Source organism: Lactuca serriola, chromosome 7, assembly GCF_051521515.1.
Source record: "Lactuca serriola cultivar US96UC23 chromosome 7, Lser_US96UC23_V15, whole genome shotgun sequence".
In the NCBI taxonomy this organism is placed as follows: domain Eukaryota; kingdom Viridiplantae; phylum Streptophyta; class Magnoliopsida; order Asterales; family Asteraceae; genus Lactuca; species Lactuca serriola.
In genome coordinates this window covers 31,982,338-32,054,426 of record NC_136414.1, presented here as the reverse complement: position 1 = coordinate 32,054,426, position 72,089 = coordinate 31,982,338, and the positions used below count along the sequence as shown (strand labels likewise).

The 72,089-nt window shown below is 37.9% G+C and overlaps 1 protein-coding gene across 2 annotated transcripts; it reads left to right on the top strand.

The window, feature by feature from the left end:
* Positions 1-38,874: 38,874 nt before the first annotated feature.
* LOC145062503 (GDSL esterase/lipase At5g45950-like) lies at positions 38,875-46,387 on the top strand. 2 transcript variants are annotated; one of them, XM_079010100.1, is made up of 5 exons: positions 38,875-39,246; positions 39,436-39,566; positions 42,729-42,962; positions 45,283-45,520; positions 45,929-46,387. In XM_079010100.1, the coding sequence occupies exons 1-5, from the start codon at positions 38,946-38,948 to the stop codon at positions 46,111-46,113; spliced, it is 1,089 nt and encodes a 362-aa protein (XP_078866226.1). In that variant the 5' UTR covers positions 38,875-38,945; the 3' UTR covers positions 46,114-46,387. The 2 variants fall into 2 exon arrangements, with proteins under 2 accessions (XP_078866226.1, XP_078866225.1); XM_079010099.1 differs by having other exon boundaries at positions 45,274-45,520.
* The last annotated feature ends 25,702 nt before the right edge of the window (positions 46,388-72,089 follow it).

The window sequence follows — 72,089 nt, the reverse complement described above, 5'->3', positions numbered from 1 at the left end:
ACCAAATCAATCTTGAACTCGACCTGTCTTGCAGGAGGCACAATGAGTAATTCCTCCGTGAACACATCTGGTAACTCTCTAACTATAGGCACATCTGAAATCGAAACCCCCTTCTTTACTTGGGTGTGAACTACATATATGAGATAACCCATGCACCATGCTGCAAATACTACCAGGCCCCAACAACAGAACAAAAGGCTGATCCAACCCTGGTACCCTCTCTAAAAATAATCAGTTCTCCCCCACTCAGGGTTTAAACTACCACCCACTGACCCTCATAGTCAATTATCATACCAACCTGGTGAACCAATCCATTCCTAATATCACACACACATCCCCTATAGGGATAGGGATCAAATGGATCAGGTAAGACACCTCGAAAGTCTCCAAGGTACAATCCCAAAAAATGCTGAATGTAGGAACCCCATGCTCGTTGGCGATAGAAAATCTCAACGGGCAATCCAACTCTCTATGAGACATATCAAAAGTCCTACTGAAGGACCAAGACACAAAAGGCCAACTCACACCCATGTCAAAAAGCAAAAGATCAAGTAAGGAGTTCACTAACAAGGTACCTAACAGAAATACAATCATAGGCATACGAAACATATCGGTAATGATGTCCGACGCCACCTTGGCCTCCTCTGCTGTGAGCTGAAAAGCATGACCTCGATCCCTCGGGGGTTCCACCATGACCAGGCATCCATCCGTGATCCTCAAAGTAGTTGGGGATGGTGTATGCACTGGTTTGGCAGCTAGCAAGGGATAGTTGGCATTAACATGGTCAACCTGCTCAAAATGATAACAAATTCGGGTGCTTGCTAACTGTGCATGTTGTCGACAATCCCTCGCATAATGCCCCTCTTTGACAAAATTTTGGCACCCAGAAGAAGATCAGAAAACACCCAAATGAACCTTGCTGCACTTGTCACAGGTATGCCCCTATGTCCCCTAGATCGCGAATCAGCGGGCATGAACCGCTTCACTGTAGGCTGTGACTAAATGGGAACCTACCTCTTCTCCCTCACATGAGCCTTAATCTCAATATCCCATCTCCACACGACATCCTGAAGCTCGGTGAGGGTACTATAGCGTTGGTAAATATAAACTATTGAATGTCAGTATTAAACATGCTCAAGTACCGCACCATCTGAGCCTGCTCCATAGCAGTATACTCCAGACAGAAAAGATCCCTCTTATTAAACATCTTGGTGATCTCCATTAATGACTCCGTCGTCTTCCTCAAATCCAGATACTCCTGAGCCAACCTCTCCTTCTCCACCAAGAGAACATAACTAATGTGAAAACATCTGTGAGAACTACTCCCAAGCAACAGTTGTCCTCTACTTAGGATTATACAAATCGGTAAATAGGTTCCACCAGCCCTTCACATCTAGTAGAAGAGGGTCCAGGTCGCACCTAACCTTCCAGCCCTTCGGACAGGAGCAGGTGAAAAAACAACCCTCCACATTAGAAATCCACCTCATAGCTGACATGACCTTACTGAACTATATATTTTAGGTGATTATTTTAATATATTTGATTATAATGTTATATTTTTAGATATATGATACTTAATATGCTTGAAAATGTTTAGTTACAATTAAAATGGGATCTGGGATGCAAAAGAAGGAGAACGGAGGTGAAAAAGACACAAAAAGGATGTTATTGGCAACTTGATCCCTCGTCCGTACTTTGACCATATCTTATGGATCGTAACTCCGGTTGACAAGATTCAAAATGATTTGAAAACTAGAAAAATTTCGGACGACTTTTGCGTTTTGAGAAAAGTCTGATTCCCTGTGACCACGATGTAGCGAAGCCATATCCACGGATTGGAAAATCTAGTTTTTGCGTGGACGTGAAGTTTCAATTTCCCACGGCGTGGCAAGTTTTTGGCCACGCCATGGAGACGAAAATTCTATAAAAGCACGATATTTTAAACCCTAATCGGTGTGCAACATTTGGGGGGCTATAGGTGCGACTTTTACTTCGTTTTGAAATCCAAAAACCCTCCAAGTATCGATTGTGAAGCTAGAGAATCAACTGGAGCAAGGATTTGAAAATTCACCGAGATTTCACTTCGAGTTTGCTTGATAATCGTGTCTTGCAATCTTTTGGTGATATTTTTCTGCTAGTTTACTGAATATGGTGTAAAAATGAAATGTCCCAAAAATTAAGACTACAAATTTTGATTTTTAAATTAATAAAACCAATATCCAAAACAATCTCATAAAAACCATAGTAAAATATCAGAGTATCTCAAATAACATCCGATTACAATCAGAGTCATATAAAATGCGGAACAACATGGTGTGTGCACTGCAATCATTATGAGCTTTTCACTTTTGAACCAGAAGTACCTGAAACATAAACTAAAAACCGTAAGCACAAAGCTACATGAGTTCCCCAAAATACAACATACTATACATATCAAACATATAATGCCCCCCCCCCCCCATCACCCCCCTCGACATCGATCCCCACTCGAAATAGATCTGTCAGTCATCAGGCCCCACCCGGTATACATACAAATATATAAACACATGCAAAAACCAAAAAGATAAATAACATACAATATAATCATCAGGCCCCACCTGGCATCCGACCCTGCCTGGTAAACATATCAGAAAACATACATGCAGAGCCACACAGACAACAAGCATCTTAATCATAATAAACCATTGGCGGGCATTAATGCCTTCGACCCACTAAACATAGTGAGGAAACTCACCTCAGTCTGCTGAATCTCTCTGATAAAAGCTCGGACTGCTGATCTGAAAAATCCCGCGCAAACATCATTAATAATACCCAATTAATAATTGGGTATTAATCTAAAATCAAGAATCTAGATCACATGTCCAACATCCAGGGTAGAAGACCCTTTTACCCTTTTTCCTACTTAGCCCAAATCAAGGCCCAACCCATTTGCTCCCTAAAGGCCCAATTTCTTAAATGGCACCCAAATCCCAATATGACCCAATCTAAGAAAGCCCAAAGTCCATAAATTATCTATAGGAGTTAAGGGGCCAAGCCGAAACGAAACATAGCCCAAAGACCCAAGCCCATAAGTTCTTTGGCTTACAATCTAGCATATGCTCGGGCGTACTAGGCTTGTATGCTCTACGTACACAATCGATTCGGAAAACAGGTTTGCATCCAGTACACTCGTCGTACCTAGGGGTACCCCCTGCGTACTAGCCTGATCCCAAACCTTTTTCCAAACGACTTAATCACTTCAGAACTTATCATCCGATCCACAAAATATCATCATATTTAGGTCCTAACCCATAAAGTCGAAGGCTTTAAGCCTTTGCATGGCTAAAAACACCCCAAGGTCAAATTTTAGCATCTTATCTCCATAAAGTGAAACATCAACTTTGCATGGTCGCACAAAACCCATGAAGGTGACATTTTAAGCATTAGGGACATAAAAAACGTCCAGATCTAGAGACTAAGTTCATGGAGTAACCTTTACTCACAAGAAAAAATCAAAGGAACTAAAATAAGCCATGAATTACCCGCATACTGGCTCTACAAAAAGAGATGTCAAGATAAAAACTTTTTACATTCAATAGCTTGCAAAGGAGGTGACAACTATGGATCTTTAAGCTTCACTCCAAACAATGAATCTTCAATAACCTTCTATCTCTTCAAAATGCACAAGAAAACACTAATATCATTCACAAGATCTCAATAACACTAAAATGGTGGCTAAGGGTCGAGATTAGGGTTTTAGAGATATGGAGGCTGATAAGAGGCAAGGCTCAAGGGACATAATGAGCTTATATAGGGGTAAAACCATAAAGATTAGAGTTTCAAGTAGGCTAGAGTATGCCTTGCGTTCTCCCACGTACGCCCAACGTACGTGGGTGCATTCGCGATCCGTCAATGGGCTAGTACGCTAAGCGTACTCATAGAGTACGCCCCGCGTACTAGCTAGGGACTAAAAATGAAAGAAATTTTGAATTAAGGGCTAAAAGAATCATATCAATTAATATCGAATGTTACAAAAAAAAACCTTTACTTTCAATAGATGTTGATGATCCCTCATTGATATGATTTGATTTTGTTAGTAGGATTATTGAGTTTGGTTTTTACTTGTATTCAATTGATTGATTTGCCTTTCATGTTAAATTTATGATTTTTATTGTTTATTGCTGAGTATTATCAGGATTGGATAATGAGCTTATATAGGGGTAAAACCATAAAGACTAGGGTTTCAAGTAGGCTAGAGTATGCCCTGTGTTCTCCCACGTACGCCCAACGTACGTGGGTGCATTCGTGATCCGTTAATGGGCTAGTACGCTAAGCGTACTCATAGAGTATGCCCCGCGTACTAGCTAGGGACTAAAACTGAAAGAAATTTTGCATTAAGCGCTAAAAGAATCATATCAATAAATCTCGAATGTTACAAAAAAAAAACCTTTACTTTCACTAGATCTTGATGATCCCTTGTTGATATGATTTGATTTCGTTAGTAGGATTATTGAGTTTGGTTTTTACTTGTATTCAATTGATTGCCTTTCCTTTCATGTTAAAGTTATGATTTTTATTATTTATTGCTGAGTATTATCAGGATTGGATAATAATTCTATCTTGATGTACTTGAATCATATGAATCTATGATCATTAGGTTTGTATGACTACGACTTTGATCATCAACCTAGGGTTAGGCAATATTAATCAGTGACTTTAACTGTGTTAGCGAGCATAGATATCCATGATATGCTTAGATTGGTTGTCATGACAATTGTCGAGAAATCACTAGATCATATCGTTTATAGTTCAAATATATTTAATTAATTATGTGTTTACTAATTGCATGATCATTGTGTTAGTTGTTCATTAATTATTAGTACTATGAAATCTGATTAAGATAACTAGTCATATTAAAATTCGGTAATCAATTCACTAATCCATTGCACTTCTAATAAATCAAACATAAAAGCTTGGGGGTTTCGAATTCTAGTGAAAGTACTTATTATCTTTTGTTTTAACTGAGTTCATTATTTCATTTGAATAATAGAGCGTTAAAACTAGTTTAAATTAGTTTACACAAAATCCACCTTTTAGTTTACTGTTATTAATTTAATTAACATTTGAACTATTTGATCTAAACCATCACGTTCCCTGTGTTTGACACCATTTCTTACCATAACTATGTTACTTCACGACTAGGTACTGTTGGGTCAAAAATATGGTTTATACTTTGCTTTTCTAGGAAAATATATTTTTATGTAATGTTGTATATGTTTGCAGTTTGTGTGTACGGTCGTACACAGGGTGTGCGGCTGTACACATGTGTATGGATGGAGGTCCATATAAATAGAGGAGTGTATGTGGGAGTGTACAATAAGAAGAGAGAAGGCGAGAGAAAGTTAGAAAGAAGAGTGTGTGTGTGAGAGAATCTATTGGAAGGAGCATCAATCATATCGTCAATACATTAGATTCAAGTGATTCTTCTTCTCATTCTCTTCTATATTGATCTAACATCATCCAATTGATTGAGATTCTGTACCATCAATTGGATCTGATTGATACACAAGCAATTTTGGGGACTTACAATTGGTATCAGAGCCAATTCAGTGTCAATTTTGAAGAACTTTGAAGATGTGCAGTTGGAGTTTGAAGGTGTGCGGTTGGAACTTTGAAGGTGTGCGGCTGGAGTTTGAAGGTGTGCGGTTAGAGTGTGCGGTTGGAGTGTACGGATTGAGTGTGCGGTTGGTGTGTGCGGTTGGGACCCAGGCTTGTAATGACCTGGGTCCCCAAATCTAAATAATCCCGCTCATTGTGCAGGAACAGCTGCGGAGGAATGTCGTCAAACCTTGGTACATCGACAACGGTTGTTCCAGGCACATTGAGATGAGACATCTCCCAACTGCACGTCATTCAGACTTTTGATGGGGGCTATGTTTCCTTCACGGGAGGAGATGGAGGGAAGATCACTCAAAAAGGAATAGTTGTAAATGGAGTGCTGAGTTTTGAGAATGTCATCTACGCTCCTGAGTTAAAGTATAGCTTGTTCAGTGTCTCACAGATCAGCTTATAGACTACGGATAATGATATAAGAAGGAGTTAGTGGTGTTCTTAAAGTGACGTCTCCAACTTTTGATCAGATGGCCGACACCTTTCAACCGATATGGATACAACTTCAAGGATTCCTCCCCTTAATTCTGCTATTCCTACATCTGTGCCATCCACAAGTGATTCGACACTGACACAAATCTCCCTGCCTTCTGTAAAAAGAAGTCGACTCGATCCGAGGCATGGAGTGTTTATTTAAGATCAAGAACCACCAGTCCAACAACCCTCCATAGCTGCTACACCAACTCAATTGACCCTAAAAGGACCAAGTAATGTTAGATCTTCATTTGAAGTCAGGAGTTCTTCTGCTCCTGGGGGTTATTCTCCTCCACAACCTGCGCATGATGTTGCCTCTTTGAGGCTTGCCAGGTTTCTTGCTCAACAAGATTCAGATCCTTTACCTCGTGGCAAATGAATATCAGTAGGTGAAGGAAGTTCAGGGGGAGCAGGCCCATCTATCTCAGAGCTCAAGGAGGAGATCACTACTCTTAAACAGAAGATCATCGAAAAAGAGGTTCTGATCGGAAACCTCGATATTCGAGTTTCCGAGCTTGAAGAAGAAAATTTTCAGAAGTCTAAACATATCTCTGATCTCCAGCTTAATCTTAGTGCCCTATCAGCAGGCTACTCTGACTTGAAGAATAAACTTATTGCAGAATTTGGTGACAAGTTCAAGACCACAGTCAAAGAGCCATGCGCCACTGTAGTGATCAAGTTTCAAGATAGCGATTGCGCTATTCGTCTTGTTTGATGCCAAAGATCTTCTGCAATTCAGGAAGCGATACATACACACCTTGGTGATGCTGATTAGAAAGACCGAGTCTATGCTAGCCACAAACCAAGGGGGAGACTGTTATGTCAAAATTTGTTGGTTTGGGCTACGCATCTATCTGTATAAGTCTGACGTGCTTCTGATCGAAGAAGACCTGATTCCATGCTAGCTCAAACCAAGGAGGAGATTGTTAGGTCACAATTTTGTGGTTTGAGCTAGGCATTCATCTTGTATAGGTCTTGGTAGGGTCTTGGGATTTGCTATGTTGGTTGTAGTATGTTAGCGAGTGTGTGCGGCCATACATGCGTGTGCGGCTGCACACTCTGTGTGCGACCATACACATGTGTGCGGCTGCACACTTTGTGTGTGGCCATACACGCTTGTGCGGCTGTACACACGTGTGCGGCTGGTGGTCCTATAAATAAAGTGTGTCTGTGTCAGTTGTAGAGAGACGTCAGTGACGTATGTGTGTGTTTTCCCAAGGTGTACCTGACATTTATGCGTAATAGATGTGTGCATGCTTGGATTAATTCTTCTTCTACTCCTTCTACACTTTATTTGATTGTTTGCCTTAATTGATCACTAATTTGGATCCTTAGATCAGGACTTTACAATTGGTATCAGAGCTTGGTTGTATCAATCAATTTTTTCAGATCTGGAGCTTATTTGATCTTATTTTGAAAAGATAATAGCGTTTTTGGATAGATCTCGCAAAAATAAGGCGGGGGGGTTACTTCTTTGCATTTTTCATAAAAACGAGTTTTGGAGCAAAAAAAGGTGAAAAACGTCGTTTTTTCGCGAATCTGTCGAAGGTGTGCGGCCAGACTTTGAAGGTGTACGGTTGATCTCATGAACGTGTGCGGCTCAGCAGCCTTGGTGTGCGGCTCGGACGTGTGCGGCTCGGTGTGCGGCCTCGGAGTGTGCGGTTCCATCTCGGTCTCCGGTCCTCGTCCTCGTCCTCGCATTGCAACCTCGCTTCGCAGCCATCATCGCACAACAACTTCACATTTAAAAAAAAAAAGGAACGGATTTAAGTTGCCGGGAATCGAACCCGGGACCTCTTGGTCATTGATACAACACCTTAACCAACTCGTCTAGGAGGCTCTTTGTTTCAATCTTCCGAAATTTGAGATATAATTCGTTCTTTTCGAACCTAATTTCGCATTTTTGTCATTTTCAGCCCAAAATTGATTTTCCTTTAATTTAAAATTCTTTTTCCAACCAAAAATTTTAGTTTTTAATTTTTGACTTTTGATTTAAAACTTTGACTTTGACTTTTAAAATTTGGCCTTTGACTTTAAACTTTGACTTTATCGTTTGATTTTTAATTTTTTCAAATTTGGCTTTTCGGTTTGACTTTTGAGTTTGACTTTTTAAATTTGACTTTTAAGGTTGACTTTCTCGGTTTTTAAGTCAAAGGGCAATTAAAAATATAAAAAAATTAAAAATAAATTAAAAATAAATAAATAAATAAATAAAAGGAAAATAAGTTCCACATCAATTCCGGTAAATGAAGTTTCATGTACTCCATCTTGTAAAGCTACGATTAAATTTCTTCGCGAACAAATTGATTTATTAAAAAGAGAAAATGAGGACCTCAAATACGAAGGCTATACTCTTAGGAAAGGACAGAAACCGTTAAAAGCTCAATTAGAAACCAAAATCAAGGATTTCCGGAAATTACAAGAAGATTACAGCAACAAGTGTGAAAATTATGATCACATTAAGAAAAAACTTGATGTTGTAACTGAAAAACTTGACGCTTTGAAAATAAAGTGTGGAAAAACAGATGTTAGTTTCAAAAATTACACTGCGTCAACTAGGACAGTCGAGTCCTTATATGAAACCCAATTAAAATTCAAAGAAAATCAAAACAAGGGTCTAGGGTATGATAGTGTTCCTCCACCTTTCAATCATCACTACACATCCATCCCTATACACAGGACGAAATTGACAAGGAGGCACATCTTCGATATGGCAAACTAGCTAGATTTGTGTCAGGAGGTATTCAAGTTGAAGATACTAATGCTTCTACTTTATGTGTAGGTAAAGTAGCAGAGGATGAGAACAAGGAGAACACCATTGAACAAACCAACATCTCCTTGAACTCTGAATTTGTTGCTTCGAACTCAACTGCTTCTGATCAACCTGCCGTTGAGAAATACAGGTCACCAATTTCAACGCAACAGAGTTCTTGTTGCAAGTGTGCATGTGGGAACAATCAGAAACAAGGCAAGGATACGCCACCAGGGGCAAAAAGAAACAACTCCACAATGAAGAAAAAGACATGTTTTCACTGTGGAACACCTGGACACATCGCCAGAAATTGTCCAAATCGTGCATACGTTCCCTACTACGCACAAGGCTGGCAGAATACGCCAAGAAGGAGATACTTCAAAAGAAACCCCTCAAGGTCACGTTCAGACCATGATGACTGGAACGCGCAGAAGGCCAAGAATTAAACTCCCAAGAACAAGAAGGGAAAGTCAGCCAAGAAGTCCAATCCAAGAGAAGCTCCAGTGAAGCCAAGAATGGTTAGGTCAAAGTCATCTCGACGATCGGCTTCAAGTTCCAAAGCAAGTACTGAGCCACCCATCAGATCGAAAAAGAAATGGGTTAAACCCAACTACAAATGGGTTCCAAAGGCTCACTCTCCAAAATCTTCTAACGATTCTAATATTTCTACATCGTCTGTTTGTGATAAGCAGGACATGTCATGGGAGAGTACCATGCAAGGATGACAAAGGTCAACCCAGTTTCAAAATAGACTGGGTTCCAAAGACTAATTGATCCCGCTCTGTGTTGGAGCAGCTATGGAGGCATATCATCAGACTTCGGTTTGTTGGTAGTGGCTGTTCCTGGCACTTGATAGGGGACATCTCTCAACTGTACAACATTCAAACATTTGTTTGAGAGTATGTGTCCTTGCGGGAAGGGAAGAAAGGAAGGGATCACATGGGGTTTGTGCTTAATGGCATGAAGAATTTTCGGATCTGTTCTGAGATTACGCGTGCTGTTTTCAGACCTTCTAGATGCAAATTCAATCGGTGACTTACGGTTTGAGTTTTCTTCTCTATACTCCTGAGTTTTCTTAAGCTGATTCGCTTTAAAGACAAATTTTTTTTTATGATAGTTTAAATTTGCGCATTTACTTTCATTTTTCTCCTATGCACAAATTTAGGGGGAGAAATAAAAACAAAACAAAAATTTTAAAATTTTAAAAAAATAATTAAATTAGAAAATCAAAAAATAAGAATATGTTGGTTATGGAATGTGCTTGTGGGAGATGTTTTGGGAAGTGATATTATCAAGTGGTAACAGGCAATCTGAGTCTACGTAACTTACCCAAAGTTGAAGGGTCTATGCTCTGATTTGATGCGTCGGTAGGCACGAAAGATTCTAAATGGACTTGACTAGGAAAAGTTGAACTTAGGAAATTCTTAGTCTTGAAAAATTTTGACCTAGTTAGATCCGTTCAGCCTGACAATACGACGCTCGGATAGGTTGAGCAGGGAGATATATATGAGAATCTACTCGTCACATTAATTGAACTCGTATCTGGAACCGTGGTTTAACTTTTCCTCCATGTGCGGATTCTGTCCTTAATTCTGGTATTGATGGGGCAACTGGTAAATTCCGATAAATTAGGTCTGTAGAAAATCATTTTCTTTCTTTCTGTCTGTTAGTCATATGTTACCTCCTCTGCGTGATTGGAAGAGATCCGACCTGGACTGTAACATATGCAACTCTATTTCTCTGCATATTATACACACACACACACACACACATATATATATATATATATATATATATATATATATACATATGAAATTCCTCTTATATGTTAGCCATATGTTGTCTCCTTTGTGTGACTAACAATCCGACCTGGTACACAGCATATGCACTATAAGTGATAATACTCTGAATCTATCTTCTCCCCTAATGATGGTCTGCTCATCCGATGTAAGGAGTACTCTGGAAGTCCTTGATTACCAGGGCATATCTGGAAGCGGGAAACATGTTCCAGTACAATTAAAATTGAACACTCAAAGATTGTCTATAGATCTCGCTGCTCAATTTAGGTGGATAACAATATCCCTGTTCGTTGTCAGCTGAATGGTCCTTAAGATATAGTATCTAGAAACTTAGGATCAGATATAATATCTAGGAACTTAGGATCACATTGTCTTGTCACTTATAGTATGTCCTAATTTTGTCACAATTTTTCGTGTTTAAGTGGACAACAATACCGGCGATCGACCAGACAAAGACGTGAAGATGGAAGGTACCGACAAGCGGATAAAGGCTGTCTAAAAAACTTTGATCCCAAATCATTCTTAAAGTTAGATATCATTTTATTTTTGTTAAATTTGTGCATAGAGGAAGGGGAGAATTAAAAAAAATTCAAAAATCAAACAAAAATCAGAAAATTAAAAAAAAAATTCCAAAAATAGTGTTATCTCTTGTTCAGAAAATCCAAAAATATTTTTGTTTCTGTTTTTATTTTTCCAAAAAATATCAAAAATCCAAAAAATATTTTTTTTGTGTGCTAATTTTTCTTTTAGTTTTGTTTTGTCTTGACAAGTGATTTCAGGCGTAGATGAGACTCGTGGATACTGTATTGAAGATCTTCTGAGCCAAGGCTTCATCCGTGAGCATCGAAGAATTTGCATTCGAAGGAGCAAGAAATGAATATTATTCTTTCAACATTTAATTTGTCAACCCCAGAAGCAAGGTGAATGTGAAATTGAAGATTATGTGACGGATTGCATTGAAGCCTCCTCAATCAGTCTGCTACTATCTTAAACCTGCTGAAGTGATCCAGTAGATTATTTCTCTTCGTTGTTCTCTCTGAAGATTCTCATGCTGAAAGCGCTATCTTTCAAGAATCAGTACATCAAGCCTCCTCACCCAATGTGCGTTCAATGTCAAATTTTGAAGAAAAACTCAACCGCTCAAGATGAATTCATTTATTGAAGATTCATATGTTCGTCTTGATGCTGTGAAGATATTTGAAGATTAATGCTGAAGCCAAGCTCCCGATGAAGATTAACAAGAAAAAGCCAACTACTTTTTAGGGGGAGTTTGTTGGGCCAATTAGAAAAGAAAGCTATAAACCAAGGGGGGGATTGTTGGGTCAAAATATGGTTTATACTTTGCTTTTCTAGGAAAATATATTTTTATGTAATGTTGTATATGTTTGCAGTTTGTGTGTACGGCTGCACACCCTGTGTACGGCCGTACACAGGGTGTGCGGCTGTACACATGTGTATGGCTGGAGGTCCATATAAATAGAGGAGTACATGTGGGAGTGTATGGTAATAAGAGAGAAGGTGAGAGAAGAGAGAGAGAAAGTTAGAAAGAAGAGTGTGTGTGAGAGAGAATCTATTGGAAGGAGCATCAATCATATCATCAATACATTAGATTCAAGTTATTCTTCTTCTCATTCTCTTCTATATTGATCTGACATCATCCAATTGATTGGGATTCCGCACCATCAATTGGATCTGATTGATACACAAGCAATTTTGGGGACTTACAAGTACATTGCCTATTTGTAATTAAGACTAGTTGAGATTAGATAAGACTTTATAAATAAAAAAACTAGTGCAAATAAAACACACCAAGTTTTCGACGCTGTTGCCAGGGAACGATTGCGTTTATTTTGGATTTTATTTATTTATTTATTGATTAAATTTTGTATATAGTTTAGTTTTTAGTTTTTATTTTATTTTTTATATAGATACTATTGATGCTATTCTTGAGCATGAGTTGCAGGAACTTGATGATCTATTTGATCCATAAAAAGATTTGGAGGAGCTGGAGAGGTTGCTAGATTAAGACTTGGACAAAGAACAAAAAAAAAACTGAATTATAGGATCCATGATGTGGTGTGATCATTACCATGACATGGACCCCTGTTTTTCCGCTTTGTATTCGAAGCATGGCGTGACGATTCCAACTTTGGAGAAAGTTTTGATGCATAATCCATTTCTGATGAGTGTCCAACCACTTCCAAACCTTGTCAACATTCTTGAATTTTATGGATTCAAGCCCGACCTACCAATTTTCGAAAACAAAAGTCAAATCTTACGAATCAGCCCAAAAGGAATATTAAATCCAACGGGTGGATTGACACCGATTTTATTAGAAGTTTATTAAGTTGAGAGACCAACTCAATACTCGTACAAAAAGAAGCGCTTATTGGTAGGCAACCCGAATTTTAAATTAGTTTGCATTTATTTTCCTTTTATTTTTTATTTGTAACTTTTATTTTTAGTTTTATTTTGTAAAAAAGTGATTTTGATGATTCTTATTTTTATTTCAAGCGAATTTTCAGCTAAGAAATTGATGATCGGCAAAAATGCAAGCATGGGGTGGAGTATTATAAGAAGAAGGCAAGAAGCGTGACACACAAATAAGTGTGGGGTATACATTTGACATGGAGCTAAAACCGATGAGTCTTTTGTATTATCAATGCTACATATGGGAAGAAATTGATACGAGGGACCGGTCGAGAAATTAGCTACTTCCAGACTAGTAGATTCATTTGGCGATGAAGAATTAAGAGTTTTCACGAAGATGCGATGCGAGCCTAGCCACCTCAAGACATGAATTTTTATTACATCGTGACTACTTTCCTGCCATTCGAAGACAGCGACACACCAATTCTCACTATGCTTCGTGACAAAGACTTTGTCGTGAGCTCCAGATTTTATAGGGACCACGCCATGGCCTATTATCTGCCACGACGTGGCAACGCCCCAATCATATTTTCGAGCTATGAAGATTAGTTGTCCGCCTCTTATTTTGTTGCCAAGAGTTCATTATTTTCAGCAATGATATTTGTTTCCGAAGTGTTCCAATAGACAAATTCAAGCTAGTATCAACAAGCAACCCACAACAATCAATCCAATCTCGCGACTATATAACCAAGGCAAGTTTATTCCTTATCTCCCTCTTTTATTTTATAAGCTTTTAATTGTTTTTATACAATGAGGGAATTGTATAATTTAAGTGTGGGGTAAGGAATTGATAAAGGAAAATAGCATGCTAGATTGAAAAAATATATATGCTAGATTAAAAAAATTGAAAATTGAAATTTTTGCTTGTATTAGAACTAAGTTTGTTAGTATTGGGTGGGATAATTTGATGCAAATTTAAAGGTTTAGTTAAGATAATATGCTATAATATATTTGTGGTTTCCTAATTCTAGTGACATCATGAGATAAAAATGCAAACATGTGTAGTTTGAGGGACATAATATGTTTTGCATCATGTACTTGAAATGTATCTAGGAAAGCTTATGCAGTCATTACACTTTAGACTAATACCTTTAACCAATAAAGGTTGAGGTTAAGTTCATTTTCTTAAGCATATGTTTTTCTTTTAGGTTTTAGTTTGAGAGAAAATGGCGTGATACGGAAAAAAGAAAAAAAATGAAAAAAGTTGTGAAAAGCGAAAAAAAAAACAAGAAAAAAAAAGTTGTTGTGTAAATAAAAGTTTGCAAAGTATGTAGATCTTAAAGAAGTGAAGAATAAGGAAAATTGCCAAGGGATCATTTGATTTGTAAATTTTCTTTCTAGGTTATTTTATCATATGTATGCTTAGGAAATTAACAAAAATTACCTTGAGGTTAAAAAAGTTTTTTGAGGATGTATTCGGAGGAATGAAGAAATGAGTGTTATTCAAAATAAGTGGGGAATGTTTATGAGACTTGTGAGTATTTAGGACATGGGAAGTAATAAGGGCCTAGACACAAATATATGCATTGAGGCGAGACATGATTTTCAATTTCAAATTGGGTTACTCTATGTGATGTTGGTGGGAAAAGTTTTGATATAACATAATAACAATCTAGTTTGTTTGAGGACAAACAAAAGATAAGTGTGGGGTATTTTGATATGACCTTATTTAACTATATATTTTAGGTAATTATCTTAATATATTTGATTAAAATGTTATATTTTTAGATATATGATGCTTAATATGCTTGAAAATGTTGAATTACATTTAAAATGGGAGCTGGGATGCAAAATGAGGAGAACAAAGCTGAAAAAGACACAAAAATGATGTTGCTAGCAGCTTAAACCCTCGTCAGTGTTTTGACCATATCTTAAGACTCGTAACTTTGATCGAAGAGATTCATAATGATTTGAAAACTAGACAAAATTCCGGACGAATTTCATGTTTTGAGAAAAGTCTGATTCCCAGTGACCACACTATGGCAAAGCCTTCTCCCCATCGTGTCAAATCTAGTTTTTGCGTGGATGTGAAGCTTCAATCTCCCACACGTGTGGCAATTTATAAAAACACAGTATTTTCAACCCTAATCGGGGTGCAGCTCTTGGAGGGCTATATGTGCGACTTTTACTTCGTTTTGAAGTCCAGAAACCCACCAAGGATGAATTATGAAGCTAGAGATTCAATTGGAGCACGTATTTGAAGATTTAAGTGCTAATACTTCGAGATTTCACTTTGGGTTTGCATGATGATCATGTCTTGAAATCTTTTGGTAATGTTTTTCTGCTTTAGTTTACTGAATATGGTGTAAAAACCTTTATTTTCACTAGCTCTTAATGAACCCTCGTTGATATGCTTTGATTTCGTTAGTAGGATTAATTGAGCTTGGTTTTTACTTGTGTTTGATTGATTGTTTTACCTTTCATGTTAAAGTGATGATTTTTATTGTTTCTTTTTGAGTATTGTCAGGATTAGATGATCATTCTATCTTGAGTACTTGAATCATTTGAATCTATGATCATTATGTTTGTATGACTGAGACTTTGATCATAAGCTTAGGGTTAGGTAATATTAATAAGTAACTTTAACTATGTTAGAAAGCATAGATATCCATGCTATGCTTAGATTGATTATCATGACCATTGACGAGATATCACTAGATTATTTCGTTCATAGTTCGAATAAATTTTTAATTAATTATGTGTTCATTTATTGCATGGTCATTGTATTAGTTGTTCATTAATTATTAGTACTAGGAAATCTGATCAAGATAACTAGTAATATTACAATTCGACAATCAATTCATTAATCCATTGCACTTCTAATAAATTAAACATAAAAACTTGGAGGATTCGAATTCTAGTGAAAGTACTTCTGATATTTTTTTTAATTTTTTTTTATTTTAAAGTAATTGATATTTTTATATTAAATAAAGAAGAAAGTTTTACAAGTTGTGTCGCAACCCTTTTTTGGATGGCAAAACTAATTCTTTTAAAAAACAGCGTCTATAGATCTTGGAGTCATAACATTATTATGCATGACCCATTGGACTCTATTGAGTAGCTCCATAGCTTTTGGCGCAAGGAAATCGAAAGTATCAAATGCAAAGGGTATAAACATTTGTTGATTTTCCATGCATGCTTTCTCATGTTTTTCCACTTTGCTTGATGCAACTTTTAAAGCAGCTTGCCCCACAGTGAAAACCCTACTCCCCAAGCGTACAAGAGGGGAACCCCAGTTAGATCCACGCATGCATGTTTTCCTCCAGTCCATCCAAATATTAAAACATCAGCTGGTCTAAGTGTTGATCTTCCTTCCAATGAGTCAGTAAGAAAATTCACAGGTGCCTCTTTCTTGGCAGAAACCCCAGCGCGCCTAAATATGTCGAAAAGAACATTCCTAACCAGATCGTGTCGGTACTTGAAACCCGGGAGCTCTTTAATGGATTTATTTATTTCGTTTGATTAATAGAGCGTTAAAACTAGTTTAATTTAGTTTACACAATAATCACCTTTTACTTTACTGTTATTAATTTAATTAACATTTGAATTATTTGATCTAAACCATCATGTTTCCTGTGTTCGACACCCTTTCTTACCATAATTATATTACTTGACGACTAGGTACATTGCCTATTTATGTTTAAGACTAGTTCAAATTATATAGGAATTTATAAATTTAAAAATAGTGCAATAGCCGCAATCGGGCCTTCACCCCGTTAAACTCTAAGGGCTTCGTGTTGCTGAAGTCCAGATACTTGAATGATCCTTTCCCCTGAACCCCCGTAGAAGCAACAACTACGGTAGCTGTAGCAGCAGCAACCTCAGCCAAAACGGCATACCGCTCATCTAACAGCTCAATCATAGCAATCTTGATAGACCCAAAACCCTCACGGATGGCACCCAAGACAACAGCAGCCACCTCAGTGGCGATTAAATCACGAATGTCATCGTATGACAAACATGGCCTCTCCGGGCCGCTAGTTCTTGAACCAGATGCTCTTGTGTACACCATAATGAAAACGACCCAAGAAAATATATCAAAATTGCCACAATTCATCCTCTTACAACCATCAAGGAAAGACTAAACCCTCGGGATTTTTGACTTCCTTGCTACACGTGCGGGTGCTTTGTTTCCAGTAGTACGGGCCCATACTACCTTCCACACTTACCCGTATTTGACTCAATGGATCATCACAAATTACTTGAAAACAAACGCAACAACTAGGATACACATACGTCCTATACTCAATCTCTCAAGACTGGCTAATCACTCCTCAAGCTGGCCTACTTCAACCACACTCACTCATGAAACTTCCACCAACTCTGCAACTGCTCATGCATGATAATCATACACAATGCTAGATTCCATAGGCAGTCGAATACTTGATTCTACCTAAAGCCTACAAGCAGACACGAAACAAGAAATAAGGCTAAATCAAACATTCTCAGGCTATAAAATCTTAGTTATGTACAACTATGATGCATACACTAAGCAACTACAGTAATGATGTCAATTCCATCTAGCATACAAGGGATTCTCCTAGGCTATCAGGCATCACACATCAGACAATTCTAGCATGCAATTCCTAAGGGCCCCTAGCCTACAACTTACATGCAGTTCCATCATAATCATCATAAGAGAATAACAGTACGGGTATCTTGGGACATACTTTCTTACTCCGGCTAATCGCACACATCTCATCCTTCTTTGGTTACCTTTGAGAACAATTTTGAAAATAAATTAAAAAAAAAACAATTTTGAAAACATTACTCATCTATAGTTTGAGTCTGCATTCACACAAATGCTCATCCAATTTGCTCAAACCAAGGCTCTGATACCAACTTATAACGTCCCAAATTCACGATAAATTTTTTCATTTTTCAATTAAGTAATAACATTGTTTCAATAAATAATCCAGGTGATAAGAAACCAAGTATCAAATACAAATATCCCAAAAAAAACAATGTATCATAAATTTTCCAAAACATGTCACCGAAGGATGTGTACGATCATGCTTTTGCCTTTCCCCGATCATTAGAAGTACCTAAAATATAACACTTAAACTGTAAACCAAAGCTTAGTGAGTTTTCCCCAAAATACCATCCCATACAACAAATAACAGTATGCATGTTGGGTCCATAGTCATCAGACTGGATTACCCCTGAGCCCACAACATGAGTCTGGCTTGCCTTTTAGGCTCACAACTCATGTCTGGATTGCTCCCATGCCCACAACATAAGTCTGGTTTTCCTTATTGGCCAACATCTTATGTCTGGCTTGCTCTCGGGTTTGTTGGCTTCTGCACAGAGCAATAATGCCTTAACCCACCTGCACTATGTCGACATATGCAACATATAATCATATAACAACAGATAAACATACAGATCTTAACAGATCACTACATCATAACAACATCCTAAACCAGGGTATATAATCTACCGGGCTGGCATTGGTGCCTTCGACCCACGAGTACAGTGAGGGAAAAACCCACCTCACATTTTGAAAAGATAGCTGACTGAATCACTGCTCCAAATACTGCATCTACTAATCACCTATACACATAACAAGGACTTAGGATTCAATCTACTACTCAAAATACCCCAAACGACCTAAAGTCAAACTTGGTCAAAGTCAATGGTCAATGGTCAACATCAAAGTCAACTCCAGCTGGTCGCTACGCCATGGTCACAAATTGCCAAAACATACCACTTTAGCCCAGTCGCCACGTCGTGACAGCCTAGGCCATTCTGTGAGCATCGAGCTCCTAACAGCTTAACAGATTAAGTCGATTTCTTTGATTCTAAGGGCTCCAAATCCCAGATTTGGTCCATTCAAAGGTCTAAGTGGATAAAGTTTCCAACTTTATCCCTTTAGACCCTCTAAGAGATAGAGATCTCATTTTCTAGTTCTTGAAAGGGCAAAACATAACTTGGATTAAATCATTAAGCACTAAATCATGAAGTCTTCTAGTTCCATACTTCTAGAATTGTTTCTAACATTACATAACAACATAAAAACCCTTACTTTCCAGACATGCATGCCCAATGCATGTCTTGGACTTTATTAGGCCAAAATGAGTGTTTTTGGCCAAAACTCCCATGCATGATACTAAAACTCGATATTACTCTAGATCCAAAGCATCAAAGGTCCTTATTTTCCTGGAGATTCATAAAGTTGCAAACTTTATGAGATCTTACTAATCAATAATCAAGGACATAAAGATTTAGGGACAAAACTCAAGATCTAACCACCTATCATGATAAAAATCGAGTCTTGGACACTTAAAAGGGTCCAGAAGGTTGCTATAACAAAGGATGATGGCTTGCTTGCAGATTCTAAGCTCACTTCTTATTAATTTCTTCAATGGCTTCAAAAAGCACCAAAATAAGGTTTAAACAAAGGAGGAAAGGATTAGGGTTTTCAAAATGTGAAAGAGGCTGATGGAGGCTAAGGGTGAGCAAACCCTATCCTCCTCATTCTTTTAAATAGGGAGAAAAACCCGGAAATAGGGTTTTGTCATTCACTAGTTGGCACACCGTGGCAGCCTTAAATGAACCTGCGATTTTTCTTGAAGCGTCACGTTGTGGTGCCTTTCCTACGCCATGGCAACCTTACAATGTTTTAAAAATTGGAAATTGAATTACCTCAAGATCCGGATGTTACAAGTTTCTTTGGAAAAAAGAAAAAAAGAAGTCTGAAACTTTAAGATCAAATCAGAAATAAGACATTCATAAGTAATTGTTCGTTTTTCAAAACGAAACAAAAATAACTAATCTTTTTAAAAAAACTCATTTATAATTGTTAGTTTCTTCAATATTCTCCTGTTAAATACAACAAATGGAATATTAAGGTTGTTAAAGCGATATCTCATTTGTTTCCATTTCATGTACATCTTAAGCTAGTAGTTTGTTTCTATTTAAAACAATGAAGATAGTCTAAAAGTAAAACCAACTTAAAAACTATATTAATATTAAATCGTTAAGATGATTTACAACTTTTAAAATATTAAAAAATATATAGATAGATTATAACTCATTTATAGTAAAATGTTTAATTTTGATTCATACGTATATTAATTTACGGGATAAAATCATAAACCAAATATCTTTTGGTCTTTTGTTGCACAGGCGAACAGATGAAGCAAAAAAATATTTTTCTTTTCTTTGGGTTATCGACATTCACAAAAGAAACAAAACAAAATATTGGTGAGGTTTTGTTTGTTTGACTCGTTAATTAAAGTAATTGAATTTTTGGTTTGTTCATGTCTAGTTAAATATTTCTTTTGTACATATAAATAAAATTTTCTTGACTAAACTTACTAACCTTTAACAAAATTTTATAAACACCTTATCCTACTATATAACATTATATAACATGTTGAAGTTGTTGACATAGAAAAATTTGTAAAACTTAACTTGAATAACTTTATTAGATAGAGTTTGTCGTTTCAGGCTAATTCACCAAGTAACTCGTGAGAAACTGTAAGATTTCCTATAATTGCAACAGCTGATCAATGGAGACACAGTGGTGGCGGGAATGAGATGCCGTAGCTTCTTCCCTTGGTTAGCGTTCAACGATACAATGTCGTTGAGATGCCTTTTCAAATTTGACCCATTTAAACTCGGACACATATTCGCTTCAGGTTTTCCGGTGTGGATCATCAGCTCAAATTCAGGAAATCAGCCCAAGAATTTGGATTTATGCCGAAAGTCGAAGCCCAATAGAAAAGCTTATCTCTTCTAAAATAAGTGGGTCCCACTAAATTTATTTTCATTTAATAAATTTCTGATGAAGTAGATATTTTGTCAAAGATAAAGTTGCAGAAAGTATGGTGATTCAGAACCAGAGTGATCATGTTATGTTTAATATATGATAAATTCCAATAAATATCAGTAAACAGTATACAAAAATGAATGTCAGTAAAGCTATGGGAATAAATTCGTCACTCCTGAGTACTGTTTTTGTGTTAATTGGTAAAAAGAAACCCATGTTGTGGTTAAAAAAGACAACTCGAAAATTCACTAACAATCATTGACCAAAATATACATTTGTAAATTGTAATGGTGCATTTTCGGATAAATAACTTGTATGATAAAAAGTTTTTATGAACACATAACAGAAATATGAGTCTCTAACTTAACCCTCGTAACAAGTTGGGTGTTTACATTAAATGCAGATAATACTAGCTCTAGTTGCAGCGAATTATTAACTTGATTGATCTCAACTTGCTTATAGAAGATGGTATGTTGTACATTATAGTGTAAAAGTAAAACTATAAACACTTTTATCATTATCGAACACAAATTTAGTAGGATTCAAATTTACAGATGTCAAATTAAAATATATAACAAAATAAATAAATAGAATTTATCGGATGAGATTTTCAATGATATCATCTAAAAAATTATAATATTAATTTTAATTCCAACAATCAAACATAATTTTATTTAAACCAAAGATATGTAACACCATTTATAAACAATAAAAAACCACAAAATATACATTATTAATAAACAAATAAAATTAAGACTACTATAACTTTGAAAGAATTTTTAAATTTAGCTATAAACTAAACAATTTTGCTACTAAATTACTGATTTTAGAATATTACTCGTGTTGTCAAAAAATTAATATGGTCTATTTCATAGCCATGTGTTAGTGACTAATTATAGACTACCCTACTTTTTATTTAGGAAAAATTACTTAAAAAGTGAACAAAGTTTCTAAAAAAAAACACCATTGTTTGTTTTTTTTAATATAAAAAAATATCATTGAAGTATGTTAACCAAAAGATGATAATCATGAGGTAATAAAGTTTTTAAAATGTATAAAAAAATATCATTATTGTTTTTAGTACAAAAAAATATCATTAAAGTATATAATTTGTATACAAAATACCAATGAAATACACATTTGCTCAAATTAAACTTTGTGGTTCCAAAGAATTAAACGTAACTCATATTCTATGCATCCGCATTTAGGAATTCTCATGACATAACGTCACATTCGCTTCTCTCTTTAACCAATGTTCACGTCGGAGAAGCCTTTATTGATAGAAATCATACATACATACACAACATCGATCATGTGAAGTATCATCGTCCGACAACCTTTGTAGTACCGGAAAATCTACAACCGTTCCTCTATCTAGTTTTTTTTTGTGTCTCTCTTGTTCCGCAACAATAATAAATGGCTAATCCTGATGTATAATATGTGTATATATATAGCGTATATACGTTTTAGGTTTGAGGCATACAATGCGATCAGAAAACAAGAATGTTTAACTGAGATTATAACTCACTTACATCTAATGTTACCATAAAGTTTTATTTGAACAAATATGTACTCTTTGGTATTATATGATTGTATTCGGATATAAACCCATCGAGTGGGCGAATGAAAGAGAGTGTACAACTAGTGTGAACTGATGTGATGGTGTATGATCTCTGGTGAATGTGTTATATATAATCCAGCAACAACGAAGTTAACCAAATGTGCTATGAAAAAAAAAACAATCATATTTTTTTTGAGCATTTTGGAAACTTCAATGTTATTTTTGGTACTAAATGTGTACTTCGTTATTATTCTGTGTACTAATTGTATACTTGAACGATATTGGTACTAAAAAACAACAATGATATTTTTTGAACATTTTGGAAACTTCGTCACCCTTTTAAGTCATTTTTCCATTTACCATAGATAATTGGTTACCAAAAGGTTTTATTTGAACAAATATGTAGTGCGTTGGTATTATGTGTACAAATTTTATACTTCAATCGTATTTTTTGTACTAAAAAACAATAATGATATTTTTGTACATTTCGAAAACTTTGTTAAAGCCATTTCCCTTTTATTTACTAAAAATCTTCCTTGCTCGTTCCTAGGTCTTTTATTCCATTATTTTGGATCCTCGTATTATTTCACTCACTGAGTGTAATTCGTTTCTCTTTTCTGAATAGTTGGTTGTGTTGGATGATTGATGGATAGTCTTAAATTTAGGTTCTTTTTCAAAATATGCACAAATCCTTTTAGGTTAGGTGATGTAAGCTTCATTTACAATTTCTCAGACTTTTTTTGAGCTTCAAAAAGGCTTGAATTATTGTTTCTCCGTGCAGGTTTTCTTCATTTATTCATTTATTAGAATAGAATAGGAAGATTTAGTCAATTTAAAAAACAATATTAGATTATGATATCGAAGATCTTTTATTTGTTAACCGTCTTTCAACTTTTTAAAAAATGGGTATGTTTATTAGATGTAAAAAAGCTTCCATAACTAGTAGAAATAATACGAATTTTTAGTTTTTCAGACGCTTTAACTAGGGTTGCAGTTTGAGCTGTTTGATTCATTTGACAATTTATACATTTGGAAATAAGATACCCTCTTGTATCTTATAATATTTATATGAAATCATTTATTTTACAAAAGATTCACTAAAACTCAATGAGTCAAATTACAAAGAGATTTACTGTAAATTGATTATTCATAGTTTTAGACCTAAATTCCGAGATGTCACAAACGGTGTGATAAATGAAGAAAGAGGAATCAATGCGACTGTGAGCAAACCCTATCTAGGTGGTAAACGATGGGAAGTGGTGGTCCCATGTATGGGGCATAATAAGCAAGGGCTTTTTCCCTAACACACATTTCAATGTAATGACCATACGTTTTCCTAATAAAATCAACATGTTATTGGTGGATAAACATGTATTGCTATAGTGTAACTCGTTGAGGTTATCTATTAGATGAGTCAACACATGTATATTCAATGTAATGACCTTGAAGGTTAGGGACGATGGACGAGAGTCACAAGGGGTAGGGTTTAGAGGTGGGCTGAGGTCCGACGGGTTAAGGGGGGTTATAAGGGAGGGTCGGGTGTGAAAAATGGATCGGGTTAGCTAGTGGGTATGGATCGGGTGATCGGGTGGGGCACGTTCGGATATGGGCGGGATTTATGCGGCTGATGGGTCGCGTAAGAGGGATTGGGATTTTGGTCTTGGTCGCGTAAGGGATTATGAGGGTGGAGCAGGCTGCACAAGAGGTTGCGAGGGCAAGTTTTAGCTCGCGCAGAACCTCCCTCACCCGCGCGCATACAACAGTTTGTGCTCCATGTGGGGGTGATTTGGACTCAGATTTGCGCGGTTGGGGGTCGGCCGCGCAACGCATACGCGGGTACCCGTGCAACTTACCTGACTTACTGTTTATGTGTTTATATTTATTTTTTGCATATGTTGACATATTGTGGTTGGGTTAAGACGATCATGCTTTCTGTAGAAGGCCAAGATACCCGGTGCTGGACGGATAGCTTATAGGCCCTACGAGGTTGTCCAGTCAGGCCGAAGTCCCAGAGAGCAGTCCAGATAGGCTGTAGGCCTTACGAGGCAGTCCAGTCAGGCTGAATGCTAATATATGCATATTGTTATCTGTTTGGTTGTGTGTGATACCTTAGGGGAACTCACTAAGCTATGACTTATAGTTTGATTTTATGGTTTTAGGTACTTCAGAGGACAAGGGCAAGACGAAGGCTTGATTATGCACGTCATCCTGGATTTTTATGTATTTTATGATTTTGAGATACTCAGATTCAAGGTTATGACTTTTGGAAACTTATTTTATAAAACTTATGGATTTGGAATGGTTTTAAAAGTGAAAATTTAGCCTTGATTTTTAGGATGTTACAAATTGGTATCAGAGCCTTGGTTTGAGAGAATTAGATGAACATTCGTGTACATCCATACTCAAACTAAGGATGGTGCAAAGGTTTTCATAAATATTTTTAGAAGTAACCAAAGAAGGATGCAATGTGTATGATCAGCCAGAGAAATAAGTATTCCCCAAGTTACCCATACTATTATTTGTTTATGATGATTATGATAGAACTACATGCTAGTTTATAGGCTAGGGGCCTTCAGGAATTGCATGATAGAATTGCTTGATGTATGATTCCTAATAGCCTAGGAGAATATCTTATTATGCTATATGGAACTGATATTATTAAAGTGGTTGCTTAGTGTATGCATCTTAGTTGTACATAACTAAGATTTTATAGCTCGAGAATATTTGATTTAGCCTTATTTCCTATTCTTTATTTGGTTGTGGACTGAGGGTATATTCATGTATTTGACTATCTATCATATCCAATGTTATGTATGATTAGCATACACGAGCAGCTGTAAGGTTAGTGGAAGTTTCATTAGTGAGTGTGGATTATAGCAGTCCATTATAAGGATGGATTATCCACTCAAGAGAGAGTATGTATAGGATGTATACACACGGCTAGTTGATGAGTCTAGTGGCTTTAGGTTCGTGATGATCCTCTGAGATAAATACGGGTAGGTGTGGAAAGTAGTGTGGGCCCATACTACTGAAAGCACAAGACCCGTATGCATATCAAGGAAGTCATGAACCCTATAGATGTGAAAATTTCATATGATGTTATAGTATGAATTATGGTTTTTTGATGTATTCCGGTTTTTTGATGTATGCCGATCATTAGGGGTTTTGGATCAAGAGCGGGTAGCCCGGTGAGGCCAAGATTGACTGATGATGAGATTCGAGATTTGATCTCCACTAAGATGATTGTGGCTGTTCGGGGTGATATCCCTGAGGTTTTTAGTTCTATTAAGACCATGATGATTAAGCTTTTTGATGACCAATATGTCGTTGTGAATAAGGTTGCTATTGCTGCAGCTACCGCAGCTGTTGCTACTATGGGGGTTTAGGGGAGAAGGCCATTTCAGTAGCGGGACTTCAACAATACAAAGCCCCCGGAGTTCGATGGGGTCAAGGACCCGATTGTGTCTATGAGATGGACTTCTGACATGGAGGGACGCTTCTTCACTTGTTCCTGTCTAGAGGGCTGGAAGGCCAGGTGCGCCCTAAACCTTCTTCGCTTGGGCGCAAAGCACTGGTGGAACCTAGTGACCGGTTCTTATACTCTTGAGCAGAGGATTGTTGTTACTTGGGGGGAGTTCTTAGAGATGTTTCGAACTGAGTATGTTCCTCTAGTGGAGAAGGAAAGGTTGGCTTAGGAGTATCTATCGTTGAGGTAGACGACATATTTGGTGACAGAGATCACCAAGATGTTTACTGAGAAAGCTCTTTTCTACCCTAAGTATTTTACTTCGGAATAGGCCCAAATGTCATGATACTTGAGCATGCTCAAGACTGAGATTTGGGATTTTGTCTCTACCCAACGATATGTACCCTTTCCGAGCTTCAAGATGACGTGTAAAGGCGGGAGATTGAGATTGAGAACCATACGAGGGAGCATATTCGGTTCAGACACATCCAACATCAAAGTGGTTCGAGTACACTGATTCACAATCTGGAGGTCATAGGGGTTGCATTTGTGGCAAGTGCGGGAAGATGCATGAGGGTGCATGTCGATCAGCTATTGGGTTCCATAAATGTGGCAAGGAGGGAAATTTCAAGAGGGAATGTCATTAGTAGGCTCCATCTGTGGGTACCAGAATTTGTTATCATTGTGATCTAGTGGCCCATATGAAGGCCTAGTGTCCTTTGCTTGCTGCTCGACTCGTGCAGGCACTAACCCCAACTACTTTGAGGATTATAGATAGACGACAGTAGAGATTTGAGGCCCTGAAGGCCATGGGTCAAGCTTTTCGGCTCACAACGGAGGAGGCTAGGGCAGCGCCTGGCATCGTTAGTTCTATTTTCTCATTTATTAGTCAAGATATTTTATTATATGCTTATGGTTGTATTTCTGCTGGGTACACTCTTAGTGAATTTGTTGCCTACTCTTGTGCTTTTTACTCGGGTGCGATTCGATTATTTGTGTCTAAATCCTTTGGTAGGATTTATGTAATGCCTGTGTTTCTGGGCTTGCCATTTGTAGCAATATAATAGTCTAAGTTAACCTCTGTAACCCGTTTTGAAATAATAAAGATTGTATTATTTGAGTATTATGTGTTTTGTGCTTAATTGCTTAATTATGTGGTTTGATTAATTAAGAATAAAAATAAGCGTCAAAATTTAAGTGTAAAATAAACTTAATATATTTGATTAATGTTGTAGTAATTGAAACGAGGTTTCCGAATATATTTAGAACGCCCAAATCTGACTTCGTATGAGGAAGTTATGATTTATCGAAGTTCCGGCTTAGCGGTATACAGCCTGTTTTACTCGATTTGAGATCGAGCGGTTGTTAGCCGAAGCAATCTAAATGAGAATCGAAGATCTCATTGTTGGTATCGAAGCGATAAAAAGTTAGGCGAGAACGGACGTCAAACGAAGAAGTTATGAATTTATAACGAAAGTTTCTGTCCCGGCCTATTAAAAATAATTAATAAAAATAAAGTCAAAATTAGCCGACGGAGTCTAAACGAAAGTCGTAGAGCGTAGTCTCACCTTCGCGTGGATATAAAGAACGTCGAAAACGGAGTTCGTATGAAGAAGTTATGAATTTCCGAAGTTTATAAATCATTTTGTATTTAAATTTAAATCAAAATTCGGAAGCATTATCTGAACGAGTCATTGATCTGATCCGAGGTACGCGCCGCGTACTCGAGTACGCCCCGCGTACTCCGAGGGTGTCGACATCGCAGCAAGTGGCTTCGGATGACGCATGCGCTTACGAACATTGGAGCAGTACGCGCTGCGTACTGCTGTACGCCCCGCGTAATTGAGGCTTCCAGCCTCTATATAAAGGATCCGAAGACAGCCTTCCTTGTTGTTCAATTTCTTCTCTTCTCTCTAGTCTTTTGCATCGTTTTTCGTGCCGAAGCTATCCCGAAGCCCCGGTATCATACTCTAGTCCCGAAGCAAGTCCCGAGATCCCGAAGATCCCGAGAAGTGTGGTTCCCGAGTCGAAGCTCTGCCCGCGAGAAGTTCGATTTTTGAAGAGATCTTCCAGATCTGCTGAGGATTTCTACTTCTATAAGCCGTAGTGCTGTCCGATCATCTTCTGATCAAGTGAGTGTATACTACCTTTCATAAACACAATAATAATACGAGTTTGATTCGAGTGTATTAAGAGTATTGTTGTTTATAAGTGTGAGTGTGTAGTTATTTTCTTTCCAAATACAATAATACGAAGTATTATATATAAAATACGTGCTATGTGTATATATTTGGTTGTGTTATGTGTGAATGAGTATTCACTCTCTTCTATCTTATAGATCTGCTTATTTCTTTATGAGATATGTGTTATATGTGTGTGTGCCTCATCTGTTTTGTGATATATGTGTTGATTAAGGCATGCTATACAGGTTTTCTTTAAACTGTGTATACAAATGTATATTTTTATCTACTAATATGTTGGGTAGAACATGGGTAGACAGTTGGTGTGTAATAAACAGATGAGAGGCCTCGTTGTTGTTTGATTGAGTCATCTAGCGGAGTTTAGATGACGACCACTGGCTATTCTAGACAGTCTTGTGGAAACATTAGCAGGTTCGCCACCTGTAGGTGTTAATGAACTTGGGTGTTCATTCGCTGTACTCCATCCCCCTCATGGTTGCCTTATTTGACTTATATTGCTGAGGTACCCCCGAAGCATGTGTTGTCGCCCCGATGAAATATTCTTAGACTAGGTCCCTTATGTTAGTTGTTTTAGGGACATTAAAGTGAGAATAACGGGAATGGGTAATTGGGTTATTGTTGGTTGGTGAAAATTAAATATGATATTTATTGTGGGTTGAAAACCGTATATGCTCACCAGGCTCCCAAGCCTGACCCACTCAGTTTTAAATTGTATTACAGGAAGTGGCGGAAGGGCATGAGATGGATGAACCATCAAGATGTTTTGTTTACAAGTCTGCATATGTTTATATTTGTTATATGACTTGTAATGTATTCGTTTATGCTTATTGGTCTGTATCGGAACATGACACCCCGAGTTTTGATTATAATGAAAATACATTTCTTTTATGAAATGCTTCGGTAAACATTGTTTTATCATGTTTTGTTTTTGGGAACAAATTCCGCAACTCTTTCAAATCAAAAGGATTTACTCTGAAAATATTTAAAAGCATAAATGAAAATCGGTCTTTTCTGGCCGAGATTTTGGGGATGTCACAGTTGGTATCAGAGCATTAGTTTAAGCGAACTAGGAATTTGTAGGATTTCTAGACTTAAACTTAGAATGCTAAGTGAAATTTTGAGATGTGTGTCTGTTATGTTTTAGACACGAGCACTAGTTTATTTTAGGAAAGTTGCCTAAAATGCTTTTATGTGCTAAATGTTATATGTTGCCATATATGATATTATTTGTTCGGATCTATGGTCTGTTGCCGACCGGATCTAGAAACCTTATGTGTGTAGGATTCTAAGCGTACATCTACGATATTAGAACTAGCATGTAAACGTTTCGGAGTGATAAGGATGATTTGAATATCTATCATGATTGAGGATCTAATTTCACCTTATTCGGTGTGTAGATCAAAATGGTGAGAACAAGAAGTGGAGTTGGAAATGCTGACGAAAACAGGAATCAACCACCAGTGATTGAGCCAATACCTGTCGTAGCAGCAGCACCAGAGCCAATAACCATGGCTGGTGTGCAATTGATGATTCAGACGATGTTGGATCGTCAGATGGATGAAACTAGACGGTTGCTTCAACAAAATCGTGAAGAACTGTCGATTCGTGTGGAAGAGCCTGAATTAAATGAAGGGCACTCGGAAGGTGGAAACTTCAGTGGGTCTATTGGCCAAGCCAACCCACCGATAGTTAGGCAAGATAACCATGAAGGAAGGAATGATGGAATGGGATGCAAGTACAAGGACTTTTTGACTTGCAAACCATCGACCTTCAATGGAAAGGAGGATCCGATTGGGGTTATGGATTGGATCTCCGAAATGGAGCTAGCCTTCATGACGTGTGGCTGCAGAGGTAAGTTGCAAACTATCTATGCCGTGCGTCAATTCCGAGGTGGAGCCGTTCGTTGGTGGAACACTCTAGGGAAGACCTTAAGCCCTAATGAGCCACTGCAATTGACATGGGCAGAATTCTTGGTGCAGTTCAAGCGCAAGTTCTGCTCGGCTCAAAATCTGTTGGAGTTGGAGAATAAGTTTTTGACATTGACGAAAGGAAGCATGTCAGTTGATGAGTACACCAATAACTTCACCGATAAGATGGAGTTTGCCTTGCGTATCGTTCCAGACGAGTTGACAAAGGTGGACCGGTATGCGAAGGGACTTCCATGGGAGTACGAGGTGCCAGTACGTCAGGCACTTACTCTAGAGGCAGCTATCTGGGCTGCCAAGTCTGTGGAGAACATGATCAAGGGGAGAACCACCAACAAGGTTGATGTTGGTGAGAAAAGGAAGTTTGAGGGAACATCTGGTTCCGGTAAGAAAGGCAAATTTTCGAAATCTGATTCGAAAAAGTTTGGAGGAAAAGGAGGCGAGGCGAAGTGGTGTGATAAGTGTAGGAAAAAGCACTTTGGGAAATGTAGCGAGGATGTGACCTGCTACAAGTGTGGAAAGGTCGGACATTTTGCCAATGAATGTCCGAACAACAAAAGGATGTGTTTTGGGTGTAATGAAGAGGGGCATATTTTGAAAGACTGTCCGAAGAAGAAGGAGGCAGCGAAGCCCAACATTCCACCAAAGCCGAAGGCGAGAGCCTTCCAGATGACACTTGAGGCTGCGAAAGATGAAGCTGATGTCGCTTCAGGTACCTTTCTCGTAAATGATTTACCTGCTCAAATATTGTTTGATTCTGGAGCCAACTACTCCTTTATTTCGCATGAGTTTGGTAGAAAGCTAGCTTTGCCTATTGATAGACTAGATGATGCTTTATTAGTCGAAGTAGCTAGTGGCAAGTTTGTACCTGTTAGTCATCATATGAAAAGCATCTTAATTGATCTGAATGGGAATAAGTTTCACGAGGAATTATTGCCCATCGAACTAAATGGTTTCGACATCGTCTTGGGAATGGATTGGCTTAGCGCCAATGATGCCGAAATTTTATGCAAGAAAAAGATAGTTAAAGTAAACCCGCCTGGAAAAGATTCGTTTATGGTGTATGGGGACAAACGGCGAGTGAATTCTGGGATCATTTCTCTAATGAAAGCCAGAAAGTGTTTGACCAAGGGATGTACATCATATTTAGCATTTGTGATTGATGCTAAGAAGGAAAAGAAGGTGATGCAGAGCATTCCAGTGGTGTGTGATTATCCGGAAGTATTTCCCGAAGATCTTCCTGGATTACCACCTGATAGACAAGTGGAGTTCAGAATAGACTTGTTACCAGGAACCACGCCAATAGCAAAAGCACCTTATCGATTAGCACCGACGGAGATGAAGGAGCTGATGATGCAACTTCAGGAGTTATTGGACAAAGGTTTCATTAGACCTAGTTCATCGCCCTGGGGAGCTCCGGTGTTATTTGTAAAGAAGAAAGATGGAAGTATGAGAATGTGCATCGATTACAGAGAGCTGAACAAGGCAACAATAAAGAATAGATATCCGTTGCCGAGGATTGATGACCTGTTTGATCAATTGCAAGGTTCGAGCTATTTCTCGAAGATCGATCTTAGGTCAGGATATCATCAGCTAAAAGTAAGAGAGCAAGATATCGAGAAGACTGCATTCAGAACTAGATATGGACACTACGAGTTCTTGGTTATGTCGTTTGGACTAACCAATGCTCCAGCAGCGTTCATGGATTTGATGAATAGGGTTTGTAATCCTTTCCTTGATAAATCCGTGATAGTGTTTATAGACGACATTCTGATCTACTCGAAAAGCCAGGAGGAGCATGGCAGACACTTGCGAGAAGTGTTAGAAGTTTTGAAGAAGGAGAAGCTTTATGCGAAGTTCTCCAAATGTGATTTTTGGATTCGTGAGGTCCAATTCTTGGGTCACGTGGTCAACCAAGAAGGGATAATGGTTGATCCAGCGAAGATCGAAGCTGTGACGAAGTGGGAACAACCGAAAAGTCCCACGGAGATTCGAAGCTTTTTAGGATTAGCCGGATATTACCGAAGGTTTATCCAAGGTTTTTCTTCGATTGCTACTCCATTGACAGCTTTAACCCACAAAGGAGCTACTTATGCTTGGAGTGAGAAGCATAAAGAAGCATTCGAGAAGTTAAAGAAGAAGCTATGCGAGGCACCGATACTTTCTCTACCCGATGGAGTTGAAGACTTCGCTGTTTATAGCGATGCGTCTGGTGTTGGATTGGGTTGTGTTTTGACCCAAAGAGAAAATGTGATAGCATATGCGTCTCGACAGCTGAAAGAGCATGAAAAGAATTACCCGACTCATGATTTGGAGTTGGCAGCGGTAGTTTTCGCTCTGAAAATATGGAGGCATTACCTCTATGGCACGAAGTGCAAACTTTTCACTGATCATAAGAGTCTCCAATACCTCTTTAATCAGAAAGAATTGAATATGAGGCAACGACGCTGGCTAGAATTACTTAAAGACTACGACTGCGAGATACTTTACCACCCCGGTAAAGCTAATGTTGTTGCTGATGCTCTCAGTCGGAAGGTCAATCTTGAAAGGAAGAGGCCAAGAGCGTTGAGAATTGAAGTTGTCTCGACTATTGTGGAAAGTATAAAGAAAGCTCAAGAGGAAGCTTCTGAGAAAAATGACCGAAGGGAGGAACATTTGGGTAAAACGTTGGTCTTTGGTACTAACGGTCATGGGCTGAAAGTATTCCAAGATCGTATTTGGGTACCTAAGTCAGGAGGAATTAGGGATCTTCTGATGGAAGAAGCTCACAAAACCATGTACTCAATTCATCCGGGTAGCACTAAAATGTATAGGGACCTGAAACCCTACTACTGGTGGCCGACGATGAAGCTTGATGTTGCAAAGTATGTGGCCGAGTGTGTGACTTGTGCGAGAGTCAAGACACAACATCAGAAACCTTACGGGAGTTTAGAACCATTGCCTGTGCCTATGGGTAAGTGGGAAGACATTGCTATGGATTTTGTCACTAAACTGCCCAGAACAAAGAATGGTCACGACATGATTTGGGTGGTTGTTGATCGATTCACTAAGAGTGCGCATTTCATAGCGGCCAGGGAGAAATGGTCTATGGAGAAGCTTGCGAATTCTTACGTGAAGGAAATTGTGAGGCTTCACGGTGTTCCGTTAACGATTGTATCGGATCGTGATAGCCGTTTCACCTCAAGGTTTTGGAAATGTCTACAAGAGGAAATGGGTACCAAGTTATGTTTAAGCACAGCTTACCATCCGCAGACTGATGGTCAGAGTGAAAGAACAATACAAACACTTGAAGATATGCTGAGAGCATGTACCTTGGAATTCCTAGGTAATTGGGATGAACATTTACCGTTGGTAGAATTTTCCTACAATAATAGTTTTCACTCGAGCATTAAGATGGCACCTTTTCAAGCTTTGTATGGACAGAAGTGTCGTACGCCGTCTTGTTGGCTTGAGGCTGGGGAAAAGCAGTTTATGGGACCGGAGATGGTTCATCAAACTGCTGAAAAGTTGAAAATAATTAGGGAAAGAATGTTAGCAGCTCAAGATCGTCAAAAGAGCTATGCTGACAAGAAGCAAAGACCGATGACTTTTGAGGTTGGAGATTCGGTTTTGCTTAAAGTCTCGCCGTGGAAGGGACTTATAAGATTTGGAAAAAGGGGAAAGTTGAGTCCAAGGTTTATTGGACCGTTTAAAGTCCTTCAGAGGATTGGGAATCAAGCTTACAAGCTCGAATTACCCGAAGAACTGAATGGAATTCACAACACTTTTCATGTGTGTTATTTGAGGAAGTTCACGGGAGAAGTTCCCGATATAATTCCAATTTCTGAATTGAGAATTGATGAGAACAAAAGGTTGATTGAAGAACCAGAGGCAATTGTTGACCGAAAGACTAAGAAGTTGCGACGCAAAATGGTTGGGTTAGTGCTTGTCCGATGGAAACACACGAATGGGCCGAATCTCACCTGGGAGACAGAGAGTGACATGTTGAGTCGCTATCCGCATTTGTTTGTTGATGTGTGATTCCGGGGACGGAATCATTCTAAGGTGGAGAGAATTGTAACGCCTGTGTTTCTGGGCTTGCCATTTGTAGCAATATAATAGTCTAAGTTAACCTCTGTAACCCGTTTTGAAATAATAAAGATTGTATTATTTGAGTATTATGTGTTTTGTGCTTAATTGCTTAATTATGTGGTTTGATTAATTAAGAATAAAAATAAGCGTCAAAATTTAAGTGTAAAATAAACTTAATATATTTGATTAATGTTGTAGTAATTGAAACGAGGTTTCCGAATATATTTAGAACGCCCAAATCTGACTTCGTATGAGGAAGTTATGATTTATCGAAGTTCCGGCTTAGCGGTATACAGCCTGTTTTACTCGATTTGAGATCGAGCGGTTGTTAGCCGAAGCAATCTAAATGAGAATCGAAGATCTCATTGTTGGTATCGAAGCGATAAAAAGTTAGGCGAGAACGGACGTCAAACGAAGAAGTTATGAATTTATAACGAAAGTTTCTGTCCCGGCCTATTAAAAATAATTAATAAAAATAAAGTCAAAATTAGCCGACGGAGTCTAAACGAAAGTCGTAGAGCGTAGTCTCACCTTCGCGTGGATATAAAGAACGTCGAAAACGGAGTTCGTATGAAGAAGTTATGAATTTCCGAAGTTTATAAATCATTTTGTATTTAAATTTAAATCAAAATTCGGAAGCATTATCCGAACGAGTCATTGATCTGATCCGAGGTACGCGCCGCGTACTCGAGTACGCCCCGCGTACTCCGAGGGTGTCGACATCGCAGCAAGTGGCTTCGGATGACGCATGCGCTTACGAACATTGGAGCAGTACGCGCTGCGTACTGCTGTACGCCCCGCGTAATTGAGGCTTCCAGCCTCTATATAAAGGATCCGAAGACAGCCTTCCTTGTTGTTCAATTTCTTCTCTTCTCTCTAGTCTTTTGCATCGTTTTTCGTGCCGAAGCTATCCCGAAGCCCCGGTATCATACTCTAGTCCCGAAGCAAGTCCCGAGATCCCGAAGATCCCGAGAAGTGTGGTTCCCGAGTCGAAGCTCTGCCCGCGAGAAGTTCGATTTTTGAAGAGATCTTCCAGATCTGCTGAGGATTTCTACTTCTATAAGCCGTAGTGCTGTCCGATCATCTTCTGATCAAGTGAGTGTATACTACCTTTCATAAACACAATAATAATACGAGTTTGATTCGAGTGTATTAAGAGTATTGTTGTTTATAAGTGTGAGTGTGTAGTTATTTTCTTTCCAAATACAATAATACGAAGTATTATATATAAAATACGTGCTATGTGTATATATTTGGTTGTGTTATGTGTGAATGAGTATTCACTCTCTTCTATCTTATAGATCTGCTTATTTCTTTATGAGATATGTGTTATATGTGTGTGTGCCTCATCTGTTTTGTGATATATGTGTTGATTAAGGCATGCTATACAGGTTTTCTTTAAACTGTGTATACAAATGTATATTTTTATCTACTAATATGTTGGGTAGAACATGGGTAGACAGTTGGTGTGTAATAAACAGATGAGAGGCCTCGTTGTTGTTTGATTGAGTCATCTAGCGGAGTTTAGATGACGACCACTGGCTATTCTAGACAGTCTTGTGGAAACATTAGCAGGTTCGCCACCTGTAGGTGTTAATGAACTTGGGTGTTCATTCGTTGTACTCCATCCCCCTCATGGTTGCCTTATTTGACTTATATTGCTGAGGTACCCCCGAAGCATGTGTTGTCGCCTCGATGAAATATTCTTAGACTAGGTCCCTTATGTTAGTTGTTTTAGGGACATTAAAGTGAGAATAACGGGAATGGGTAATTGGGTTATTGTTGGTTGGTGAAAATTAAATATGATATTTATTGTGGGTTGAAAACCCTATATGCTCACCAGGCTCCCAAGCCTGACCCACTCAGTTTTAAATTGTATTACAGGAAGTGGCGGAAGGGCATGAGATGGATGAACCATCAAGATGTTTTGTTTACAAGTCTGCATATGTTTATATTTGTTATATGACTTGTAATGTATTCGTTTATGCTTATTGGTCTGTATCGGAACATGACACCCCGAGTTTTGATTATAATGAAAATACATTTCTTTTATGAAATGCTTCGGTAAACATTGTTTTATCATGTTTTGTTTTTGGGAACAAATTCCGCAACTCTTTCAAATCAAAAGGATTTACTCTGAAAATATTTAAAAGCATAAATGAAAATCGGTCTTTTCTGGCCGAGATTTTGGGGATGTCACAATTTTTGATATAGCACTTGGAGCTTTGGAGTGTTCGTTGCGAGTTTCCATCGCCAACGAACAGGGTTTCTGCTTCGAGCATTTTCCAAGATTGTAACTTATAGATAATCGTGGTGTCTTAGCTGATCAATTTGATTCCCATCCCCATGGGGGACTATAGTATGGATTGATTAGTTGAGTAGATTTGGTCCCATGATTGACTGTGAGGGACAACGGGTGGTAGTTCGGACCCCAAGTGGGGGAGAACTGATTATTTATGGTGAGTGTACCGGGGTTGGTTCGACCTTTTTCTGCCGCCAGGGCTTGGCAGTATCTTTTGCATGGATGTCTGGGTTATCTCACAAGTGTGATTGACACTCGGGTCGAAGGGGGACTTTAGATTTCGGATGTGACTGTAGTCAGAGATTTTCTAGATGTATTCCCAGATGATTTACCTGGTGTGCCTCCTATGAGGCAGATTGAGTTCAAGATTGATTTGGTTCCTAACACGGTCCTAATTGCTAAGGTGTCGTACCGATTGGCACCAACTGATATGAATGAGTTGTCCTATCTACTCCAGGAGCTGTTGGGCAAGTAGTTTATTCGACCAAGCAGTTCGTCATGTGGAGCACTGATTTTGTCCGTGAAGAAGAAGGATGGTTCACATTGGTTGCGCATTGATTACTGGAAACTGAACAAGTTGACGGTGAAGAACTGTTACCCACTTTTACGGATTGATGATCTCTTCGATCATCTGCAGGGTGCATCTTGGTTCTCCATGATCAATTTGAGGTCATGGTATCATTAGTTGAGAGTTAGAGAGCAGGACGTGGAGAACACAATGTTCTGAACTCGTTATGGTCATTACGAGTTTGTGGCGATGCCCTTTGGGCTCACCAACGCACCAACGATATTTATGGATTTCATGAATCTCGTACGCAAGCTAATGCTCGATCGTTCGATCATTGTTTTTATTGATGATGTCATGGTCGATTCCAAGACCAATGAGAAACATACGAAGTACCTTCGAGAGCTACTAGGAGTTTTGAGGAGGGAGATGTTTTATGCCAAGTTCTCGAAATGTGAGGTTTAGTTACTGAAGGTCCAATTCTTGGGACATCACATTAACTAGGACAAGATTTTGGTCGACTCGGGCAACATAGAGACAGTTATGTAGTGGGAGGTCCCGAAGTCTCCCTCGGAGATCAGAATTTTTTGGAAGGCAGGGTATTATCGGAAGTTTATTCAAGATTTCTCCAAGGTTGCTATACCCCTCACTCGTTTAACGAGGAAGGGCGTGGATTTTCTTCGGGTACCTACGCAGCAGGCTGAGTTCGAGACACTTAAGAATTATGTGAGGTCCCGGTGTTGACCCTTCCGGAGGGCGTGAATGATTTTGTTGTATATTGTGATGTTTCTATCACCGGTTTGGGGGCAATACTCATGCAACCAGTTTAAAATAACTAATTAATAATTTTGAGTATTTACTATAAAAGTTTAATTAATTTTGTAACCGTGGTTCCACGGATGATAAACTAGTATGACATATAATAAGAGAACTATTCACCAAACTAAATTATTTGTCGGCTGCCAATTGAAATCTAATTGCGTAGAATACTATAAAAGTTTAATTAATTTTGTAACCGTGGTTCCACGGGTTATAAACTAGTATGACATATAATAAGAGAACTATTCACCAAACTAAATTATTTGTTGGGTGCCAATTGAAATCTAATTGTGTGGAAGGGTATTTATTTGTCGTATGCCGCATTGCGCCCCCATGATGTCAATGTGTTGTAAGCTACGTAAAGCTCGCCTCACCGAATTGAAATCTAATTGCCAAAAATGAAATTTTCAGTCTTTGTTTAAAAAAATTTATATTAGGAATTTGTTCCTTATTTTTTTGTTTTTTTGAAGTTATTAGTCTTTATTATAAACAATTGACTATACTACCCGTTTTTAATTTTAATAGAAATATTTTTATTTCATTTTATATTATATTTAATTATTAATATATTATTGTTGAAAATTATGATATCCTACTTTGCTTTGCCTCTATCATATTGAGATGGTTTATAATGATTCATCCTAACTATAAGAAAGAAGGTATTTTTCAATTTTCATATAATTGTTCATTATAGCATCACCATTTTTTATTTTTTGAAACATTATGTTGGTTCATAATTATTCATCTAGAATATTTTAATCATAGGCTTGTTAAAGTAAATTAATTTTATTATATTATGTTTTGAAGCTCTACCTCATCAACATTAAGACATTTAAAAGAGAAAATACATCGAAATTTGTACAATGGTGATACAAATTTCAATACAAACCCAACATGTCCTTAAAATGCGCTATGCGTTGAAATTTTCTTCCTAAAAATAGGCCATGCATAGAATTTAATTTTTTATTTTTGAAAGGTTAACAAACATTATTAGTGGAGTATTACTTATTACCAAAGGGCTTTGTAGGTAATTAACCAGGATAACGCCTGGTCCTACACCAGCCTTGCGCAATACAATGCTCAGACCTACTAAAATTAAATGGCATGCCTATAAAAGCCATGGCGCAGGCATCTCTATATGAAATACATCTCAGTCACATTATTCTTTCTATTAAAACAAGTTAATACTCATTACAATTTCTTCTCATTGATTGAAAATGAAACATATAACATGGCTGATACTTAACCTAGTAATAGTGATGTTCTTGTTCTTGTTCCAATCCATGGTCACATGCCATGCACGTGACCTGGAGAGTGCCCAGGAGCTTAGGATCCTTGCAACCAAGTATAATGTCACTTCCATTATCGTGTTTGGTGATTCAAGTGTCGATCCTGGTAACAACAACAATCTTCCAAACACATGGCATAAAGGCAACTTTTTGCCTTATGGGGCAGATTTCGGTAATTCCAAACCAACTGGAAGGTTCACTAATGGCAGACTTTCCACTGATTTCATCGGTAACTTTTAGTATAATTTTCATGCATGAGTACTTTTAGCGAAAGTTAAATCACCAATATATCACTATGCATTAATTAATGTTTGTTGAATGTGCCTTTGTTCATGTATTGTTATAGGTTTTGTACAATACTGAATCATGCATGGTTGATTTCTTTTTTGTTCTTTCTTTTGTGTGTGTGTGTGTGCAGCTGCGGCTTTAGGATACAGAAAAATTATTAAAGCGTATTTGGATCGAAATCTGATGGAAGAAGACCTGTTGCATGGCGTTAGTTTTGCATCTGGTGGTTCTGGTTACGATGATTTTACTGCAAATGTCACTGTAAGTGACATGACATGCTTCGACTGTTTGACACATAAACCTCACGTGACCGTTCCATTTATTTATGAATATATTTTGGTTATAGTTTTTATTTTTAGATGCTAAATTGGTAAAAGAAAAAAACTTTTACTCTTCTGAAATTGAGAATTTTTCATAAACATCCTATGCTTTCAAGTTTTTATCTAAAATATCATTGTTTTTTTTTTCAAAAAATCGCTCGTGTTTCTAAAAGTTTTCAGAAAAAACTACTTATATAAAAAACTTAAAAGAAATATAGCACAATATTATTTCTAAAGAAACCATTTTTGTTATAATACAATGTTAACTACTAGAGATTGAAAATGATTAGATTTTTTTTATAAAAACCAAACGAAATTAATTAAAATTTTCGGTTTTTAACTTCGAAAAATAAATCATTGTTTTTTGGGTTTTGGTTTGTGGTTTTCCTTTTATATATATATATATATATATATATATATATATATATATATATATATATATATATATATATATATATATATAAAATGACAAGGTGAGAACACTATTCTATATTATTATTCTGTATATATAATGTTATGTCATTATTAATCAATTAATATATAATATTTACATTGAAATAATTAAATTACTACACATATATAAAATTTATAACACAATAATAACATAAAAATGAATGTATGAATACTTGTATGTTAATATTCATATTATAATTAATAAATAGTAGAGTCATTAAATTCAAAACAGAATAACATAAAAATATTGTTATAATGTTCTTATTTTATTTACTGTTTATATATATATATATATATATATATATATATATATATATATATATATATATAATTGATAAACTCACTTGATGATAATTAAACTTCAATATACATCCTCTGTAACATACTTTCATATCAAACTGAATGGCGGGTAAGGGTTTGAAAAAACAAAACCAACAACTCAACCAATAATAAAGGGGAAGCCTACTAAAAACCCAAAAAGAATTGAAAATGAAATGAGCAAACTGATTTAGGAAACCTAAATTTTCGTTTTTTTTTTCTTTCTTTTTTTTTCCTGATAGATCGAAATTTTTTGGTTTCGGTTTGTTTCCTATATACCAAAAGCCGAAAAAAATTAGCAAACAAAAATATCCAAAAATTATGTTGTATTCTCAAAACAAATTTTTAAGTAAAAAGAAAAATAAAATTTGAAAGTCAAAATTCATATTTTTCGGTTCGATTTTGGTTTAATTAAAAAATCGATCATCCTCACCACTAGTGGTTAAAAACTTTGCTCAATTGTAAGAAATTATGTTGTATTTTGAATAAATAATTTTCTTAAAATATGATGGTTTTTTAAAGTTTTTTTATTAGTTTTTCTTAAATTTTATAAAACTATTAGTGGTTTTTCTAGAAAAAAATATATAATTGTGATTTTTTACATAAAAGTTTAAACCTAGTATTTTTTAGAAAATTTTCCTATAAAATATACTCAGAATCTATATAAATTAAAACCTACAAGTGGAATTTTCCTTTACTTATTGTCATACGCGAGTTATAATTTGGCTTATAACTTATATTTAACAAATAACAACTTAAATTGGTAAAGAAGAACAAACTTAGTTAAACAAAGCTGGTCAAATAGGCCAAACTTTGCCGGAAACGTGTTTTATTCAAAACATAAAACTTCTTATACTGTTTTTATTATTTAACATTTTATGTGATAATATAGTTTTTAAATTAGATATAAATCAATGTTATTAAGATCGGAATCATGATGGTAGGATCATAAAATTTATGATTTTACAAACAAAAGATGATCCCGCTCTTAATAATTTCGTTTTGGAGCAAGATCGAACCTATTATAGCATTGCACTTAGGATCACAAGATCGTATACAATCTCATCCAACTTTATTTGATTTTTTATATAATGTCTAAAAGTATGAAGTATAAAGTCTTTTCTAGCCTTGATGATAAAACCGACGAATTCAAAAAATTTGTCATGAGAATTTTGAGACTGAAATGTTCTTTATTTGGTCATGAAAAGAATAGGAGTACTTTTGAGATGATAATTTTCAAGATACAACACTTAAATTTGAACCATAACTTATTATATTGCTAATTTGTGAATCTAACCTTTAGGCTAAATCATAATTTTTAAAAATTTCCACAAGTTGTGAACCAATTATAGAACGAAACTTACTTTTCATGCTATAAACTTATAACTATTCATTTAATTTGGTAAGATATTCAATCCTAGTCAAATCTTAGAATCACGATCTTATTAAATAACGAAAAGATTTTATATAAGATTTCAATTTTGACTTGGGAGTATAGGTAAAAAGATGTAGCTTTTGACCAAGTTTGGCTCTCATGCCCTTTCCTTACTTCCACCCCTATGTAATCCAATGTTTTCCTAGTTGATGGACAGCCTCTTTGAAAAAAAATCATGTTATCAAAAGAAAAATGGACCAAAGTGTTTAAAGGTCAGGGCCCATGGGACTCGACCGAGCCCAGTTTCAGTTATTTAAACCACATAATCTACATCTACAGCTCAATAATATATGCATACTAAACTAACATGGACATTTTTGCGTTTGTTATAAATCCAAAATTGGGATGTATTTTTTTTTTTTTAATTATTTTTAAAAATTTTTAAAATTCACTTGGCAAATTGAACTAACATATAACATTCTCCTTATGTAAAAAATAAAAAGCAATAGAAATAGTGTTTGATGGTTGAATATATTTTACTAAAGTATCGACATTTTAACAAGTTAGATTATTTTCCGCTCCAATCAAGGTCTCTCTCTCTCTCTCTCTCTCTCTCTCTCTCTCTCTCTCTCTCTCTCTCTCTCTCTCTCTCTCTCTCTCTCTCAGAGTATATGTTTCAGTCCAAGTGATCCAAGTTCAAATCTCACCCAAGACAGTGTTCTCCTAAGTCCTTAGCTATCTATACGTTACCAACAATTTTGGTCATGATTTTATTTGATCTCAAGATCATTGAGCCGATCTTTGTAATATATATGCTTGAGAGTTGAGACGTCATAATTTTTGTGTCAACGAATGTTGATCTTAACACAATTTTCATGCGACATCACAAATAAATTGTTGCTATCTTATATAACGAATGGATTGTTGTTAACATGATTATCTTTTTTCTTATTATAGAATGTTATATCTCTTCGAAAGCAATTGGATTACTTTAAGGAGTATAAACTTCGTTTAAGAATGCTTGTTGGAGAAGAAGGTTCTCATAGAATTGTTTCGAATGCTGTGTTCATTCTGAGCATGGGTACAAATGACTTTTTGCAAAATTACTACATTGATCCTACTCGATCCAAGACGTTTACCATTGTTCAATACCAACATTTCTTGATCAACTGCATGGAAAAATACATAAAGGTAAAACATCAATCTTTGTTTATATTTTAAGCAGCTGCTAAAAAGGATTTCAAGGGAAATTTATGTGTTTGATAAGAACACATTTCTTTTTATTTGCTAAAAGCAACACATTACACATACATGTTTTATTTCATTTGTAAGAAGTTTTGTTTCACTCAATACATTTGTTATCAATATGCATTACTAATTCCTTTACACAATAACAATAATAAGATATTAATACTGGATAATATTATATTGTACTTTGATATATGTGTCAAAACTCAAAAATAACAACTATAAGACCTGCAACACAAATCAATCACTTACAAGAAGTATTGAAGCCACCATTGGTATATATATATTTTATTTCATTTATATTATGTTTTTTATTTTATTTTATTTATTTTTATTTTAATAATTTAGTAATTTTTGCAAAACTTCTATTAAGCTTTTTAATACAGCTCTTAACATACCTCAATATGAAGTAGTCTCACACATAAATGATGACGAGTGACCATGTCAATCCAGAAACTACATAGTTATGAAATCGAACAATTTCACCAATAATTGAGTTATAGTTAAAATTATATGACAAAAATATCCAAATATTGAGTGATAAAACCATATCTTCTACTAAACATAAACAATAAATCATGTTGGAAACTCACGAAACGTCAATATCTTTACTTAAATCGTTTCTCATTGTTTCTAACTCAACTTTTTTTTTTTCTTTTTCTATTTCATAATTCTCTTCGAACTCTCTTTACATATCAAGTAATTACTTTGAATCAATTTCAAGACAAGAGTAGGGGGGGGGGGGGGGGGATGGCGGGATCATGAGGAGGAGGGAGTGGTCGATGGGGTCGTATAGTTAAGGAAAAGACGGATAAACTTGAAATGAAGTTTTGACGTAGGTGATTAAGTCATTTCCACATTACAAAAGTACTTAACAAAATTTATAGTTTATTTACAGAATTCAAAAATCTTTTATATAAATAAATGAGTCATTTTCGAGTTGAAATTCGCAAACCTAATATTACCAATTTAATTTTCGTTCGTGTCATATGAAACCGTTTAATTAAACGGGTTAAAATATATTACAAAAACTTGTATATTTTGTCGTAGGTTATTGTGTTATCGAGTCGTGTCAACTTTTGTCACTCTCTAGATTTGAATGATTCGATAAGCCTCTAATATATGGTGTATCACTATCATCCACCTTTTTTTTGGAACCACAAATCTATGTTACTCCTAAACCCACCTATGTCTTAGACGAGACTTGAACCCTCGACCTCAATGAGAAAGATTGACACCAGATATCGTTGGACTAGGAGTCTTTTAGTATCATCTATCTTCTTTATATAATAAATGGTAATTAACGTCTTTATGATATCCATCATACTCTTTCTTAGTCACAACCAAATAATGATTCGTTTAAGGTTCTAAATAACGTAAGACGTGACTTGACGGTAATGTCAAGCGTTGCTTAGCAGCAATATCAAACCTCAAGTTTTTTTGAGTCTTGGTTGGTGAGTCACGTCGTTTGTAAAGTGTGACTTAAGATGACAATTTTGAATATAATTAATAAATTTTATATATTTTTTATACTATTATTTATATATATATATATATATATATATATATATATATATATATATATATATATATATATATATATATATATGCATGACGACATTTTATCAAAACTTGATGGCAAGTAAAAGCCGTGGAACCATGACCCGCCATGGCGGAGTCATGACGAACTTTTTAGAAGATTGGATTTGTTCAAGCACTTAAATCTTCTAGACGGGCTTTAAGATAATTGATTTTTACCATGTACATCGTCCAGGCTTCTGTCTTACACATATTTTTAAATAGAGAAATTAAATGTTCTCCTGTATTTTCTTCCTATATATCTACCCACCTATGTAAAATGACAATAATTAAGTGTTATATTTTGATAAAATTAATGATATTTTAAGATAATTGTCATTATTTCATATGAGTAAGAAAATAGTTAGGAAAAAAATAGAAAGGTTTCTCTTTTAAATAACATTTTAGATGAACTAATTTACTTCAAAATATTAATTAGGATTATACACAACCGACCAAAAAAAATCACATGGCTTTTCTAACACATAAATATATGCTTGATTCGATCCTCATGTCAATAGTCCATACTAAGAATTTGAAATATATCTTTTATTTTTCATGGTGTGAGAATGCGGCTTGGAAAATAATACGCTTTAGAAAAATGCTGAAACTCGACAAATAATGCATAAAAAAGTACTCGTATTATCTTTTCGTTTTTTATGCATGGAAACTATAGGAAATGCAGTCACTAGGAGTAAGGCGATTGGCATTAGTTGGGATGGAGCCATTCGGATGCATGCCTATGATAAAGACATTAAAGAACAGTGACAAATGTGATGAAGAAATGAATCGGGTGGCTTTCACTTTCAACTCTTTGTTGATGGAAAAATTATCGACGCTCAAAACAACATTACTGATGCAAACTGCCTTTGTTAACATTTATGGTGTCATTCAGAACATTATACAGAACCCAACAAAATATGGTTAGTACTTATCTCTTCTTCTGCAAAGATCCTTTCATTTATATTTTTCTAAAACATTGAAAAACTTATCATTTGTAATAGAAGTACTATTTGTGTTAATATATCTAAATTAAGTAACATAACAAGATAAAAGGGGAATGAAATGAAAATATTAGTTAAAGAAATGCCTACCTTCTCAAACACAAGCTATTGGTAGTTATGAAGCTGTCCATGCCACCTAAACATAGATTAGCTCCCGCTATAAAACATGGGTCGGTTAATAAATTTATGGGCCTGTATAGAGTGGATGTACTTAAAAGAACGTTTGACATGCCGTTTCCCCATATACGTCTTTGAATTTTTTTAGTTTGAAATATAAAATAATGATTTATTATTGAATAATGTATTTCAATAAAATGAAAATGACAGGATTTTCAGAAGTTAAAAAGGGATGTTGTGGATCTGGATTAACAGAATTTGGAACTAGCTTAAAGGGGTTGGGTACATGTATGGATCACTCAACATACATTTATTGGGATGCTGTTCATTTTACAGAGAAAATGTATTATGTTATCGCGGATGAGGTTGTGAAATCTATGAGTTCAAGCTTTTAGCTCAACATTTGTTCATATTTCGCTGGTGAATCTCCAATGGTGTATCAATAAACATGTTACAAAAAGTTCATGGTGTATGCAAGGTTAATTTCCATGGTCTTAAATAGGTTGCTTTCAATTCAACTTCACTAAGAGTCGTCAAAGTTTCTTTATTTTCTCGTTTGTGTGTTCATTGTTGAAAATGTTCTTTAGTATCTTAACATGGACAAGCTATGTATTGTATGGTGCCTAGCTTTGTTTATGAATAAATATATATACTTTAGGTTTGATTTCATTTTATTTTGCACTTTTGATAAATGAGATTTGACATGAGTCTCTTTCGTATGTTATTAATTTTTTAAGAGTTATCCCTAGAAAGAATTATATAAAAGAGTTTGGTGAGAAATACTTTGTTTTGATTGATGAGAAAATATACCTTGAGTATTATTTTATAAATGTAAAAAATGATAGACTAATGAGCTAAAGCAACTACCTACGAAAGCTAGGATGAATACTAATGCATATGTGAAAGGTCAACTATTACATGTCATTAGGGTCCACCGTAGACATGTGTTGATTGTGCCACCACACAAGGCCAATGTCGTTTATAGGCCCCATATATATAGAGTTGGCATGTGCAAGATTAATGAGCCCGTGACACATAATGTTGTTGTAGTATGCTTGTAAATTACTTAAAATTCCCGAATAATGATGTTGATTCGCGTTTAGAGTACTTGCAAAAGAGTTCGAGGTGGTAGAACCACTAGGATTACTTTATAACGTATTTTGATATTGTTACGATTTTCATTTCATATATTTTTCATTTTTAATGGATTGTGGGAGGAGTAATAAAGCGTGACATTTGATGATATCGTGGATTCAATGCTATGGTCTCTGTTTTCTTCACATGGCTCATGTAGTAATGACATATTATTTTATTCTAGAAAGGGAAATGGTTTGGTGTTGGCGATGACATCAACTATATTGAGATAAGGGAGGTAGTTGGCAAAGAGTTTGTATGTAAGTTTAACTTTAGTTATTAGTGAGTTTACATTAGATAGAGCATCAGTTAAGTTTTTTTTAGAATAAAAAGTTATGTCATGGAGTTATTGCTTGGATGCTTGTGATTTTGAGGCTGCAAACATTCTTAACATCTTGTTTTCTAGAAGACATTAATCTAACTTATTCCCTAAGTCATTAGTGGTACAATTATCACTAGAGATAATTTAAAATAAATTGGGTTCATAGGTTGAGTAGAGCCAAGACTTGACATGGACATCAATGGATTTCCAATCTTCATCATCGTTCTTCGAAAGTTTGCATGTCCTACATTATGACCAAATAGTTTTGCACGTTTACCCTAATAAAAAAAATGTCTCGCTGTAGCTTGCACTATGAACCATCAATTGTTAGTTTGAAATCGAATTGGGAATAAACTGTCATTAATACGTGGCTTGCATATTGAACCACCAATTGTTAGTTTGAAGCGATGACGGATGTGGACTTGGGTATGATGGAAACATGAAAATAAATTTAATAAAAAAACAGAAGCAATACATTGAACAATCAAATTTTGGTTTGAAGCATGAAAATAGACGTAGAATGCACATTGAACCATCAATTGTTATAAAAAATATGTTGTCATAGCTTGCACTTTGAACCATCAATTGTTAGATTGAAATTAAAATGTGATAGACATTCATTAATACATAGCTTGCACATTAAACCATTAAGTGTTAGTGTGAAGTGATGGAGGATGTCGACTTGGGTATGATGAAAGGTGTAACGCCCTAAAAATACTAATATTTTTTTAAAGTTTTAAACCAGAAAAAAAAAATATAATCAATGCGGAAAAGCCATTAGGGGATGTTGTGTAGTCAAGTCAAGCTCTTCCCCTTGGAATTGGAAGTACCTGAAAAATGTTAAACCACAAACCATAAGCATGAAACATAGTGAGTTTCCCAAAATACCACATATCATACAAATAGGTCCAGCCCAACATGTAAATGGGCCCAACCCAACGTACATACAAATGAGCCCATCTCACTCATACAAATAGGCCCAACCCAGCATACATATATAAATAGGCCTAGCCCAATCATGCAAATGACCCCATCCCAACACACATGTAAATGGACCCAACCCAACATATAATAAATGGGCCTAACCCAACATACAGTAAATGGGTACAACCCAACATAAACATGCAAGATTCACAAAGACAGCTAGCATCCTACAAAGTTTAGTGAGAAGACTCACTTCAACCCTGAAGACAAGATAAACCACCCACCCAAGCCGACGATATTAAGCTTCATCATGCTAAACATATTCATAATAAAACCCTAATTAACAATTAAGGTAATGACTAACTCACGAAAGGTATAGGCTCACAATTAAACCTCATTTGGGAAAAAAAAAGACCATTTTCCCCTTCCAATACTAAGTTCCAACATCGTTGACCAAAGTTAAACTGGTTAAAAAGTTAATGGTCAACGGTCAGTTTACTTACGCTCAATAAAGCACACTAATCTATGCCCTGTGTAGAGCTACACCCAACGTACAAAGTCTAGGCCATAGGTAGAGCCCATAACCCCAAAACTTCTATTAAGCTCTTAATACAACAAGCCAAACTCTCAAAATCCCATATCTGATCTAATTAAATGTCTTAATGGATAAAGTCTCTAACTTTATCCATTTGCATGGCCAAGATAATCACAAAACAAAACTCTAAGTCCATATTGCCAACTTTTGCTCAAGAACTCATGCATGGGTGAAGGAGAGTGCCCAAGCTCTCATTTTTATGACCATAACCTCAAAAACAACAGAAGGGGAACTTAAATGGACTGGAGTAACCCATACTCTCAAGGACCAAGGTGCTGTTTGTTTTTTCTGAGGCAAAATGTCTGCAGTCTGCGGACCAATTCTATAGACCTCTGCAGTAGAAGAGGTGGACCAAACGTCTGCAGTCTGAAAAAAGAAGACTGTTTGTTTTTTTAACATCTGCGGGCTACTAAAATAAACTAAAATCTAAATAAACTAATTTTTTTTAAACTTCAAAGTGATTTTGTAATATTTTTATGACTTCGTTATAAATAATTAATGAATTTAGATCAACTTTTATGTATTATTGTATAAAAAATAAAAATAAAAATAAAAATGGTATGAATTAATATATATATATATATATATATATATATATATATATATATATATATATATATATATATATATATATATTGATAAAAACCAACAACTTTGGTTGCAAAGTTATAACTAAACATTATAATTAGTGATTAAAGAATTTGATACATAAATGGATGGAAATAAACTTCTATTTCTTCAATTAAATCCAATTAAAACGTACCATAAATATTTTCTCGGGAAATTGACGATACTGTATTAAATAATGTTTTACAAAATTTGGGAAAAAAAAATATAAGAATATATTATGATTTTTTTTTTCATATTTATATAAACAATTTCAACGACTATTAGTTTAATAAATCTTTATTTATAAATTTATCAAAAATATCATGTTTGTATCGTCGAACGTTTTTTTATAAGTTTTGTAATTTTTTTTTTCAAATTGTTTATCAATAATAAAGTTGGAAAAAATATAGTTAAAAAAAACTTTAAAAAAATAAAGATATATATGTTTTTTAGGCTAGAAGATGTCTGAAGATGTTAGAAGACTCTGGTCCACATCTGCGTCAAGAAGAGGGCACACATACATTTTTAGGTCTGCAGTCTTTCATAAAAACAAACAGTCTACGAAGGCTAATGTCTACGCGACGCAGACAGAAGAGACCACACAGATCTGCGGACAAAAAACAAACACTACCCAAGATTTCAGTGAGAAAAGCATAAAAATCATAACCATACTAGATCTAACATGTACAACAATCAAGATGAAAGCTTTATACCTTCCAAAGATAGATGTTGGCTTGCAAATCCTAGATCTACGTATGCCTAGACCATCCCATGGTCTTACAATCATCATCGCTACAGCCTGGAGCCTGAACCTGAACCAGAACCCATCAGTCTGAAATATAGAAACCATACTCTAAGACAGATGATCATCCTTATGTCGTACATATGCCTAGTCCATGACTATGATCACCACCAAACCAGGGTTAATGAATACCCAAAACATCTCGTTCGTGAATTGTTAACCAATCTCAACTATGGAAAACATGCCCAAACGACCTCAAATATACACTTGACCTCTTGAAAAATCATTACTAACCCACCACTCCCACATTGGCAACCAAAATCTTAACAAATGAACCACAAAAAAACCAGGGGGTTCACAAATGCAAACGTTCCGCAAATGACCTTCGTTGCACAACTAAGTCTTCCATCCCAAAACATAATTTACTATTCGCATAATCCAAACCAACTAGTCACTAAGCCTCTCGATCCCCATAATGATCTAATACTCAACCATGCTAAATGCTAACAGTCTAACACCAAAGAGCCTTAGTCATATGACTACCGGGTTCCAACCACCTAAGTTATACCCTATCCAGTTCACGTTTCATCATGACACCATCTAATCCACTAGAATGCGTAAGATCACAGAGCACACTGATATTGCCAACATTCCATCACTGGCCTGGAGACTCACGACCAACACCATATGCCCTAAGCATATCCTCGAATGTCTAAATGGTCCGGTCATCGAAGACAACTTAACCAAACGGGCCTCGCCCACTGGTCTCACCTAAACTAACATAACCCAAAGGGCCTTGCCCACTGGTCTCACCTAAACTAATCATAACCAAACAGGCCTCACCTAAAAACAAGAGTTATTCAAGCCTAAACATCGTCACAACTCCAACAACCCTCATACCCACCAAAGAGCGGCTCAATAACCATAACAGGTCCAACTCAACCCAAGTGAATGATGTGATCCTCCCACCATCTTACAATCATCATCGCTACAACCTAGACCATCCCATGGTCTTATCAATAATTCATAAGAATACCCACCCATAACTCAACACAAGTTGAAACCGCCGCCTGCTAGACTCCATCATGCGTTTATATCATGCTTCGAACCTCAAAGCCTTCATCAGACAAAAACAGGCAGAGAGTTCCTCATTCAACCCTCAACCAAAACCTAGTTACATAACCAAAAATACGTCACTGCCAATACTACTCAAGACTGTCATCAAGCTGAGCTTGCAAGAACTAAAATTCCATCACCAGTCGACCTAGTGTACACACATACCGAAATACGAATAAATACACTTTACTATCTTAACGAAAGCTTGATGCCTCCAAGAAACTTCCATTAATATAACTCCAAAATCCTCGAGAAACTTAAACTGATGGCAAAGAACGAATAAACCAACTATCGAAAATGGATAGATAACTAATCCAATGACCCACTTATTACCTAATAAAACCTATGCGAACATGCATCAACCATGCCCTGAAGGTATTTCCTCGCAACCATGAACGATCCCTATGAATCCCGCATTCAAATCCAATATGCTCACATTGCAACTTCTTCAGACTTAATGCACTAAAACCATCAAATCAGTCTGGTTGCTGATCCTCTAAATAGAGCACTTAATTCTTCCCTACTTAGGGATCCCTCTATCACTGCATGTCATCTCCCATGTCAAAGTCTAAAACCGACCCAACCAGACATACTCTAAGCATGACTCTTGGTATGCAAAATGACATAGGATAAACCTGGTGGGTTTTGAGCATTATAACACTCCTAAGGTGTACATGCAACCCTAAATACCTTGGATCTTAGTTTTCTATATTATACATGCCAACTTGAACTTTCCAAGGTATTACCCTAACTAGCATACAAAACTTTGATACTTGGGTAATAAAACAAGTTAGATAACATACCTTTCTTTGTAGCTTGTTGGAAACCTTGAACCTTTAGCCTTTAAGAGCTTAGCACCAATAGTATAAATGCCTCAAGTGGAATCACGACACATCTAGAACAAAGGATAACTTGAGAAGAGATTCCTTGCACACACAAATCGGCTAGCCCTATAGTATTCCACTTAAGTGCCGATTTCATGAGCTAGAGGGGCACTTATATAGTGTGGCAAACTAGGGTTACACCATGTAAACCTTAATGACTTTTCATATCCTTCATGCTCCATGGGTTAAAACCTCCATGGAGTATCCATGGGTTACCACATGGGTTTATCCCAACATTAAGAACTATGGATCATAAGCCCATTTTATAAGAATGAATGATTTACCAAATCAACCCCTTATATTTAATTAGTATCTATTGATCAAAATTAATTCCAAATTAATTCTTGATCAATACTAATTAAATAATATGATTTCATATTAATATATTAAAACTTATAATATATTAATAAACCATAAATAACTTCTTCTCAAAAATCCATCCTATCAAATTGTCCTGACGATATGCAAATCAAATGGACCATGCTACTCTTGGGTCAATTACATACCAATTATAGTTATGGACTTAGACACTAATCCAACAAAACCCTCGAATGATAATAACCATACACTCATAAAGAAATTCCGATTCTTAGGTGGAGACTTAAATAAACCGAACATAATGTCTCACACACAATCACAAGATCATAAACATTGATAATAAGAGAATGAAGGAAATAAATATGATATATGTGTGCGGCAACATCTGATGGAACTCGGATCTCCTCGACCTATAGCTGAAAAACTCGTCTCCTCACTACTGGAGCCTCCACCTTACCCTTGCGACCATTAGTAATTCTTAGAGTAGCTGGACCAGGCGCCCTCACCACTCAACTCGCCAACCTCAAAAAATCGACCTTTTTATGGCCCACCTGGTTGCAGTGAAAAGAAATCAGATCGAAACCCCAAGGATAATCCCTACTAAAATAACCAGTCTGGCCGCAACTAAAACAACCCCTTTCTTGCTCATGAAAACTCTCATCGTGAGTCCTCCCACACTTGGCACAACTGCCCCCGCCCTGATGGCCTCCCGATTGTGAATCTTGAGTCTTGGGCTTCTTCGCCTGGCCCACTATGGTCAAAACTTATTCTGGACTACACTTGGTCTGTAGCTACAGCTCACTCTCTCACTCTCGAGCTCTTGCAATCATGTCATCCAAGGTCTTGTAGCTTGACAGGCTCACAAACTCCTGAATATCATGGTACCTCGTCTTCTTCATCTTCTCATCTGTAGTGTACTACAAGACCAACAAAGCCCTCGCCCTAAACTTGGCGGTGATCTCCGCCACGTTCTCTATCGTATGGCAAAGGTCCTGAAACTCCCTCACCAACTGCCACACCTCAATAGCCGGTGCAAACTCTACCCTGAACTCACCATGAAAACCTCCAAGCCTCTCATTCAGCAGCTTCATGATCCCCTCCTTGATGGTACCAAACATCATAGGAGTCGCATCCAAAATACAACGGGTGATCTCATATGTAACGAACTTGTGAATCCTCTCATCAATTGGCTCAACACTAGAGCCTGAACTAAAACCAGAGCCAAAACCAGAACCTCCTCCACGAGTGCTCATCACCATAATGAAAAACAACCATACAAATGATCAAAACATACCCATAGAATTCCTTATTCTACAGGCTTCTTAGAATCCTTGTGACCTTCCTTGATTCGAGTACAGATCATGTGCTTTCATGAGTACAAGCCCAATACTACCTTCCACACCTATCCATACTTTCCTAAAGAATCATCCCAAATCCTCTAATTCGCCTCCTCATACTGATACTCCTAAAACCCACTAAATAGCGTACCAAACACAATAAGGCACTTCATAGGCTCTCTTAGGATCCCCACTTCACCCTGCCACCAGCTGCTGAAAAACTCCTAATGATGTCAGCTAACTACTTCATGAATACAATTACATTCAAGAAAACTTAAATAATCTTTCAACTAAAAGACCCAATCTTACAACAGGTAGACTCAAACGAGAGCTGCACAATAAGACCAAATCAATCATTCTAAAATTATTTAAACTTTGCAAAATGTAACTTAACATATTCATTTAGTAGTCAACTCACATCAATATGATTGTCACAAAACACAAATCAAGAAACATTCAGGCGGTAACACACAATAGGCCACAAAACCTAAAAAGGCATCCCCCCAACTCACTAACTTCTATGGTGCTAGGAACTTCTACCAACAGCTCCGGTTACCATATGCATGCAAATTATACACAATACGGGATCAAAAAATTATCGAATAAATGATTCTACCCTAAGCCCACAACCAAAAGAGGAACATGGAATAAGGATAAATCAGTCATTCTAGGGCTATATGGTCATAATTGTATACAATTTTTAAGCATAGACTTAGCAAATAATCCCACCAATATAGATTTTAAAATAAGGCATAACATCCAATTTCTCTTAGGATACATGGCATCACAAATCATCGTTCTATCATGCAATTTCTGAAGGTACCCTTAGTACTATCCCAACATGAAAACATTCCATAACATATAACATATCAACATGTATGGGTATTCTGGGAATCACTTACTTGAGATCGGCTGATTGCACACATCACATCCCTTTCTTTTGCACAAACCTTTATAGATTTTTTTAAAATGATCATCAATTCCTCATTTTGAGTTCATACGCGCCTGAGACTGCACCCTAATCCCTCAAACCAAGGCTTTGATACCAACTTGTAACATCCCAAAAATACCGATAAATTTTTTATTTTTAAACCATTAATTCCATACAACCATTTGTTCCAAAACCAATCAGAGTGAATTGAACATCAGAGTAAAAAATATAATCAATGTGGAAAAGACATCAGGGGATGTTGTGCAGTCAAGCCGAGCCTTTCCTTTTGGAACTAAAAGTACCTAAAAATGTTGAACCACAAACCGTAAGCACCAATCTTAATGAGTTCCCCAAATACCAAAATACCATACAAATGAGCCCATCCCAACATGAAAATGAGACCAACCCAACGTACATACATATAGGCCCAACCTAATCATGTAAATGGACCCAACACAACATACATATATAAATGGGCCCTAACCCAATCATGCAAATGGGCCTAAACCAATATACATGTAAATGGGCCCAACCTAACATATAATAAATGGGTCCAGCCAAACATATAGTAAATGGGCCCTACCCAACATACACATGCAAGACTCACAAACACAGCTAGCATCCTACAAAATATAGTGAGAAGACTTACCTTAACCCTGAAGACAAGATAAACAGCCACCCGAACCGACGATATCAAGGCTCATCATGCTAAACATTGAAACGCCCCAAAATTTAAGACCATAAATTTCATTTTCATAATAATAAAATCTCCAATAAAAATGTTTATAAATCCATAAAGGAAAACAATGTATATCAATCAAACATTCCAAATACATGAGAGTTAAGTAAAGCGGAAATCCATACTCCCGGATCACTGACGAATAACTATGTCCTATCCGTACTCTCGGACTAAGGACAACTGACTATGTCTTAATCCATACTCCTGAATTAATGAAAAATAACTATGTCCTATCCATACTCTCGGACTAAGGACAAATGACCATGTCTAATCCATGCTCCTGGATTAATGACATATTTTAAAGTTCTATTCTCCGTGTATATCTCACTCGTACTTATAAGAAGATGCTACCCAATATTCCTCATAATTAATTTCAGCTTACTCTTTCATCCTAAAACATCATGTATTATCAGGTATGTTAATTCACACATAAACATATATTTAATACTTTAATCAATACTTGTATTAAAATCATGTTCATGAAGGGACTATCCAGTCACTTGTCAAAGTGATGATTCCAACTTGGACAACGCTTCGCTTAATTTATTTTCCTTCAATGAAACCTAGTATCATTACCACTAGATTTTAGTCTAATATTCATTACGACTAATTATTAGTCTAGATTCATCATTAATTTAGAGACTACTTCATGATCTATCAAGTAAGGATCAACCAGGCAGGACAGTTGGGAGGCATGACCATTTCAGCATATAACTTTTCTGAAATCCAACAACCAAACCCAATGTGACCATTCTAGACACCTCTCCTGTAAGTATTTCAATCAGTATAATGACTTGGAATCATTGATAAATCTTATTTATAGGTTCATTGTAACATCTCGAAATTTCAAAAGTAGGGTTGAAGGGCTAAAAGTGTAAGTGTGAGAGGGCAACTCGATGAGTCCACGAGTGGACTCGGCGAGTAGGGTCGCGACTCTGGTCGCGTGTTAAGTGACCAACTCGGCGAGTAGCATGGGTGGACTCGGCGAGTTGGTGCTGAGTGGAGAAAACCCTAATTTCGGAGGTTGAGCCCTATATAAAGAACATAACACTTCTTCCCCAACCTCTTTACCTTCCCTTTGAGTTCCAGAAACCCTAAATTCGTGGGAGCCTTCCTTGGTGAGAGATTAGAGCCTTGGAGGAGGTAATCTTGGAAGGAAATTGAAGAGCAAGAAGAGTGGAGCAAGGGGCTTTGCATAGAATTGGTTCATTCATCAGTGGGAGCCTTCATTTGAGGTAAAAATCTTCTGTTTGAGCTTTTGTGCATCTAGATCTATCATTTGTGGGGGGTTTTGGGGGCATTAATGAGGTCCATATCAAGTTTGGTGTAAGATCTGAGGTTGCTACCTCAGATCTAGGTTGTTAATGATCCAAAAAGCCATAAAGTCTATGCTCAAGAGTTGTTGGTGAAGTTCTTTTGTCCCAAACCCTAGTCCTAGAGTGTAAAATGCCTAGATCTCTTTGGATCCACGTAAAGTTTGCCACTTTACGTGATGGATGGCTTGTAGAAGAGTAGATCTTTGGTTTAGAGCTTCTACATGGCTTGGAAAGCCTCTGTATGGTTTCAGATCTAGGGGTACTCGGCGAGTCACAAGGGTGTACTCGGCGAGTTGCGTGAAGATAGGATGGAACTCGACAAATTGGAAGAACAACTAGGCGAGTTGGATGAATATGGGCAGGAACTCGGCGAGTTGGAAGAACAACTCGGCGAGTTGGTTGCAGATAGCCTTGGACTCGGCGAATATGTTCTTTGACTTGGCGAGTCTGGTCATGGGGTCCTAACCTTTCTTTTGGTTGAGCTGTGAATCGGTGAGTCAAGGGATGACTCGGTGAGTCGAGTGTGAAAGGACTCAGAGTTGTTGGACTCGGTGAGTCTCGGGGTGACTCGGCGAGTTGAGTCGCGGATTGGGGAAGTTCTGTGCATGGGGACTCGGCGAGTAGAGTCAGCCAGGGGTTGAATTTGACTTTGACTTTGACCAAGGGTTGACCATTTGACTTCCAAGGGCATTTTGATAATTGTTGGATATTGTTTTGAGTTCAGTTTTGGTGTTGGCTAGTGGTGGAGATCGTGTTAGTGGTCGGAGCAGCTTGGGCTTATCTGTTCAGTCGGCAGTTGCGAGGTGAGTTATCATCACTATGTCAACATGGTCTACGGCACCAAGGCCGGCCCTTTATCGGATTGTGATCCGGGTATCGTTGTTATGTTATTGCTTTGCTATGATGCATCCTGGTAGTTAGGATGGTATATGTTAGATACCTGGTTAAGGTCGGAATCCTGGTATATAGGATGATGCTATGCTAGTGACCGGTTAGGTCGGTATCCTGGTTAGGATGATGTTATGCTATGTGATCTGTTAGATCGGTTTGATTGGATTAGATTTGTTATATGATTGAATGTTTATGTGCACATGGTTGTTGGACTGGGGTTGGGTTGAGGCGGGACCTACTTTGTGCTGTAGGCCAACACACCCATGGCGGACCGGTTATCCCGAAGGCCCAGCGGGCGGTCCGGATAGGCTATAGGCCCCAAGAGGGCGGACCAGACATGCCGAGGCTCAGAGAGTGGACCAGGCCAACTGAAGGCCCAGTGCGGGCGGACCAGTCATACTGTAGAATCAAAGAGTAGACCAGGTGGATTGAAGGCCCAGTGCGGGCGGACCAATCACACTGTAGACTCGATGTATGTGGTTAGACTCGGAGGTGGACCAGGTGGACTGAAGGCTGGTGCGGCGGACCAGTCACACAGTTGACCCGAAGTGCATGGTTGTTTTGTGTTCTGTTATGATATGGCATGTTATGCGTGTATGGTATATGTGGTTGGTATTTTGGGGATATCTCACTAAGCTTTCGAGCTTACAGTTGTGGTTTAATGTTTTTCAGGTTCTTCAGGAGACTGTGGCAAGGCAAAGGCGTGATCGTACCGCTCCTCATGATTATGTTTTGTGATGTGATTCTGGGAAGACTGTGAAATAATTGTATTGAAAACCTTTTTGTAATAATTTTATGAAATCGGGTTGTTTTTGAAAAGTTTAAATTGGTTGGAATTTTATGGTCGTTACAAGTTGGTATCAGAGCCTTGGTTTGAGTGAATTTGAGGAACATTCGTGTGAATGCAGTCTCAAATCGAGGAGGGTTTTCAAAAGAGAATTTAAAATGGTTTTCAAAATGAGTAAAGGAGGACGCGGAGGTACGATCAGCAGGAGCCAGTAAGTAACCCCAAAATACCATACATGATATTTGTTTCTAAGCTTTGATAGAACAGCATGCTAGTACAAGGCTAGGGATCTTCAGGATTTCATGATAATGTTTCCTGATTTATGATGCCTGTTAGCTTAGGGTTTCCTTGTGGGAGACTTCCAGTGTTCCTCTAGGAGTGAGGGTTGAGTGCTTGTTATGTATGTTCTTCACTAGGGTGTTGTGGTATAATTGATATAAATATGGGTAGGTGTGGAAGGTAGTATAGGCCCGTACTACTGAAAGCACAGGACCCATACGCGTATCAAAGAAACCATAACCTCTGGGGATGGATTGGAAGTTGGTTCCCGGGTTAGTGGGAAGTATCTGATATCTTGCGATGTTTTCAGTATGGAGGTTTCGAGGCATGTTGGGAGTGGATCCGGATCCGGATCGGGAGCAGGAGAGGGCGGTCAGGGTGGGTCAGTACCGCCCGAAGTTATTGGTCAGATGAGCACATGCGAGTTGGATGCCAGGATTCGTGAGATCTTGGATGATGAGGTTGCTGCGTTGTTTTGGGCTGAGTTGCCGGAACTGTTTGGGTCGATCAAGACAGCCATGGTTGAGTATTTTGATGAGCTCTATGCGACTCTCATAGAGACGGCTGCCGCGGCGGCTACAGCGGCTGTAGCAGCGGCAGGGGGAGGAGCTGGTCGGGGTTTTCAGTATCGGGACTTTGATAATACGAAGCCTCCTACCTTTGATGGGGTTTAGGACCCGATTGTTGCTATGAGATGGTTGTCGGACGTGGAGGGGTGTTTCTTCACGTTTTCATGCCCTGCTGATCAGAGGTGTGCTCTGAACCTCTTAAGGCTCGGGGCAAAGGATTGGTGGAGATTGACCACGGGGTCGTTTTTCGACGCGTAGAGGGCTGCGGTTTCATGAGATCAATTCCGGGAGATGTTTAGCACTCGTTATGTGCCGCGGGTTGAGAGAGAGAGAGAGAGGTTGGCTCAGGAGTTCCTGGAGCTGAAGCAAGATTCGGAGTCGGTGACGGAGATCACCAAGATGTTCACTGAGAGGGCGATGTTTTGCCCCGAGTTTGCTTCGGAGCAGGCTCAGATGTCCCGATATCTGAGTATGCTCAAGAGGGATATCAGGCAGTTTGTGTCTACGCAGAGGTGCGATACCTTGTTGGAGTTGCAGGAGGCCGCCAGGAGATGTGAGTTAGAGATTGAGTTGCAGTTGCGAGAGCAGAGGCAGGCTCCGGTGCAGTCGCAGTCGGTGCCGAAACGGTCCAAAACCGTTGATTCTAGATTTGGAGATCAGAGCAGCCACAATTGTGGGAAGTGTGGGAAGGGTCACACCGGAGTTTGCAGGTCCGGTGGTACATGCCGCAAGTGCGGAAAGGAGGGGCACTATGCGAGGGATTGTCGGCAGGCAGCCTCGGGTCGGGATTTGAGGATTTGTTATCATTGTCATCAGGTTAGACACTTGAGGGTCAACTGTCCACAGCTTGCTGCGGGACCGGTGTAGGCTCCAGCACCGTCCACTTTGAGGATTACGGGTGGAGGTCAGCGTAGAGCAGAGCCCCGAAGGGCTCAGGGTCGTGCTTTTCAGCTTACAGCAGAGGAGGTCAGGGCAGTGCCAGATGCAGCGGTGGGTATGTTTCTTCCTTGATGTCTTGTTATTTTGTGATTATTTTGGAGTATTGTATATCTGCTAGTCTCGTTGTGTGGTTTATGGTATTGTATTCGTTGTTCCTTGAGAGTTATGGTGTGGTTAAGGGTTTGGTGTAGGGAATTTCTTTGGTTATCATTCATGAGGGTTATTAGTGGGAATTTGGCTTTTGGTCTGAATGTCGGGTATCATCTTCAGTCTGAGGAGTGGTTGCTGAAGGTCGGGTTTCTTTCGAGCCGAGATGATCGGTGTTGATATGTGATTTTGTGAAGGTTGCTCGTTCTAGTGGGAACCAGATCGCGTGTAAGGGATTGTGTTGTGTAGGATTGATAATGGAGGTCGGTGATGGTGACCGGTGATTGATAGTCAGTGCTCTAAGTGGGGGAGAATTGGAAAATTCTCCGGAAGATCGATGAGCATGAGAGGTTGTTTAGCTGCTTGGGATTTAGCAGCAGTTGTGTCAGCCAAGAGCGTAGGCTGGTATGAGTAAGTGGCAGGCATGCGGGGCGGGATACAGACCAAAGGTGATTGATTGTGGAAGGCCTGGGATCGAGCCGGGATTGAGTATGTAGGGTGGAGATAGAGTTCGGAACCCCTAGAGGGCTAGAACAATATGCATGGGAGAGTTTTCCTGGAGGGATAATTCGGGATGTTGGATGCTGGTTGAGCGGTCTGGATAGACTGAAGGCCGGTGGGCATACCAGTCAGGCCGAAGGCTCAGAGAACGGTCCAGACAAGCTGAAGGCCCTGGAGGGCGGTCCAGACCTGCTGAAGGTTCCGAGAGTGGTCCAGATGGGCTGAAGGCCTGGAAAGGCGGTCCGATCATGTTGAAGACTCAGCATGTGTTGATAGATTGGTAAGTGGAAATGAATTGAGTATGTCGCGACGTGTTAGCGTCGGAAGGTCTGGCCCCGGGTATTGATCATGGTGAGTGGAAGGTAGAGCATGGACTTGAGAGTCCTTGTGAGTGGATCCAGAGCCTGTGTGGGATAGCAGTTATGCTATAAGAGAAAGGTGTAGTATTGGGTGAGTACTGTGGCACTTGTTGTAGTGACACGGCGACCAAGTGGATTTTCCTTGGTAAGAAAGGGAAAGGAATGTAGCTCTGAGAGGGAGTGTAAGTTCACGGAAGTGAAAGCAGTAGTGCAAAGTTATGATTGAGGTGTTCCAATCATGGTTGATGAGCAGTGTGTCTGCGGCTGTGGTATGGGATCACGTCCGGGTTGGATGTTTGTTGAGGTCACGGAAGGAATTTCCGAGGGTGTAGAGCCAAGAGGCTCGGAAGGAATGCAGGGATGGAATCTTGGATTTCCAGTTTGATTTTGATCAAGGATTTATGTATGTGGTGGAAAATTCATCCTGGGGGATGTTTGGAGGTGTCGTCAGTGTATCGGGTTTTCCCAACCCGAAGATGCTAGAGCCAGTTCAGCATGGGTATGAGATTGCGGTGGAGAACTCATGGGGCTTGCTCTGAGGCTGAAGGATGTGTCATTCTGTCAGCATGGAGTGGATAAAGTTGGGCTCAGACCAGGAATTACAGTGGTTCATGGTTATTTCTAACTCGTATGAGTCGAGTGATTGTTGTGATTTGGGGCAAGTGAAGTATCATGGAGTGGTACTAAGTTGATAAGTTGATAAGTGTGGTTGTCAGAGGGTGAGGCCAGTGGCCAGATTAAAGCGGTGGTCAGAACACTGCGGGAAGGAAAATTGGGTTTTTGGGTTTCGGTGGTTGTGCTTTGAGGAACCTGGTCTGGTTAATGCCAGGTGGTGCAGTGCGAGAGTAGTTATGGAGTTGTGTTGCCACAGGCTTCGAGGACGAAGCCTAATTTAAGTGGGGGAGAATTGTAACATCCCGAAATATCAGAAGTAGAGTTGAAGGGCTAAAAGTGTAAGTGTGAGAGGGTAACTCGGTGAGTCCACGAGTGGACTCGGCGAGTAGGGTCGCAACTCTGGTCGCGTGTTAAGTGACCAACTCGGCGAGTAGCATGGGTGGACTCGGCAAGTTGGTGCTGAGGGGAGAAAACCCTAATTTCGGAGGTTGAGCCCTATATAAAGAACATAACACTTCTTCCCCAGCCTCTTTACCTTCCCTTTGAGTTCCAGAAACCCTAAATTTGTGGGAGCCTTCCTTGGTGAGAGATTAGAGCCTTGGAGGAGGTAATCTTGGAAGGAAATTGAAGAGCAAGAAGAGTGGAGCAAGGGGCTTTGCAGAGAATTGGTTCATTCATCAGTGGGAGCCTTCATTTGAGGTAAAAATCTTCTGTTTGAGCTTTTGTGCATCTAGATCTATCATTTGTGGGGGGGGGGGGGGTTTGGGGGCATTAATGAGGTCCATCTCAAGTTTGGTGTAAGATCTGAGGTTGCTACCTCAGATCTAGGTTGTTAATGATCCAAAAAGCCATAAAGTCTATGCTCAAGAGTTGTTGGTGAAGTTCTTTTGTCCCAAACCCTAGTCCTAGAGTGTAAAATGCCTAGATCTCTTTGGATCCACGTAAAGTTTGCCACTTTATGTGATGGATGGCTTGTAGAAGAGTAGATCTTTGGTTTAGAGCTTCTACATGGCTTGGAAAGCCTCTGTATGGTTTCAGATCTAGGGGTACTCGGCGAGTCACAAGGGTGTACTCGGCGAGTCACAAGGGTGTACTCGGCGAGTTGCTTGAAGATAGGATGGAACTCAACGAGTTGGAAGAACAACTCGGCGGGTTGGATGAATATGGGCAGGAACTCGGCGAGTAGGAAGAACAACTCGGCGAGTTGGTTGCAGATAGCCTTGGACTCGGCGAGTCTGGTCGTGGGGTCCTAACCTTTCTTATGGTTGAGTTGTGAATCGGTGAGTCAAGGGATGACTCGGTGAGTCGAGTGTGAAAGGACTCAGAGTTGTTGGACTCGGCGAGTCTCGGGGGTGACTCGGCGAGTAGAGTCAGTCAGGGGTTGACTTTGACTTTGACTTTGACCAAGGGTTAACCAGTTGACTTCTAGGGGCATTTTGATAACTGTTGGATATTGTTTTGAGTTCAGTGTTGGTGTTGGCTAGTGGTGGAGATCGTGTCAGTGGTCGGAGCAGCTTGGGCTTATCTGTTCAGTCGGCAATTGTGAGGTGAGTTATCATCACTATGTCAACATGGTCTACGGCACCAAGGCCGGCCCTTTATCGGATTGTGATCCGGGTATCGTTGTCATGTTATTGCTTTGCTATGATGCATCCTGGTAGTTAGGATGGTATATGTTAGAGACCTGGTTAAGGTCGGAATCCTGGTATATAGGATGATGCTATGCTAGTGACCAGTTAGGTCGGTATCCTGGTTAGGATGATGTTATGCTATGTGATCTGTTAGATCGGTTTGATTGGATGTGATTTGTTATATGATTGAATGTTTATGTGCACATGGTTGTTGGACTGGGATTGGGTTGAGGCGGGACCTGCTTTGTGCTGTAGGCCAACACACCCAGGGCGGACCGGTTATCCTGAAGGCCCAATGAGCGGTCCGGATAGGCTGTAGGCCCCAAGAGGGCGGACCAGACGTGCCGAGGCTCGGAGAGTGGACCAGGCCGACTGAAGGCCCAGTGCGGGCGGACTAGTCATACTGTAGACTCGGAGAGTGGACCAGGTGGATTGAAGGCCCGGTGCGGGCGGACCAATCACAATGTAGACTCGATGTATGTGGTTAGACTCGGAGGGTGGACCAGGTGGACTAAAGGCCGATGCGGCGGACCAGTCACACAGTAGACCCGAAGTGCATGGCTGTTCTGTGTTTTGTTATGATATGGCATGTTATGCGTGTATGGTATATGTGGTTGGTATTTTGGGGATATCTCACTAAGCTTTCGGGCTTACAGTTGTGGTTTAATGTTTTTCAGGTTCTTCAGGAGACCGTGGCAAGGCAAAGGCGTGATCGTACCGCTCCTCATGATTATGTTTTGTGATGTGATTCTGGGAAGACTCTGAAATAATTGTATTGAAAACCTTTTTGTAATAATTTTATGAAATCGGGTTGTTTTTGAAAAGTTTAAATTGGTTGGGATTTTATGGTCGTTACATTCATAATAACGATAATGAACTTAAACATAAGTTATACTTAAAGTAGGGTAAGCATAACTCACTTACTAGGGGGTTTGGCTAAGAGCTGGGCTCCACAGGGGGTGAACTTCTGAGTCGAAATCTCTTATTCTCGAAGCCTTCTGGCGCTCCGGGACTTGCCTCTAACACTTGGAGGTTGCTAGGGAAAGAAAGAGAGGTTTTGGGGGTAATAGGGGAGAAAGAATGGTTTTGGTGTGGGTTTTGGGGGTGATCTACGCCTCTATTTATAGACTGTCTGGGGCCTCTCACGTCATGAGACTTGGCTCTCATGTCGTGAGCCTTGCGTAGGTACCAAGGCGAAGCCTGGTGCTGACACGTGGCGCCGGACGTAGGTAAAACAACTATTTTTTTTAAAAAAAAATCATAACTTTCGCATACCAGCTCCCTTTTTGATGTTCTTTATATACACGCGTAGGTATTGACAAGATCTAAAACTCTCCTTTTGACTCCATTGGCTAATTCTCGACCAATTTTAAATTTATCAGTATGAGAAGATTACACAGTTAAACAACTGTGTAAAATTCATAACTTCAACATACGAACTCTGTTTCTGTCTGTCTTTTTATCGTTGAACTCTTATTAATGAGATCTTCAATTCTCATTAAGGTTGCATCGGCTAAAAATCGATCGATCTAAAATTCGAATTCCGGGCTGTGCACTACTATGCTAAATCTTAGAAAAATCATAACTTCCTCATACGAAGTCAGATTTTGACGATCTTTTTATGTACGTTCTCAGTTTAGCATATAATAAAACTTTAATTTAGATCTCTAAGGCTAAAAATTAATTTATCAAAAATTCACTTTTTATGTTACGCGGTGTCGTGCCGGTTTAGCCATAAAAGTTCGACGGGTCATAACTTCTTCGTTATAACTCGGTTTAGCCATCAAAAAGTCATTTTTGACGCTCATTGTCTCTAAATTGACTAGCCCGAATCTACAGATGATACAGTGACAAAATGTGAAATCCAACTCCTATGATGTGGTGATCACAACCACGACATGGTAAATGGTAAATTCGAGATCATTGAGCTAACTTGGAAAATACGGGATATTAATGAAAACCACAACGTGGTGGCTATCAACCACTTCGTGACGATGTTAAAAGCTATAAATAGCGCCGAAAATTACCCCTAATGACATATCTTCAACCATAATTCATTCTCTACGAAAATACACCTCAGAGAAGCAGTTTTGAGGGTCTAGAAGGTGATTAGAGGACCGTTAAACTAATATGGAGCGAGGATCCGAAGGATTCGAGAGCGGATTCATAACGGGAATCATTTAGTTTTGCTTTTCTGATGACGATTAGTATTCCAATTGTTTTCCTACTGCTTTTACTTTTTGAATTCAGGTGTTAAAACCTGTTGCTTTTGTTTGGAGTAGATAAAACTTGATTTTATGTGTTGATTTCAACGATTTTGGATTTTATTAGTTTGGTTATTAATTATGTTTGATTAATCATCACATATCATGTTAAAGTTATGAATTTTGTTGACTATTGTTGAGTTTTGTGTATTTAAGATAACCAATCTAATTACATTAACTTGAATCTTAATTAGTTTATGATTGTTAAATATGACTCGAGCATTTGGTGCATTTGGATCATGTTCATGAAGCATTTGGAGAACTTGGACCTCAATTAAGCACTTAGGGTTCATGGAGCATGTGACAAAGGAACGAATCTTTTGAGAGAGGAATGGATCATCAGGCAAAGGAACTGATCAAGTGCCAAAGGAACAGATCATGTTCAAGGGGGTTTGGAGCACCTAGAAGGAGTTTGGAGCACTTGGAAGGGATATGGAGTAACAAGGGGTCCTTGTTGCGCCACATGTTGAAGAGATGGGTCAAGAGGGATGCTCTTGTGCCATCTTGTCTTCTTGTTGAGCCATGCATGGCCTTCTTGAGCCATGCATATGCCTGTTGCTCATGGTGATGATATTGATCCAAGATTTATGTTGTGTGCCATACTTGATGCTCTTACGCCATTTAGATCCCTGTTGCGCCAACTAGGGTTGCTGTTGCGCCATCATGGACCATCTTGGTACATGATGTGCCATATTGATTCCTTTGTTATGCCATGTTGATCCAAGTATGCCTAGAAGATGATAATGCTCAACAATGTTCCAAAAGATTCTACATGGCCGATTGTGATTCGTTGACACCCTTTATGGGCCTATGGGCCAATGGGCTTGGACCATTAGGGTTTTATGTCTGATCCATCAAGTATAAATATGGATTCATGCTAGGTCATTTTGTATCTTGAATTCAAGAGTGATAGGCGAATCTCTGTGTAATTATACTTGTAACTGTTGGATTTTGAGCATTCTAACACTCCTAAGTGTACATGAAATCCTAAATACCTTGGATCTATATTTTATCTATTATACATGCAAATATGAATATTCCAAGGTATTACCCTAACTAGCATACAATCATAAGTACTGGTATAACAAAAACTAGTTAGAATACATACCTTTTTGATGTAGCTTGATTCCATGGAGCTCAAGAGCCTAGTGCCCCAAGTATGATACCTCAAATGGTTCACACAACATCAAATACACTTGGAATAACTTAGAGAGAAATGAGACACTTCATGAAATCGGCTAGCCCTCACCATTCCTTCATAGTGCCCACTTGGTTGCCAGTTTTGGGAAGAATAAGATGCTTATATAGTGTGTCACAATTAGGGTTACACCATGTAAACCCTAATTATCATGGCCTTTCATTTCCATGATCCATGGGTACAAAAACACCATGGAGCATCCTATGGGTTTTATCACAGCTTGATAATCCATGGAGCATTAGCCCACTATACAAGTATGGATGATTTACACAATCAACCCATATATTTAATTAGTCTCCTTTTGATCACTTAATTAAATACAAATTAATTCTTGATCAAAACTAATTAAATAATTTTATTAATATATTAGAACTTATAATATATTAATAAACCTTAAGTGTTATTTCTCTCATTTTAGTCTATCCAAATGCATGATGCCATGCAACCTAAATGGACCATGCCAATCGGGTTAAGTACATTCCAAATATAGTTATGAACTTAGACACTAATCCAACAATAACATCTATGTTGAGAGCTCTGAAATAAAGAATACTCCCCTCCTGTTCGTGGACGTAGGTCACCTTGACTGAACCACATTAATACTGTGTCATGTGTGCTTTTGATTTTGCTAGTTATCAACTTTACTTCCTAACAATGATCATTAAACTGTTAGGACTAGAGATTGATCAAATCCTAGGGTTAGGTAATGTTAATCTGTGACTTTATCTGTGTTAGAGAGCTTAAATATCCATGTTATGATCCGATTGACTGTCATGACCATTGATGAGAAATCACTAGATCATATCATTCATAATCCAAATATATCAAATTAATTATGTGTTCACTAATTGTATGATCATTATCTTAGTTGTTCATTAATTATCAGTACTAGGAAATCCGATCAAGATAACTAGTCACATTAGAATTCGGTAACCAACTAATAGATCCATTTCACTATTAATGAAGTTAACCATGATTTTGAGAAGTAATTCAATCTAAACTTGATTACCTAAAGTAATCCGTTTCTAATAAGTTATCTAGTTAGTTTAATTTAGTTGAGTTTTATAAATAAAATCCCATTTTTACTGTTTCCTTTTTTTAGAATAACCTATAATCAAATTCTCTAATATTAGTTCACTACTATTCCCCTTGAGTTCGACACCCTTGTTTATCAAAACTATACTATACTTGATCAGGTTCACTGTCTGTAAGGTGTGGTTTACATGCGATAAACTAGGAATTATAAATAAAAAACTAGTGTATTAAAAATAACAAATCATATATATATATATATATATATATATATATATATATATATATATATATATAATATGTTTATGTTCAATTGTATAAAGGAGAGTTCAAAAGGTATGTAACATCCCAAAATTCAAGACAAAAAATTTCAATTTTAATTAAGTTATTATAAAACCATTTAGTATAGAAACATCCATAATAACATCCCATGTCAAAACCAAAGTAGAAATAATCAAAACATGTTATCATAAAACAATATCATAGTGTAATCCCCAAGATCTCATGTGCGGAAATATAGTGTGATGCGTTGCGATCGAGCTGGCTCCTTTCCTTTGAAAACGAAGTACCTGAAACCAAAACTGAAAACCGTAAGCACAAATCTTAGTGAGTTCCCCCATCATACCACATACCATACAATAACATACATAGCCAAGCATATCTGAGTGCCGGCCTCCCCTTCGGTCGATTTCAACCGGATAGCTGCCTAGCATATCTGGGTGCTGGCCTCCCCTTCGGTCTCTTTTAACTGGGTAACTGCCTAGCATATCTGGGTGCTGGGCTCCCCTTCGGTCTCTTTTAACCGGATAACTGCCTAGCATATCTGGGTGTTGGCCTCCCCTTCATTCTGTTTCAACAGGATAACAGAGACTATTTCACCCCTACCCCTACCACATAATAGCATAGCATAACATACATAAATATACTATCATGCATATCTGGGTGCCCGACCTACCCTTTCGGTATCTTTCAACCGGTATCCGAGGACTTTTTCACCCCAACTATTACTATCACATATATCATAGCATTATAACACATAAAGCATATCAGATAGTGGCAACCCAGACAATTATCACAAAGACAATCATCTCAAACATAATCACCTGCTGGTGGGCCGACATTGGTGCCTTAGACCCACCTCTACTGGAAGGTAACTTACCTCACGCTGTTGAAGTTCCGTAGACAAACTCTAGCTGGTGGATGACAGGTTCTCAAACTGTCAATCATCAAAATAGCACCCAATCAGCAGTTGGGTCCCAACATATACCCATAAGTCCATGATTGGGGGTAAAAGACTGCTTTACCCCTATCTTAGCTTTATTCAAGCCCAAGGCATAATCGAAAGGCCCAAAAGTCAACTATGAGTCAAAGCCCAACATATGGCCCAATTTTCCAAATTGGGCCCAAACCTTTACATGATCTTATTCTAAGGCCCAACCATTTATTCCAGTCCAAACATTTGGCATTTCTAATGGCCTAGTATCTTATAATCATGAAGGTCCAATTATGGCCCACTTCTGGCCCGATTTTCCAAATTGGGCCCAACCCCTCATATGGGCCTTACCATAAAGCCCATCCAATTATTCTAGTCCATATGATTGTTCTTAAATGACCCATTATTGGCCCGATCACCAAAGCCTAATGGAAAGGCCCAACACAAAGCTCAAGTGAAATTAGGGTTTCACATAAAATGACAATTAGGGTTAAGTTTTTCTCACTTAACCCATTAAGGAATTAATCCATTAAATCCACCACTCTACTAGATAAATCATATGGTGTGATTGGGTGTAACTCACAATTCCATTCTAATGGCGGCAGTGGTAGATGGTGGCAGGAGGTGGAAACCGCCGCCTCAGGGTCATGGTAATGCCTTTTATTGATTTCCAAGCCGAGATACACCCACACAATGAACAAAACACCATGATACCCACACATACTTGCGACATGGAAGTTGGAAAGCACACTACAACCTCCCTCGGGGTAGTGGACGTTGACTGGAGCAGCAAGAACGAGCCCTACAGGCACTGGCGGTCGTGATTGCGGAGCCACCCCGGAGCAATGGAGAAGAAGAGTTGATACTTCGCTAATGGCAGCAGCAGCGGCGGCAGAAAAGGGCCTCGTTCGGTCTTTGTTGATGACAACGGAAACAAACAACGTTGCTAGGAACGAGAGTCGCGACAACGGCTGTGGTGGTGGCGCTCGACGGCAAAGCTACGGGCAAAGTTACGGTGGCTGAACTCGTCATTGTAGCTGCGGCGGCTGGAGATAGTCAATGTGAGGGTGGCAGCTGAAGAAGGCCACTAGGGTTAGGGTTTAAGATGCGACGAGGAGGGATAGCACAGGTTTAAACCCCGACTCCATCTAAACTTTATTCCCTTTGTACAAAATTAGTCCCTGACCCATAAATTCTTTTCAAATCCATTCTATAAATTACCATTCGTCCCCCAACAATCCAAACCCTTTTCAATTTAAGTCCAATAGTTACCAAACAAACCCTCCTCTACAAATTCTTTTCAACTGAAGTCCATATGTTACCATTCAGCCTCTAAGCCTCCAAAATATCTTCAAATTTAGTCCCAATAACTTACCAAGTAGTCCCTGCCTTCATAATTATTTACGAAACCAATCCGAAACTTACACTTTTAGCCCCCGATTTCTAAAATTATGACAGTTAACTCCTTGATACCAACCCTTGTTATATAATTATTGATTTTAGGGCTAATATTCGTTCTTTAATTTATTTATTTAACAAATGGGGTGTTACATAGTAGGATCTAGTTCAATTATGAATATAAGACTTTGCTCAACTACACCAATACATTTATGAAACTACTCTATAAACAATATCGTTATTACAAATGAGAGCTCTACTCTAAAAATAAATAATGCAACACTTTACATAGAGATGCATCACCACACAAGTCAAAATGTATTTTCCCCACATGTCATAAAGAGATATTTCAAGCCTCCTTAAGTCATATCCTATGTAGAACTTTACACCCTCATGGTTGTTTTTGCATGGAACATGACGTCCTAGAATTTCATGAAATACATCTCAAACACGTTAGTCATCCCATAAGACGTACCGATGGCTAAAAGAATGCTCTGAACATCTAATGTCGATTTATGTCAAGAAAGCATCCATGTAAAACTTTACACCCTCGTGGTTGTTTTTGCATGGAACATGACGTCCTAGAATTGCATGATCAAATACATCTCAAACAAGTTACTCATCCCATAAGTCGGACCAATGGCTAAAAGAATGCTCTGAACATCTAATGTCGATTTATGTCAAGAAAACATCCCAACTAGAAAAGCCAAAAACACCCCGGCGTCCAAAGAGGCATCCTTAGATGGCCTAAAAATGCATGACTTCCAAGCTAATTTTACTGATGAAAATTTAAGAATTAGCTAAAACACAAAACACAAAAGCTGTAGACAATTTTTTCGTCTTTCTAAGACATCTTGAATTGAGTAAATCAAAGAACCAATGTGTAAAATATGATTAAAACATTTAGGCGTGTGCTTGATCTTAAATACATTATCTTTTTTCATTACTTTGTATGGTTCCTCCACAGGATTATTAACTCCTATTTCCCTGGTGGATGTGTAGTTTTCACTAATTTCTTCCACTTCTTGTCATTTGTATGCATATTCAATAACATCATCACACTAAGACCATTCAACATACACTAATTCAACCATTTCAATACATTTTACCATATCCCTAAGATGTCCCGATCACCAAGACATGTGAACTAATGTGGAACGTTTATGGGTGTTACATGCCAACTAAAAGAAACAACTGAGGGTTGTTTTCAAGTTGAATTGAGGAGTCATATAAAACTTTGAGAGGGTTTGCAATATTGGGTTACGTAAGGCTGTAAAGTTGCAATGAATTATATTCGTTGTGGGCCCTATCCAATAAGAAATAAGGGTTGAGGTTTTTGGAGAAGTTATCGTGGATCAAGAGGAAGATACAGTTGGAAGTGTCCATTGTTAGATCGAGATGGAAGAACCGAGGGTTGTTGGACCATGGGTATCATATATGAGAGTCGAAGAAGAGCTCTAATGGTAGCATTGATAGGCTGGTGGTCTTAATGTTGTTGTAATATGCTTTTCCATTCCTAAAAGTTCATGAATGTGGTTTTTGATTAATATTTGGAGTACTTGCAAAAGGGTTAGAGGTGGT

What these genes read in the sequence shown, in the direction of transcription:
- LOC145062503 (XM_079010099.1), top strand. Translation starts at nt 38,946, where the DNA reads ATGAAACATATAACATGGCTGATACTTAACCTAGTAATAGTGATGTTC. An exon ending in GCATGGAAAAATACATAAAG is followed by an intron (nt 42,963 to 45,273) that starts GTAAAACATCAA and finishes TGGAAACTATAG; the next exon opens with GAAATGCAGTCACTAGGAGT. An exon ending in ACAGAACCCAACAAAATATG is followed by an intron (nt 45,521 to 45,928) that starts GTTAGTACTTAT and finishes TGAAAATGACAG; the next exon opens with GATTTTCAGAAGTTAAAAAG.